The sequence below is a fragment of the Oncorhynchus gorbuscha genome, linkage group LG22 (genome assembly GCF_021184085.1).
Source record: "Oncorhynchus gorbuscha isolate QuinsamMale2020 ecotype Even-year linkage group LG22, OgorEven_v1.0, whole genome shotgun sequence".
In the NCBI taxonomy this organism is placed as follows: Eukaryota; Metazoa; Chordata; class Actinopteri; order Salmoniformes; family Salmonidae; genus Oncorhynchus; species Oncorhynchus gorbuscha.
This window is the reverse complement of record NC_060194.1, coordinates 43,218,176-43,290,264: the sequence shown is the minus strand read 5'-3', so window position 1 is coordinate 43,290,264 and position 72,089 is coordinate 43,218,176. Positions and strand designations below refer to the sequence as shown.

Here is a 72,089-nt window from a genome sequence, read left to right as displayed (position 1 = left end):
TTTAGAGAATTTGGCAGTATGTCCAACCGCAGACCACATGTAACCAAGCCTGCCCAGGACCTCCACATCCATCTTCTCAGGGAAACTCATCTGTGTGCTCGTCGTCCTCACCAGGTTCTTGCCAAATAAGTTATTTGGCTTGTAACCATAGCGTACACAATTTTGGTGCTATATAGAACCTTTATTTGAAGATTCAGTTGAAGTCGGTTTTTCAACCACTCCACACATTTCTTGTTAACAATCTATAGTTTTGGCAAGTCATTTAGGACATCAACTTTGTGCGTGACAGAAGTATTTTTCCAACAATTGTTTACAGACAGATGATTTATTTCACAGTGAATTCACTGTATCACAATTCCAGTGGGTCAGAAGTTTACATACAATAAGTTGACTCTTAAAGAGGCTGTGAATTTTTTCAGCTTTTTGTTAAAAATCGCGCAAAATGTCAATGTCCTGCTACTCATGCCAGGAATATAGCATATGCATATGATGAGTATGTGTGGATAGAAAACACTCTGAAGTTTCTAAAACTGGTTAAATCATGTCTGTGACTATAACAGAACGTGTGTAGCAGGCAAAATCCCATGGAAAACTGTTCACAAAAAAACAAAAACAAAATATCCCTCCGCCAGTCTCTGTATTGTCTATGGCAAGGGAAAATAGATAGGGCCCAGTTTACAATGCCTACAGCTTCCACACGATGTCGCCAGTCTTGGCAATTGGGTTGAAGTTAATCCTTGGTGAAATGAAGAATAGCTACTTCCTGTCATCGGGTACACAGGAGGAAGTTTTGGAAGAGAGAATATTGACCAAGATTTCAAGACCTGCTGCGATTGAATACAGATCGCCCCGTGATCAATTTGATCAATTATTAACATTTACTAATACCTAAAGTTGGATTACAAAAGTAGTTTGAAGTGTTTTGTCAAAGTTTATATGCAACTTTTTTAATAAAAAAAATGACGTTGCGTTTTGGAAAGGTGCTTTTTCCTGGATCAGACGGGCTTCATAAATGGACATTTTGGGTATACATGGACGGATTTAATCGAAAAAAAGACCCAATTGTGATGTTTATGGGACATATAGGAGTGCCAACAAAGAAGCTCGTCAAAGGTAATGAATGTTTTATATTTTATTTCTGCGTTTTGTATAGCGCCGGCTACGCTAATTCTTTTGTTTACGTCCCCTTTGGGTATTTCGGGGGTTGCATGCTATCAGATAATAGTTTCTCATGCTTTCGCCGAAAAGCATTTTAAAAATCTGACATGTTGTCTAGATTCACACCGAGTGTAGCTTTAATTGAGGACCCTGCATGTGTGTTTTAATGAAAGTTTGAGTTGTATCGAGTACTATTAGTTGTCACTCTGACATATCCGCTGATGTTGATCCCTGTACAGGGACAGCAGCCATAAAGTACTTTTAGCTTGGAAAACTCCAGAAAATTATGTTTTGGCTTTAGAAGCTTCTGATAGGCTAATTGACATCAGTTGAGTCAATTGGAGGTATAGCTGTGGATGTATTTCCAGGCCTACCTTCAAACTCAGTGCCTCTTTGCTTGACATCACGGGAAAATTGAAAGAAATCAGCCAAGTCCTCAGAAAAACAACTGTAGACCTCCACAAGTCTGGTTCATCCTTGGGAGCAATTTCCAAAGGGCTGAAGGTACCACGTTCATTTGTACAAACAATTTTACGCAAGTATAAACACCATGGGACCACGCAGCCGTCACACCACTCAGGAAGGAGATGCGTTCTGTCTCCTGATGTGCTTTGGTGCGAAAAGTGCAAATCAATTCCCGAACCTCAAAGGACCTTGTGAAGATGCTGGAGGAAACAGGTACAAAATTATCTATATCCACACAAAAACGAGTCCTATATCGATATAACTTGAAAGGCCCCTCAGCAAGGAAGAAGCCACTGCTTCAAAACCTCCATAAAAAAAGCCAGACTAAGGTTTGCAACTGCACATGGGGACAAAGATCATAAAATTTGAAGAAATGTCCTCTGGTCTGATGAAACTAAAAAATAACTGTTTGGCCATTTTATTTTACCTTTAACTAGGCAAGTCAGTTAAGAACAAATGCTTATTTTCAATGACAGCCTAGGAACTGTGGGTTAACTGCCTGTTCAGGGGCAGAACGACAGGGGGGGGTTTGAACTTGCAACCTTCCGGTTACTAGTCCTACACTCTAACCACTAGGCTACCCTGCCGCCCCAATGACTATCTCTACCCTGCCGCCATAATGACCATCGTTATGTTTGGAGGGAAAAGGGGGAGGCTTGCAAGCTGAAGAACACCATCCCAACTGTGATGCACGGGGGTGGCAACATCATGTTGTGGGGGTGCTTTGCTGTAGGAGGGTCTGGTGCACTTCACAAAGTAGATGGCTTCATGAGGCAGGAAAATTATGTGGATATATTGAATCAACATTTCAAGACATCAGTCAGGAAGTTAAAGCTTGGTCTTCAATGGGTCTTCCAAATGGACAATGACCCCAAGCATACTTCTAAAGTTGTGGCAAAATGGCTGAAGGACAACAAAGTTGTTTTGGAGTGGCCATCACAAAGCCCTGACCTCAATCCTATAGATAATTTGTGGGCAGAACTGAAAAGCGTGTTCGAGCAAGGAGGCCAACAAACCTGACTCAGTTACACCAGCACTGTCAGGACAGATGGGACAAAATTCACCCAACTTATTGTGGGAAGCTTTCGTAAGGCTACCTGAAATGTTTGACCCAAGTTAAACAATTTAAAGGAAATGCTACCAAATACTAATTGAGTGTATGTAAACTTCTGACCCACTGGGAATGTGATGAAAGAAATAAAAGTTCAAATAAATAATTCTCTCTACTATTATTCTGACATTTCACATTCTTAAAATAAAGTGGTGATCCCAACTGACCTTAGACAGGGAATTTGTACTAGGATTAAATGTCAGGAATTGAGTTCAAATGTATTTGGCTAAGGTGTATGTACACTGTATGTACAGACCCCTTATTCTAAAATGTATCAGATTATTTATTTCCCTCATCCATCTACACACAAAACCCCATAATGACAAAGCGAAAACAGGTTTTTAGAAATATTTGCTATTTTATTAAAAATTAAAAACAGAAATACCTTATTTACATAAGTATTCAGACCCTTTGCTATGGGACTCGAAATTGACTTCAGGTGCATCCTGTTTCCATTGATCATCCTTGAGATATTTTTACAACTTTATTGTTGTCCAGCTGTGGTAAGTTCAATTGATTGGACAGGATTTGGAAAACTGTCTATATAAGGTCCCACAGTTGACAGTGCATGTCAAGAGTAAAATCCAAGCAATAAGGTCGAAGGAATTGTCGCAGAGCTCTAAGACATGATTGTGTCGAGTCACAGATCTAGGGAAGGAAATCAACAAAAATCTGCAGCATTGAAGATCCCCAAGAACAGTGGCCTCCATCATTCTTAAATGGAAGAAGTTTTGAACCACCAAGACTCTTCGTAGAGCTGGCCGCCCGGTCAAACTGAGCAATCTGGGGAGAAGGGCCTTGGTCAGTGAGGTGACCAAGAACCTGATGGGCACTCTGATAGAGCTCTAGAGTTCCTATGGGGAGAAGGGCACTCTGATAGAGCTCTAGAGTTCCTATGGGGAGAAGGGCACTCTGATAGAGCTCTAGAGTTCCGATGGGGAGAAGGGCACTCTGATAGAGCTCTAGAGTTCCGATGGGGAGAAGGGCACTCTGATAGAGCTCTAGAGTTCCTATGGGGAGAAGGGCACTCTGATAGAGCTCTAGAGTTCCGATGGGGAGAAGGGCACTCTGATAGAGCTCTAGAGTTCCGATGGGGAGAAGGGCACTCTGATAGAGCTCTAGAGTTCCTATGGGGAGAAGGGCACTCTGATAGAGCTCTAGAGTTCCGATGGGGAGAAGGGCACTCTGATAGAGCTCTAGAGTTCCGATGGGGAGAAGGGCACTCTGATAGAGCTCCAGATTTCCGATGGGGAGAAGGTCACTCTGATAGAGCTCTAGAGTTCCGATGGGGAGAAGGTCACTCTGATAGAGCTCTAGAGTTCCGATGGGGAGAAGGTCACTCTGATAGAGCTCTAGAGTTCCTATGGGGAGAAGGGCACTCTGATAGAGCTCTAGAGTTCCTATGGGGAGAAGGGCACTCTGATAGAGCTCTAGAGTTCCGATGGGGAGAAGGGCACTCTGATAGAGCTCTAGAGTTCCGATGGGGAGAAGGGCACTCTGATAGAGCTCTAGAGTTCCTATGGGGAGAAGGGCACTCTGATAGAGCTCTAGAGTTCCGATGGGGAGAAGGGCACTCTGATAGAGCTCTAGAGTTCCGATGGGGAGAAGGGCACTCTGATAGAGCTCCAGATTTCCAATGGGGAGAAGGTCACTCTGATAGAGCTCTAGAGTTCCGATGGGGAGAAGGTCACTCTGATAGAGCTCTAGAGTTCCGATGGGGAGAAGGGCACTCTGATAGAGCTCTAGAGTTCCTATGGGGAGAAGGGCACTCTGATAGAGCTCTAGAGTTCCGATGGGGAGAAGGGCACTCTGATAGAGCTCTAGAGTTCCTATGGGGAGAAGGGCACTCTGATAGAGCTCCAGATTTCCGATGGGGAGAAGGTCACTCTGATAGAGCTCTAGAGTTCCTATGGGGAGAAGGTCACTCTGATAGAGCTCTAGAGTTCCGATGGGGAGAAGGGAGGAAGTTCCAGAAAGACAACCATCTCTGGTAGAGTGGCCAGACGGAAGCCACTCCTCAGTAAAAGGCACATGTGAGCCCACTGGGAGTTTTCCAAAAGGCACCTAAAGACTCACAGACCATGAGAAACAAGATAATCTGTTTTGATGAAACCAAGTTGAACTATTTGGCCTGAATGCCAAGGGCCACATCTGGAGGAAACCTGGCACCATCCCTACGGTGAAGAATGGTGGTGGCAGTATCATGCGGCTGACATGTTTTTCAGCGGTAGGGACAGGGAGATCTAGTCAGGGATCGGGGGAAAGATAAACAAAAGAAATCCTTGATGAAAACCTGCTCCAGAGCACTCGGGACTTCAGACGGGGGCAAAGGTTCATCTTCCAACAGGACAACGATCCTAAGCACACAGCCAAGACAATGCAGGACTGGCTTTGAGACAAGTCTCTGAATGTCCTTGAATGGCCCAGCCAGAGCGCGGACTTGAACCCTATATAACATCTCTGGAGAGACCTGTAAATTGAGCTGACAGCGTTTGAGAGGATTTACAAAGAAGAATGGGTGAAACTCACCAAATACAGGTGTACCAAGCTTGTAGCGGCTGTAATCACTGCCAAAGGTGCTTCAACAAATTCCCGTGGAAAGAGTATGAATACTTATGCAAATTTGATATTTCAGTTTTATATTTTCTCTAAATTATTTTTTTAAACTCTAAAAACCTGTTTTTGCTTCGTCATTATGGGGTATTGTGATGTCATTATGGTGTATTGTGTGTAGATTGATGAGGGGGGAAAAGTATTCAATCCATTTTAGAATAAGGCTGTAAAGTAACAAAATGTGGAAAAAGTCAATGGGTCTGAATACTTTCAACTCTTTATGGTTCTTTATAGAACCTTTATGGAGAATGGTTCTAAACTCCGCAAAAAAAGCAACGTCCTCTCACAAGGCACCTGCAAGTTCCTGGACATTTCTGGGCGGAATGGCCCTAGCCCTCACCCTCCAATCCAACAGGTCCTAGACGTGCTCAATGAGATTGAGATCCGTGCTCTTCGCTGGCCATGGCAGAACACTGACATTCCTGTCTTGCAGGAACACACACACAGAACAAGCAGTATGGCTGGTGGCATTGTCATGCTGGAGGGTCATGTCAGGATGAGCCTGCAGGAAAGGTACCACATGAGGAAGGAGGATGTCTTCCCTGTAATGCACAGCGTTGAGATTATCTACAATGACAAAAAGCTCAGTCCGATGATGCTGTGACACACCGTCCCAGACCATGACGGACCCTCCACCTCCAAATCGATCCCGCTCCAGAGTACAGTCCTCGGTGTAACGCTCATTACTTTGACGATAAACGTGAATCGACCATCACCCCTGGTGAGACACAACTGCGACTCGTCAGTGAAGAGCACTTTTTGCCAGTCCTGTATGGTCCAGCGACAGTGGGTTTGTGCCCATAGGCGACATGGTTGCCGGTGATGTCTGGTGAGGACCTGCCTTACAACAGGCCTACAAGCCCTCAGTCCAGCCTCTCTCAGCCTATTGCGCACAGTCTGAGCACTGATGGGGGGATTGTGCATTCCTGGTGTAACTGTTGTTGACATCCTGTACCTGTCCTGAAGGTGTGATATTTGGATGTACCGATCCTGTGCAAGTGTTGTTACACGTGGTCTGCCACTGCAAGGACGCTGTCCGTCCTGTTTCCCTGTTACGCTGTCTTAGGTGTCTCACAGTACGGACATTGCAATTTATTGCCCTGGCCGCATCTGCAGTCCTCATGCCTCATTGGAGCATGCCTGTGGCACGTTCTCGCAGATGAGCAGGAACCCTGGGCATTTTTCTTTTGGTGTTTTTCAGAGTCAGTAGAAAGGCCTCTTTAGTGTCCTAAGTCTTCATAATTGTGACCTTAGTTGCCTACCGTCTGTAAGCTGTTCGCGTCTTAACGACCGTTCCACAGGTGCATGTTCATTAATTGTTTATGGTTCATTGAACAAGCATGGAAAACAGTGTTTCAAGCTGTTACAATGAAGATCTGTGAAGTTATTTGGATTTTTAAGAATTAACTCTGAGAAACAGGGATCTGAAAAAGGGACGTTTCTTTTTTGCCTTTTTTTTGTTAATCTCAATGGTTCTTTGTAGATCCTTGTGAAGAAACCATACAGAGTTTATTATTTCTTAGGTGTTATTGTTGTGTTAATTGACAAGTTGAATCAGGTGTGCTAGCTCTGGAACCACTGGGAGTCTCTGGAGAGAATTGAGAATCACTCATTTAGTCAACTGTTCTCATTTTGACACAAGGCCATGACACCATCACTGGTCAACAGATTCCATAAACTGGAATGACACTCACTAATGGTTGCAAAAAAAGAGCTGTGAGCAAACCAGGCCCCAAAATATTATAATTAGCCACTGCCCCTACATTGTAATTACCATTAATTACAGGGTAGCCTAGTCGGCAGGGTAGCCTAGTGGTGAGAGTGTTGGACTAGTTGGACCGGAAGGTTGCAAGTTCAAACCCCCGAGCTGACAAGGTACAAATCTGTCGTTCTCCCACTGAACAGGCAGTTAATCCACTGTTCCTAGGCCGTCATTGAAAATAAGAATTTGTTCTTAACTGACTTGCCTAGTTAAATAAAGGTCAAATAAATTTTTCAAAATTAAAAGAGGAAAGAACCCTATTCTGAACTCCAAAGAACCATTGAAGGGCTCAAAGGATTATTTTAGTCAGTATGGTTCCACATAGAACCATCACCCTTCCCAAAGAACCACTGGACCAGGTGTATGTGGGGTTCAGGTAGTCTAACTGTGTGTGTGGGGTTCAGGTAGTCTGACTGTGTGTGTGGGGTTCAGGTAATCTGACTGTATGTGTGGGGTTCAGGTAATCTGACTGTGTGTGTGTGGGGTTCAGGTAGTCTGACTGTGTGTGTGGGGTTCAGGTAGTCTGACTGTGTGTGTGTGGGGTTCAGGTAGTCTGACTGTGTGTGTGGGGTTCAGCTAGTCTGACTGTGTGTGGGGGGTTCAGGTAGTCTGACTGTGTGTGGGGGTTCAGGTAGTCTGACTGTGTGGGGGGTTCAGGTAGTCTGACTGTGTGTGGGGGGTTCAGGTAGTCTGACTGTGTGTGGGGGGGGTTCAGGTAGTCTGACTGTGTGTGGGGGGTTCAGGTAGTCTGACTGTCTGTGGGGTTCAGGTAGTCTGACTGTGTGTGTGTGGGGTTCAGGTAGTCTGACTGTGTGTGTGGGGTTCAGGTAGTCTGACTGTGTGTGTGTGGGTTCAGGTAGTCTTGACTGTGTGTGGGGTTCAGGTAATCTGACTGTGTGTGGGGTTCAGGTAGTCTGACTGTGTGTGGGGTTCAGGTAATCTTGACTGTGTGTGTGTGGGTTCAGGTAGTCTTGACTGTGTCTGTGAGGTCCACGTCGTCTGACTTTGTGTGTGGTCCAGTGGTGAGGTCTGGCTGGCCAGCTCCTGGTCAGTACTGGTCAGTAGGCTACCTGTAATAAGCTAATCTCTTGAGCGGTTTTACTCCAGACAGAATACATGGACACCCAGATCCCATCACCTTGACAGACAACAGCTTATGGTGACACCAGGGAAAGTTATACTCTACAGAACAACAACATCATCCCAGCTCTTCTTAAACTCTTCAAATCAAAAAAACATATTTTTGCAGTGAGCAGGTTAACATTTTGGAATCCTTTTCTTAAAACTTGATTGAGCTACTTCTCTCACTCTACATTTGAGGCAGTAGTGGGCCTCTTTCTAACAACCTGCTGCCTTCCCCTTCCCATGTAGTGCTCCGCTGTAGTTCCGTAGCTCGTCAGTTGGTCCAGGATGTCGTTCATGATGAAGGCCATGTTGGGGAGTAAGTTGAAGGATATGACTGGAGGAGGAGGAGGAGGAGAGGTTGAGGTGCCAGCAGGCGATGTGAAGGAGACCCCTGAGTCTAAAGGAATGTCCAGAGAGGAGTTTGAGGACTACCAGCGACAGCTTATAGAGGAGAAGTGAGTAACCAATCAATCAACTAATCAACTGATCAAGTTCTATTTGCATAGTGTTTTGACAAATTCATGATAAATTCATTACCCCTTAACCCTAGCTAAAACCCCCAAAGGTCAAAGTGTACCAATTCATTACCCCTTAACCCTAGTTAAAACCCCCAAAGAGCAAAGTGTACCAATTCATTACCCCTTAACCCTAGTTAAAACCCCCAAAGGTCAAAGTGTACCAATTCATTACCCCTTAACCCTAGTTAAAACCCCCAAAGAGCAAAGTGTACCAATTCATTACCCCAATTCATTACCCCTAACCCTAGTTAAAACCCCCAAAGAGCAAAGTGTACCAATTCATTACCCCTTAACCCTAGTTAAAACCCCCAAAGAGCAAAGTGTACCAATTCATTACCCCTTAACCCTAGTTAAAACCCCCAAAGAGCAAAGTGTACCAATTCATTACCCCTTAACCCTAGTTAAAACCCCCAAAGAGCAAAGTGTACCAATTCATTACCCCTTAACCCTAGTTAAAACCCCCAAAGAGCAAAGTGTACCAATTCATTACCCCTTAACCCTAGTTAAAACCCCCAAAGAGCAAAGTGTACCAATTCATTACCCCTTAACCCTAGCTAAAACCCCCAAAGAGCGAAGTGTACCAATGTGTCTTTATATCTGAACCTAAATCCAGATTTAGGCTAATATGAGGGATGGCTAATTTTCTCACAATAGCAGATTAGCAGATGAGGCAAAGCAGTGGAACTAGTCAAAAAATATGTATGTTTCAAGACATGTGTTTTTACATGCTATATTAACATACCGGGCGGCAGGGTTTGGGAGTAGCTGATCACATGTCAACAGTTATGTTACCAACCAAACTTTGAAAAACTAGATACTTACTTCTTGGATTACTTTTAAATTCACAAAGGATGTTTTGCGAGAGAAAAAAAAAATACACCATGACACGTTTTCTGTTTGCTCAATGGCATTCAATTCAGAATTGAGAAAAAAAAGGCGCATGTTTAAGTTCCACCTGAGCAAATCTGACCACAAGTCAGAGACCACTATGATGACACATCAAATGTGTTTGATGGATCCCTTTTTGTAGTCTTCTAATAGCTCTTCTGGGGAAAGTAATTCAAAGTTAACGGGAAAGTAATCAGATTATGTTACTGAGTTTGGGTAATCCAAAAATTACGTTTTTGATTATAATTTTTACAGGTAACTAGTAACTAACAGATTACAATTAGAAAACAACTGTGGACAAGAAGACAGAAGCTGAGGAAAAGTTATATCATATAATGAAAACAGAAGATTTGTTTCATGCTAACATGACATGAACTTGAACTCGCTACTTCCAGTAACCTTTCAGAACTTTAATGAAAAAAGGTACTAGCTGGCCTAAATGAATAACTGAAAAGGTACTAGCTGGCCAGAATGAATAACTGAAAAGGTACTAGCTGGCCAGAATGAATAACTGAAAAGGTACTAGCTGGCCTAAATGAATAACTGAAAAGGTACTAGCTGGCCAGAATGAATAACTGAAAAGGTACTAGCTGGCCTAAATGAATAACTGAAAAGGTACTAGCTGGCCAGAATGAATAACTGAAAAGGTACTAGCTGGCCAGAATGAATAACTGAAAAGGTACTAGTTGGCCTAAATGAATAACTGAAAAGGTACTAGCTGGCCTAAATGAATAACTGAAAAGGTACTAGCTGGCCAGAATGAATAACTGAAAAGGTACTAGCTGGCCAGAATGAATAACTGAAAAGGTACTAGTTGGCCTAAATGAATAACTGAAAAGGTACTAGCTGGCCTAAATGAATAACTGAAAAGGTACTAGCTGGCCTAAATGAATAACTGAAAAGGTACTAGCTGGCCTAAATGAATGACTGAAAAGGTACTAGTTGGCCAGAATGAATAACTGAAAAGGTACTAGCTGGCCAGAATGAATAACTGAAAAGGTACTAGCTGGCCAGAATGAATAACTGAAAAGGTACTAGCTGGCCAGAATGAATAACTGAAAAGGTACTAGCTGGCCCAAATGAATAATGAAAAATGTGCTAGCTGTCCTAAATGAATAACGCTAAAGTTCCTAGCTGGCCTAAAATATTTTTTACAACATTTGCTAGCTGTCCTAAATGAATAACGCTAAAGGTGCTAGTTGTCCTAAATGGTTAAAGCAAAAGGTGCTAGCTGGCCTAAATGGTTAAAGCAAAAGGTGCTAGCTGGCCTAAATGAATATTGCAAAAGGTATTAGCTGGCCTAAATGAATAATGTACAAAGTGCTAGCTGGCCTAATTTACCAGCAAAACATTTTGATGCTACAGACAATAACATCTACTACAACTCTGAGACCTTTCTAGCTTCATAACATGAGTGTAGAGTGTGTCAATGTTAAAGTCACAACCATCTTCCAGGGGTCTGTCTAAGAGCAGCAGAGATAGTGGCATTACAGTCTGATAGCTAACACAGTACCACATCATGTCTGATAACTAACACAGTACCACATCATGTCTGATAACTAACACAGTACCACATCATGTCTGATAACTAACACAGTACCACATCATGTCTGATAACTAACACAGTACCACATCATGTCTGATAACTAACACAGTACCACATCATGTCTGATAACCACATCATGTCTGATAACTAACACAGTACCACATCATGTCTGATAACTAACACAGTACCACATCATGTCTGATAACCACATCATGTCTGATAACTAACACAGTACCACATCATGTCTGATAACCACATCATGTCTGATAACTAACACAGTACCACATCATGTCTGATAAACTAACATCATGTCTGACCACATCATCATGTCTGATAGCTAACACAGTACCACATCATGTCTGATAACTAACACAGTACCACATCATGTCTGATAACTAACACAGTACCACATCATGATAACTAACACATCCATCATGTGTCTGATAACTAACACAGTACCACATCATGTCTGATAGTAACACAGTACTGATAAACACAGTACCACATCATGTCTGATAACTAACACAGTACCACATCATGTCTGATAACTAACACAGTACCACATCATGTCTGATAACTAACACAGTACCACAGAGTGTCTGATAACTAACACAGTACCACATCATGTCTGATAACTAACACAGTACCACATCATGTCTGATAGCTAACACAGTACCACATCATGTCTGATAACCACATCATGTCTGATAACTAACACAGTACCACAGAGTGTCTGATAACCACATCATGTCTGATAACTAACACAGTACCACATCATGTCTGATAACTAACACAGTACCACATCATGTCTGATAACTAACACAGTACCACATCATGTCTGATAACTAACACAGTACCACATTATGTCTGATAACTAACACAGTACCACATCATGTCTGATAACTAACACAGTACCACATCATGTCTGATAGCTAACACAGTACCACATCATGTCTGATAGCTAACACAGTACCACATCATGTCTGATAACTAACACAGTACCACATAACTAACACAGTACCACATCATGTCTGATAGCTAACACAGTACCACATCATGTCTGATAGCTAACACAGTACCACATCATGTCTGATAACTAACACAGTACCACATCATGTCTGATAACTAACACAGTACCACATCATGTCTGATAACTAACACAGTACCACATTATGTGATAGCTAACACAGACATCATGTCTGATAACTAACACAGTACCACATCATGTCTGATAACTAACACAGTACCACATTATGTGTCTGACATCTTCAACACAGAGTAGAGGTGTATAAGAGGTATATAATGCCCTGCTGTGTATCATATAAACACGGGTTGAGTGGTTTAGTGATTAGCCTAATTTCAACACTAGCTGCCTGTCAAGCCACGAGTGTCTGTCTCTCACAGAGGGGTGGGTAGAGCAGAACGACAGGCACATGGTGTTACATGCTTACGAGCACATGTATCCCCATGTTTCTGCCCACCTACACATACATACCTGAGTGCACATACATACGTGTGTGTGTGTGTGTGTGTGTGTGTGTGTGTGTGTGTGTGTGTGTGTGTGTGTGTGTGTGTGTGTGTGTGTGTGTGTGTGTGTGTGTGTGTGTGTGTGTGTGTGTGTGTGTGTGTGTGTGTGTGTGTGTGTGTGTGTGTGTGTGTGTGTGTGTAAGGCTCAGGTGATGTCAGTGAAAGGCAGGTATAAAAACTGTAGGCTCCAGGCAGCATGGCTTATTGTAATGACTGGGGGCTGTAGCTCACTAGGCTCATGTAAGCCAGGCCAGGCAGGGGTCAGGGGGATTAGGGTCTGGGTTACTGTCTTCCGACAGGTGACGTCACTACTGCAACATGTCGATGCTAGTCCCTCCAATAACTCTGAAGTAAGATAATGCAATTCTGGTGTAATAACTGACCAGCGCTGTGCTCCAGACAACCCTTGTTCTTCTTCTTGTTATTATTTTACGTCTTCTTCTTTAACTTCTTCATCTTCTTTTACATTCTTCTTCTTTTACCTCTTCATCTTCTTTTACATTCTTCTTCTTTTACTTCCTCCTCTCTTCCTTTTCCTGCTCCACTGCTATTGCTCCAGTGTCAGCAACTGGTAACCACAAATGCTCCAACCCGTAATAACACATCTGCCACCCTCAACACTGGAGCCCCTCAGGGTTGTGTGTTTAGTCCCCTCTTGTACTCCCTGTTCACCAATGACTGTGTGGCCATGCATGACTCATATCAATTCAGATCAAACTTTATTTTCCACATGCGTCGAATACAACAAGTGTAGACTTTACCGTGAAATGCTGACTTACAAGCCCTTAACCAACAGTGCAGTTCAAGAAGAAGGAAATATTTACCAAGTAGACTAAAATAAAAAGTAACACAATAACAATAACATTAACGAGGAAATATACAGGGGAACCGGTACCGAGTCAGTGTGCAGGGGAACAGGCTAGTTGAGGTACTGTATATGTAGGTGAGGGCGAAGTGACTTTGCATAGGTAACAAACAAACAGTGAGTAGCAGCAGTGTACAAAAGGGGGGGGGGTGAAAATGTAAATTTTCCAGTGGCGATTTTTATAAGTTGTTCAGCAGTCTAATGGCTTGGGGGTAGAAGCTGTTGAGGAGCCTTTTGGTCCTAGACTTGGCGCTCCGGTACCACTTGCTATAACGGTAGCAGAGAAAATAGTCTATAGCTTGGGTGACTGGAGTCTCTGACAATTTCATGGATTTTCCTCTGACACCGCCTATTATATTGGTCCTGGATGGCAAATGATGTACTGGGCCGTTCGCACTACCCTCTGTAGCACCTTACAGTCAGATGCAGAGCAGTTACCATACCAGGCAGTGATGCAACCGGTTAGGATGCTCTCGATGGTGCAGCTGCAGAACCTTTTGAGGATCTGGGAACCCATTCCAAATCTTTTCAGTCTCCTGAGGGGGAAAAGGTTTTGTCGTGCCCTCTTCACAACTGTCTTGGTATGTTTGGACCATGATAGTTCATTGGTAATGTGGACACCAAGGAACTTGAAACTCTTGACCAGCTCCACTACAGTCCCGTCGATGTTAATGGGGGCCTGTTTGGCCCATATTTTCCTGTAGTCTACGTTCTGTTCCTTTGTCTTGCTCACGTTGAGGGAGAGGTTGTTGTCCTGGCACCACACCAGTTCTCTGACCTCCTCCCTATAGGCCGTCTCATCGATGATCAGGCCTACCACTGTTGTGTCATCAGCAAACTCAATGATGGTGTTGGAGTCGTGTTTTGACCACGTAGTCGTGGGTGAACGGGTAATACAGGAGGGGACTAAGTACACACCCTTGAGGGGCCCCAGTGTTAAGGATCAGTGTTGCAGATGTTGTTGTTGCCTACTCTTACCACCTGGGGGTGGCCCATCAGGAAGTCCAGGATCCAGTTGCAGAGGAAGGTGTTTAGTCCCAGAGTCCAACACCATCATCAAGTTTACTGATGACACAACGGTGGTAGGCCAGATCCCCAACGGCGATGAGACAGCATACAGGGAGGAGGTCAAAGACCTGGCAGTGTGGTGCCAGGACGACAACTTCTCCGGGCGAGCACACCCTCATCCACATCGACAGGGTTTTAGTGGAGCGGGTTGAGAGATTTAAGTTCCCCAGTGTCCACATCACTAATTACTTAATATGGTCCACACGAGCACAGCCGTGAAGAAGGCGCCACAGTTCCTCTTCCCCCTCAGGAGTTGATTTTGCATGGCACCTCAGATCCTCAAAAAGTTGTAGATCGGTTTGGTTTGGTTTGACATTCGATAGACTATTTCTGGGGCAAGTTAGGGACCGAAATTACACAATGTAAATGGGACAATATTTTAATGTTGCACATCTTTTAGTTGTCTCATTAAATGCTTTCAATATTTGTATATGCATTTATACAATTTGTAGTTGGTTTGAGTTGTTTAGGTCATTGAAATTTGGAGCGATTGACATTATAAAACATTGTGAAATTTAATGTTGGTCCCTAACGTTCCCCAAAGGGATATCGAATGTCAAACCAAATTGACCATGAGCATTACGATCGGGTCCATGCAGCTGTGCTCCAAAAGGATTAATTGGGTGCTCCTGTGGACATGTGGACAGGATAGAAATAAACCCAACCCAAGTAAAACTGTTACGGTACCCTTCATTATGTGACAAACACTTTTTGTATCATCTCACAAATCTCAGTTTTGGACGAGACTGACTATTTGACCAAAATTATCCTATTTACATTTTGTAGTCAATTTTGACGATTTTGAGTAAATGTTTCAGACTCATATCGATGCCACATAGGCTATATTCAAAACGAGAAGTTACTTTTTAAGGAAAGTCGCTTGTTAAAGATGTCCTCCAGTGATTTCTGAACTTGTTGAAAAGTGATATCCCAGGTATAAATACAGTACACACACTGAAGAGTAGAAAATACTTTGAACAAAATAGTCTCAGTAAGGTACAGTATTTATAAGTCATATTCTTAAAAATCAAGTTGAATATTTAACAATAAAAAATTACAGCCAAAATTGGAGACTGTCACTTTAAGGACAGATTTGGGTCACAGAGGCAGAGTTCTATCCCTCAAGTCTACACTGGCTTGGTATGGAGGAACATCTACATCCATACTTAACAACATGGTTAAAATAGAGCTTATAAGTCTATCTATCTTTTCCCTAAAGGAAACCCAAGGACCTGCATACAGTCTGACCTTAGTCCCCCTCTAATCAAAGACATGAGGGACAATTTACTTTGTCCTTATATTAAGAAGAAAAAAACATCACCAAAAGATGCTAAATACTCAAATAGTATACCGTAATATATTGAGGCAAATACTGCTTAGTCATGTTCTTGCTGTCATAATAATCCCTTCCTACCTGGCCGCCATTGGAATTCCATGAACCTATTGTTCCCAACCCTATCTCTAGCCAGGACCATCTTTATCTCCACCTACCTGACCATATCCTATATATGATATATCTAGGGCCCAAGGTTTCTCCTGGTCAGGTTAGGTTGTCAGTAAACATTTCCTAGCCTTTTGGTTTTTATATGTATTAATTGATGTGAGTTTGCTTCCATATCTATAGAATTAACACACTTGAGGTAGTTAAATCGAAGTGACTTTCTTACCCCTTGCAGGATGGAGAGGGACAAGGAGTTTGCCACAAAGAAGGCGGAGAGGGCCAACCTGAGGTCCTGCCTGCGGGACAAGTACCGCCTACCTGAGGTAAGGGCTGACTTACTGTCGGCCCAGGGTTGGTGACTAACTGATTACATGTTACGTGTTAGTGATGGCTGTTTAACAGATAAAAGCTGTTTTCAGTCTCTCAGTCCCAGCTTTGATGCACCTATACTGAACTCACCTTCTGGATGGTAGCGGGGTGAACAGGCAGTGGCTCAGGTGGTTGTTGTCTTTGGTGGTCTTTTTGGCATTCCTGTGACATCCAGTGCTGTAGGTGTCCTGGAGGGCAGGTAGTTTGCCTCCGGTGATGCGTGGTGCAAACCACACCTCCCTCTGGAGAGCCTTGCGGTTGAGGGCGCTGCAGTTGCCGTACAGCCTGACAGGATGCTCTCAACTGTGCATCTATAGGAGTTTGTCAGGGTTTTAGGTGACAAGCCTTCTTCACCACACTGTCTGTGTGGGTGGACCATTTCAGTTTGTCTGTGACGTGTATGTTGAGGAACTTTCCACCTTCTCCACTACTATCCCATCAATGTGGTTAGGCGTGTGCTCCCTCTGCTGTTTCTTGAAGTCCACTATCATCTCCTTAGTTTTGTTGACGTTGAGTGTGAGGTTGTTTTCCTGACACCACACTTCGAGTGCCCTCACCTTCTCCCTGTAGGCTGTCTCGTTGTTGTTGTCGTTGTTGGTAATCAAGCCCACTACTGTTGTGTCGTCTGCAAACTTGATGATTGAGTTGGAGGCGTGCATGGCCACGCAGTCATGGGTGAACAGGGAGTACAAGAGGGGGGCTGAGCACACACCCTTGTGCGAAGTGGAGACGTTGTTCTAATGCCTCTTAAGGGGAAAGTGATCCAAAAGTAACAAAGTATTCTGATTATATTACTGAATTTGGGTAATCCAAAATGTTCCTTACTAATATTACTTGTTAGATATTACTTCACTGTCGGCGCTAGAAATACAAGCATTTCGCTAAACCTGCAATAACATCTGCGAATCACGTGTATGTGACCAATACAATTAGATTTGATTTGATTTGATTTAGAAATTAACGTAATCAACTCTGTGTAGGCCTTACTACTAACTTCAGATACGTGAAACTTAAAACACATGAGTTAGCCCTTAGCCTTGAATTATCACGTTGATCCCCTGTAGACAAATGTCATTCAGTATAACACTGAATGTTGTTTTTGTTTTAATTTTATGCCTATTTTTCAAAATCACTAGGTTATATATCCATGCTTAGACTGGCAGAAATATAACTCCCCAGAAAAAACAACATTATTTTATTTTGAAAATCACATATTTGATGTGTCACAGGTACAACTCAAAATTTGTTGAAGGTTTTACACACAAAACCTCCTGCCTTACACTGAAACAAAATCTAAAATCTATTAAAATATCTTTCACTTCATCCTTCGAGATGTTTTTTTGTCTCTCTGAGTCAACAAAACAAAGTTATTGTATTTTAATATAAAATACTGGTGTTATACTGTGTGACAATATTTTGTTACCCTGAATAACACATATCACCACGGCCCACAAGTATTGATTAAAGGTGAATCCTTCAACAATAACAATAATGATCCTATGAACTATCATTAGTAGCAGCAATAGTAGTTTTCTTTTAGCAATTTTTTAAAAGTTATACAACTTTTTAAAATGGTTTGACATTGTAAAAACAGGATAAGATGTTTAAAATGTGCAGGCTAGCTGAGCTTAGATCTCTTCCAAACTAGAGAGAGAGAGAGAGAAATGACCCATACGCCACACACATAAAGAACATGGGTTTTACTAGCAACATAGTTCTCCCTTTTTCTCTCAAACATGTGTTGTTACTATTTCATTGCTAATGTTAATAATCCATTTACTATAATTTGACTTTACATTGCATTAAGTTGCATAATTACACAATTATTATATGATAGTTTTTGTTGTAGTCATTAATTGTTACACTGTAACTGGTACATTTCAATTCAATGCAGGTACACAAATGCAATTTCAAGATAGCTACACAAAATAGCTACATAAAATGCCCATCAAACTACTTCAATTCAAACTTGCATTGTCTTCATTTTTCATAAAGTGCCCCAAATGTGAAGCAGCTATTAACTAATATAATTCATTGTCCATTTTTAATCCATAATTGTGTGTGTGTGTGTCATTGTAACGTCGTTCTTCGTTTGTCAATAGAGACTAATATAATTCATCAGCTATATCTTAGCTGTAGTGCAATAAAACATTAACTACAGTGTAATAGTGCAACCTAATGTTAAGCGTTATCCACCCAGTTTTATATCCTATTTTATCCTATTCTGTTGCTGACAGTAGCATGAAACCATGAAAACAATACCTTGTTTTTCATCTGGCTAGTCTTTCCTCCCTAGCAACTGGATCTGCGTTAATCTTTTGTCTGTGCCTTGCAGCCCTCTCCTTATTAGACAATGGCATCTATAGTATAAAGATAATGTGCCTTGAAATACCTTAAAATGCCATAAAATAGTTTAAAATGATCATATTCAGTATTGATACAACATGTAAATATGAATTGCATGATTAAATGTTGGAAACTAGTAAAAACATGGGATAACAAAGCTAATGTCATTCATCATAACGGGTGACGTTGTTGTTTAACATTAAACTTTTGTTGTGCTGAAGGACAAAACGGACAGATTTCATACATAAACATATTTAACTGCCAGTTCCTTGGTCACCCATATAAAGTAAAATTATCCTTACTCTTCATATTTAATATAGCTTTTTATAAAATAATATCATTAAAAGTATGTTGTACTGAAGGACATGCGTTTTTGTTATAAAGGTTACTAGAGGGTGAAAAGGTTAAATCATCAAATATTTCAGAGATTTACTCACCTCATCACATTGGGTCTTCTTTGAGTCTTCTTTGTGATGTCACACATTGTCACATGATTACCATCACAAGAACCCACTGGGGAGCCAGGCCCAGCCAATCAGAATTAGTTTTTCCTCACAAAAGGGCTTTATTACAGACATAAATACTCCTCAGTTTCATCAGCTGTCCAAGGTGACTGGTCTTAGATGATCCCGCAGCTGAAGAAGCTGGATGTGGAGGTCCTGGGCTGGCGTGGTTACACGGGGTCTGTGGTTGTGAGGCCGGTTGGACGTATTTCCAGATTCTCTAAAATGACGTTGGTGGCAGCTTAATGGTAGAGAAACGATCAATACATTATCTGGCAACAGCTCTGGTGGGCAATCCTTCAGTCAGCATGCCATTTGCATGCTCCATCAAAACTTGAGACAGCTTTGGTATTGTGTTGTGTGACAAAACTGCACATTAAAAGTGGCCTTTTATTGACCCAGCACAAGGCGCACCTGTGTAATGATCATGCTGTTTAATCAGCTTCTGGACATGCCACAACTGTCAGGTGGATGGATTATCTTGGTAAATGAGAAATGCTCCCTAACAGGGATGTATGGAACATTTCTGGGATCTTTTATTTCATCTCATGAAACATGGGACCAACACTTTACATGTTGTGTTCATATTTTTGTTCAGTGTATATATTTCTGACTATGTGTCCGTTTCTCAGAGTGGCCAGGACGAAGCCATGGTGAAGATGGCGGGAGACGACCTGGATCTCCCTGAGGACCTAGCCAAGATGGTGGATGAGGATGAGGAGGAGGAGGCGGTGAATGACTCACTACTAGGACAGCTACATCAACTGCAGAACATGGACATGGACCAGCTGAAGACCAAAGCCCAGACCACCATGACAGAGATACAACAGGTGGCTGAGGAGAAGTGTGTCGTCATGTGAAGAGTGATCATCAGACTTCTTCTACCCATTGATCTTTCTTCAGCAATTAAGCAGTCCATTGTGTGAACGTCTACGTCAAGTGGGATTTACCCAATAAGCACCAAGCCTACGTCTTTGTTATAATTATACAATAGTGCATGTTAATCTTCACAGAACCACCAAATCATTCTGTTATTCAATTGCCTCAGAAAATATGAATTACTGAGGCGCTGTGAAATCATACTGTATATTGTTGCTAATGACGATCACCTCCTCTCTGTTCAACTTCCACACAGAAACAGAATTAATAGAATAGACAAAGCCCCTCAGTCCACGGGTATTTGACTGGTACACTCAATATGGCCGCCGGTCCACCCATCACAAAATGTTGACTTCAATGGGAATATCTGTTCTAGTAATTATATTTTTATGCATCCACATCCGAAACGGTTGAAACAGAGTCCAGACTGATTATTTTAACTTTCACACTAATAATTCTATGTTAAACTGATTATGGCAGTAGGCCGAGAATGGAAAAAGACATGTAAAGACCTTACTCTGCTTATGTCAATTGGCGTGAGGTCAAAATCAAAGGAAGCATACATCGATTTACAACACCTGGTTTTCTGAGCATTCTTTCAAATGGTTAGGACACGTAAACAGCTTAATCGGCATTCCAGTAGCATTGCAGCTGTGTATTTGATCTGCTCATGCACCGGTAGCGCAAGCTTCCCTCTTATGCACGAGTTAAGTGAGTTTCGGAAATACTGAAAGTCTGCATCTCAGAAGTAGTTTACACATGCAAACTTTATATGTACAAACTCAGAATCAAATAGGTTTCGAAAAAATTACATGGTCACTGGGGTAGAACGTTTATTTTGATTCACGATTTTCTGCATTAATAAAAGTCTCACGAGTAAACAGGATTATTAGGGAAATCGTTTATCCTCTATGGGATTGGTGTCCCCCCCGCGGGATAATTGAGCTAACGTAGGCTAAGAAGATTAGCATGAGGTTGTAAGTAACAAAAAAAATCCCAGGAGATAGACATATCTGATATGGGCAGAAAGCTTAAATTCTTGTTAATCTAACTGCACTGTCCAATTAACAGTAGCTATTACAGTGAAATAATACCATACTATTATTTGAGGAGAGTGCACAATTATGAACTTGAAAAAATATTAATAAACGAATTAAGCACATTTGGGCAGTCTTGATACAACATTTTGAACAGATGTTTTATTGGATCAGTCTAAAACTTTGCATAAACACTGCTGCCATCTAGTGGAAAAATCGAAATTGTGCCTGGGCTGGTATAATACAATTTGGCCTTTCTCTTGCATTTCAAAGATGATGGTACAAAATAAATAAATAGAAAAAGCGCATGCTTTTTTCTTTGTGTTATCTTTTACCAGATATAATGTGTTATATTCTCCTACATTCATTTCACATTTCCACAAACTTCAAAGTGTTTCCTTTCAAATGGTATCAAGAATATACATATCCTTGATTCACATCCTGAGCTACAGGCAGTTAGATTTGGGTATTGCAAAGCATGTAAACATTTCAAACAAACTATTATATTAATCTGACTATCCACAATAATGGTATTATTGTGTGCATGTAACTGTACAATACATGAAAATACAAATACATTAAACTAGAATAAGATGGTCTGTCTATAGATAAAAACATACATTGTCAGATTATTTTTACATTTTTCTTTGTCTGCTGCGTAGTAACGAAAAATTAAATACATATTATGAGCAAGTCTTATTGATTAAGTAAACCGTATAGAGAATCTGAAGGCTATATGTGTTGTCCAAAATGTAAGGTGAAAACAGTTGTTTGCTATAGAGGTCAGGGGTTTCAAAAATACTGTACATTTCCCCATACATACCCATCCAATCCGGCCTGTGGGTGGTTGGAGTTAATTTTTTGATTTGACCTTTATTTAACTAGGCAAGCCAGTTAAGAACACATTCTTATTTACAATGACAGCCTAGGAACAGTGGGCCTTGTTCAGGGGCAGAATGACACATTTTTACCTTTCGATCCACCAACCTTTCGTTTACTGGGGTGAAGGGTAATGGGGATAAGGGGTGAGGGGTAAATGGGGTGAGGGGTAATGGGGTGATGGGTAATAGGGTGATGGGTAATGGGTTGAGGGGTCATGGGGGTGAGGGGTAATGGGGGTAAAGGGTGAGGTGTAAATGGGGTGAGGGGTAAATGGGGTGAGGGGTAATGGGGGTAAGGGGTGAGGGGTAATGGGGGTAAGGGGGTGAGGGGTAATGGGGTGAGGGGTAATGGAAGTGAGGGGTAATGGGGATGAGTGGGTAATGGGGGTAAAGGGTGAGGCGTAAATGGGGTGAGGGGTAAATGGGGTGAGGGATAAATGGATGAGGGGTAATGGGGTGAGGGGTATTGGGGGTGAGGGGTAATGGGATAAGGGGTAATGGGGTGAGGGGTAATGGGGTGAGGGGTAATGGGGGTGAGGGGTAATGGGGTGAGGGGAAATGGGGTGAGGGGTAATGGGGGTGAGGGGTAATGGGGGTAAAGGGTGAGGGGTAATGGTGTGAGGGGTAATGGGGATGAGGGGTAATGGGGGTGAGGGGTAATGGGGTGAGGGGTAATGGGTTGAGGGGTAATGGGGTGAGGTGTAATGGGGATGAGGGGTAATGGGGGTGAGGGGTAATGGGGGTAAAGGGTGAGGGGTAATGGTGTGAGGGGTAATGGGGATGAGGGGTAATGGGGGTGAGGGGTAATGGGGTGAGGGTTAATGGGGTGAGGGGTAATGGGGGTAAAGGGTGAGGGGTAATGGTGTGAGGGGTAATGGGGGTAAGGGGTGAGGGGTAATGGGATAAGGGGTAATGGGGTGAGGGGTAATGGGGTGAGGGGCAATGGGGGGTGAGGGGTAATGGGGGTGAGGGGTAAATGGGGCGAGGTGTAATGGGGGTGAGGGGTAATGGGGTAAGGGGTAATGGGGGTGAGGGGTAATGGGGGTAACGGGTGAGGGGTAATGGTGTGAGGGGTAATGGGGGTAAGGGGTGAGGGGTAATGGTATGAGGGGTAATGGGGGTAAAGGCTGAGGGGTAATGGTGTGAGGGGTAATGGGGGTAAGGGGTGAGGGGTAATGGTGTGAGGGGTAATGGGGGTAAGGGGTGAGGGGTAAATGGGGGTGAGAGATAAAGGCTGTAAGCCTCTAAGCTCCTGCAGTACAAAATAATTGCCACGCACAAGATTGAACTTCACTAAAATCTAGGGAATCTTTTCTCCCACAGCGCACACACTGGTTGAATCAACATTGTTTCCACGTCATTTCAATTAAATTATGTTGAACCAACGCGGAAGAGACATTGAATTGACGTCTGTGCCAAGTTTAAATTAAATAGATACAATTTTCCCTCTACTGTGAAAATTGAGATTGAATCAGCGTCATAATCATAAGAGTACCTTTCAATGCAACAAACCAAATCTCATTTTAAGACTGAGTTGGTGATTTTTGAAGTAGGCTGAGCCCACTGAGCAGCTCTGGTGTAGGAAGCAGGTTTTTCCATCACCTGCTAGCAGTTTTGTATTACCTGCTAGCAGTTTTTCCATCACCTGCTGTGAAAGAGTAGCCTAGATTCCTATTTGAGATCACAGAGCCAATTATAGCCACATTTGTTCAAATCAAATCAAATCGTATTTGTCACATTTGCCGGATACAACAGGTGTAGTAGATCTTATAGTGGACTGCTTACTTACCATCCCTTAACCAACAATGCAGTTTTAAGAAAAATAAGTGTTAAGTAAAAAAATAGATTTTTTGTTGTTGTAACTAACAAATAATTAAAGAGTGGTACAGAGTCAATGTGGAGGCTATATACAGGGGGTACTGGTACAGAGTCAATGTGGAGGCTATATACAGGGGTACTGGTACAGAGTCAATGTGGAGGATATATACAGGGGTACTGGTACAGAGTCAATGTGGAGGATATATACAGGGGTACTGGTACAGAGTCAATGTGGAGGCTATATACAGGGGTACTGGTACAGAGTCAATGTGGAGGCTATATACAGGGGTACTGGTACAGAGTCAATGTGGAGGCTATATACAGGGGTACCGGTACAGAGTCAATGTGGAGGATATATACAGGGGGTACCGGTACAGAGTCAATGTGGAGGCTATATACAGGGGGTACCAGTACAGAGTCAATGTGGAGGCTATATACAGGGGTACTGGTACAGAGTCAATGTGGAGGATATATACAGGGGGTACCGGTACAGAGTCAATGTGGAGGCTATATACAGGGGGTACCAGTACAGAGTCAATGTGGAGGCTATATACAGGGGTACTGGTACAGAGTCAATGTGGAGGCTATATACAGGGGTACTGGTACAGAGTCAATGTGGAGGCTATATACAGGGGTACTGGTACAGAGTCAATGTGGAGGCTACATACAGGGGGTACCGGTACAGAGTCAATGTGGAGGCTATATACAGGGGGTACCGGTACAGAGTCAATGTGGAGGCTATATACAGGGGGTACCGGTACAGAGTCAATGTGGAGGCTATATGCAGGGGGTACCGGTACTGAGTCAATGTGGAGGCTATATACAGGGGGTACCGGTACAGAGTCAATGTGGAGGCTATATACAGGGGGTACCGGTACAGAGCAATGTGGAGGCTATATACAGGGGGTACCGGTACAGAGTCAATGTGGAGGCTATATACGGGGGGTACCGGTACAGAGTCAATGTGGAGGCTATATACAGGGGGTACCGGTACAGAGTCAATGTGGAGGCTATATACAGGGGGTACTGGTACAGAGTCAATGTGGAGGCTATATACGGGGGGTACCGGTACAGAGTCAATGTGGAGGCTATATACAGGGGCTACCGGTACAAAGTCAATGTGGAGACTATATACAGGGGGTACCGGTACAGAGTCAATGTGGTTCTATATACAGGGGTACTGGTACAGAGTCAATGTGGAGACTATATACAGGGGTACTGGTACAGAGTCAATGTGGAGGCTATATATAGGGGGTACCAGTACAGAGTCAATGTGGAGGCTATATACGGGGGGTACCAGTACAGAGTCAATGTGGAGGATATATACAGGGGGTACCGGTACAGAGTCAATGTGGAGGCTATATACAGGGGGTACTGGTACAGAGTCAATGTGGTTCTATATACAGGGGTACTGGTACAGAGTCAATGTGGAGACTATATACAGGGGTACTGGTACAGAGTCAATGTGGAGGCTATATACAGGGGGTACCGGTACAGAGTCAATGTGGTTCTATATACAGGGGTACTGGTACAGAGTCAATGTGGAGACTATATACAGGGGTACTGGTACAGAGTCAATGTGGAGACTATATACAGGGGTACTGGTACAGAGTCAATGTGAAGGTTATATACAGGGGGTACTGGTACAGAGTCAATGTGGAGGCTATATACAGTGGGTACCGGTACAGAGTCAATGTGGAGGCTATATACAGGGGTACTGGTACAGAGTCAATGTGGAGGCTATATACAGGGGGTACCGGTACAGAGTCAATGTGCGGGAGTAAATTTAGTTTCTAGTTCAGGGGTAGGAAAACCTGTTTGTGGAATAACGCAGGTGTTGCAGGATTTTGTTCCCACCAGGCACTACCCCTGACCAACTGAGCTAATTGATCAGTTCAGTGATTGTCTAAATTCAATACCCCTGGTCTTCCAGATAGTTAAATCAAAACATGAAGTGCCTGCAGTACTCCAGGACCTACCCCTGTGCTGATTAGTGAGTTACTAGCCCGGTTATAGCTCATTTTCATCAGCAATGGGAGAGTGATTGGTTTCCTACTTGAGTGAAAGACTTGTACATACCCAACTATCTTTTAAAAAGCAAGTCAGGTAAATAGCTTGTTTTTTGTCTTAAAGGGACAGTGTCCTGTTTTGAGACAGGCTTGAATTAGAAAATAAGCCAATAGGCAGAGGGTAGCATAATTTGTCTGATTCTCTGTAATAATGGTATGGGGAAAATAATGTATTTTATTTTGTAAAGTGGTTTCTTGCATCAAACAACACAACATTTTCAGTCACCTCCTTGTCTGAAGGACAAGTGGATAAACAGATTAATGTCAAGACCTGCATGTTTAAACAAAAAAAGGTTGCTTGAGTCGCTAAGAATATATTTGGTTGTGATCTTTGCAAAATAAATATTTTGGATGCAGCAGTTGTTCGCTATTATGCTAACGCTCATTGATGTAGGCTGTAGCAAAAGCTAGCCAAAGAGCCATTTTACTAATTGAAGTGTATATGAACTATAATGCGGTTGATTTGCGATGATGACACAAACATGATATTAATCAGGACATTCATACAAGCCTTAAAATCCAATTATAATCCAAAAGCAATCATAAGCCATGTAAATGGAGGCTTCTTTTTGCTGGCGATCTGTGAGAACGCCCCCGTTTCCTGCCACCAACTTGCGTGCATCGCCCTCGTGCGGCAATGTTAGCGAACACAGAAAGGGGTCTATACTGACAGACACACGTGACCACGGTATCCTCCCGCTCTTAAAGGAGCAGCTGAACATTTTGTCTCATCTGATATTTTGGTTAAATGACTCAGTTCACCATAAAAATATATATAAATAATAATAAGCAATATACCACATTACTTCTTACTAATACGTTTCTTGTTTAAGAAACATTAGAAAGCAGCGTCATCCTTTAAATTTTTTTTGATGTAATTATGGTAAAAAATATATTTGGGCTGGTAAAAAATGCGAGTGGCTTGTTGATTTTTAAATTAATCTACCTGCCACAGTGGCTGGTGGACCAAAACGTTTATTTTAGTCCGTGATAACAATTAATAAAATGTTGTAAAGTGGTTTCTTTCATCATATAACACAATACAATGTGCAATTTTCATCTATTTGGCCAATTGTCTTACAGATCTTTTTTTTTATTTGATTATTTTATGACGTGATTTGAGCTTTCGGGACAAGTAAAACATCAGTCCTAAAATAGTTCATGTCAAGCCATGCATAATGTTTTAATACATTGAACACCACATTTCGCCTACTGTAGGGGATATCATAGAAGTCGACAGCTTCATCCATGTGGAACTATTATGGCATCTTCTCCATTGGTTTTGTTGATAGGCCACTCTGATAGTCCTACATTATGCTCTAATAGCCACAATAGCCTATTGGCCACTGTCTGAAACTGTAACTTAAAGCGAATACAGCCTCAGTGTTCATAGTGGTCACGCCCTGGTCGAAGTATTTTGTGTTTTTCTTTATGTATTTGGTCAGGCCAGGGTGTGACATGGGTTTTTGTATGTGGTGTGTATGTAGTGGGATTGTAGCTTAGTGGGGTGTTCTAGGAGAGTCTATGGCTGTCTGAAGTGGTTCTCAATCAGAGGCAGGTGTTTATCGTTGTCTCTGATTGGGAACCATATTTAGGCAGCCATATTCTTTGGTTGTATTGTGGGTGATTGTCCTGAGTGTCTTGATGTCCTTGTGCTGTGTTAGTTGACTCAAGTATAGGCTGTTTTCGGGTTTCGTTTATTGTTTTGTAGTGTTTATGTTTATTCATGTTTAAGTTGTTTTATTAAACATGGATCGCAATATACACGCTGCAGTTTGGTCCGACTCTCCTTCACCATATGAAAACCGTGACAACAGTTAATCATTTGAATGTCACAAGTCTAAAAAAACGACCCTTCCAGATGTGGTAGTACTCATGCAAATGTTACGGTGCTTCCTTCATAAGAAGTGTGTTGTGGGAATTACTGATATGTCATCGGTCATGCCCAGGCGTTCTGCCGCCAAAAGGCAAGAATCCTTAATAATTAAGTACAACAAAATATGGAAGCTAGAGGGATGAATGAAAGGCATATCAATGAGATAATGTCATTAGGCCAGTTGAATTAAGTTATATTAACCAACATGCATTAATGTCCTTACGTATGTTGACATTGGGCCAGCATGCTTCCCAATCTGGAGCCAAGTTCCATCTAAACATGAAACCAGGTTTCTGAGTTCAATGGAGAATAGGCCATTTGGATGAACTTGCTTTTTAAGTGGGCATGTACGTTTCTGCTGTCATATTGCTGGAGTGAAGTTGCAGGTTTTGTATTCTGCTCACTTAAAGAAACTGTAATAAAGGTTAGCAAACTGTATTCATGTTGCCTATCTGAGGTTTTCTAAACATTTTCCTGAGGAGATTCTAAACCTTCCCTTCCTATTTTCAATTGGTGGCAGCAGAAGGATCCAGTACCACAGATTACGCCACATCTCTCCTCTGTAACTTGAACTAGATGATCACATGACATTGTCTCATCCTTCAAACCCTCCCTTTTCATCATCATCATCATCATCATCATCATCATCATCATCATCATCTCTCTGTTTCTCTCCTCCTTTACTCCCTGTCCTATCCTCCTTTACCCCCTGTAAGCTGACACAGCTCCTTTAAGTGTTAGCTGCTTTCTTCCTAATAGGATCTCAGAGGATTAAACTGTCATCTGAAAAAACTAAGCAGATTGATTGCTACGCAGCATCTTCTTAACCAATTTGTACTCAATTAGGGTAATGGAGAAACAAGTAAAGAAGGACAGCGTTAATAAATTAACGTGATAAATGGATTATTACCTGACTTGACAAAGATAAATGTTAAAAGGTTACTTCATTAAATTATTTACGGAATCATTAAATCTGCCAGGTGGGTTTTCATGCTCTTGTCACACTTCACTCAACTAAGCACATCACTCAACACAGTACATTTGGTTTGCTTGCTGAAATCAAATTAATACACCTCATTGATCCCCAGCAGGGTTGGGAGACAATTCCATTTCAATTCCAGTGAATTCAGAAAGAAAACCAAATCACAATTCCAAATGTTCCACATTGAAAAGCATTGAAGAAAACTGGAATTAGAATTTCAGTGTACTTCCTGAATTGACTGGAATTGAAATGGAATTTACCCCAACCCTGACCTCCACCAACCTGGTCTCAGGGAAATTCATATGTAAAATGTACATTTTTCCCCCTCCGTCTAGTATGCTACATTCTGTTAGGCTACTATAGAATAGCAGTCGTACAATTTAATTCGTATTAGAGGATATATAGATCATACATCTTACCCGGTCGTACAATATCATACTAATTGGATAACATAACTTATTACACATCTTGGAGGACATATAGTATTTTATGTCTTTCTCTGAGACCTGGCTGCTTGTATATAATGACAAAGGTTAGGAGAATTTGCATAAAAGATTAGGATAATTAGGTTAAGATTAGGAAAAGGGTTTAGGGGAAGGGTTAGCTAAAATGCTACAGTTGTCCTGACACGACTCAAAGATGCAACCTTTGGATTGCTAGACGTTAAAGGTATACACCCACCCATTCTCACCGACCCACCTCTCTACTTTCATTTCTGTCTAAAGTAACTAGACCATTAGTAGCTATCATACGTTTGAGAGGTTGCACAAAAATGCTTATAAAATGCCCTTCGTATGGCTCTCAGGCCAGGCTGTCTGCAGAGAAGAAATGGTGTTTGTCACCAGCATAAGACACATACAGGAACAGACACACAGCCATACAATGAGTGTATAAAACATTAAGACACCTATTTCTATGGACTGACCAGATGAATCCAGGTGAAAGCTATGATCCCTTATTGATGTCACTTGTTAAATTGTAATTATTTTCACCTCAAGGACCTATTTATTGCCTATACCTCCCTACTCTTCTACATTTGCACACACTGTACATAGATTTTTCAATTTTTCAATTTTTATTTTGTGTTATTGACTGTACGTTTGTTTATGAGTATCTCTGTGTTGTTGTTTTTGTCGCACTGCTTTGCTTTATCTTGGCCATGTCGAAGTCGTAAATGAGAACTTGTTCTCAACTGGCCTACCTGGTTAAATATATATATTTTTTAAATGACTCCCAATAATATGCTAGGCTACAACTAGGTCTGAATTCAGTTTCTTACACCTGTGCTTTTACAGTGTTTCTCAGTGGTCCTACAGTATCTCAGGAGTTTTGGTGACCTTGACATGATAGCCTACAGTGTTTCTCAGTGCTCCTACAGTATCTCAGGAGTTTTGGTGACCTTGACATGATAGCCTACAGTGTTTCTCAGTGGTCCTACAGTATCTCAGGAGTTTGGTGACCTTGACATGATAGCCTACAGTGTTTCTCAGTGGTCCTACAGTATCTCAGGAGTTTGGTGACTTTCACATGATAGCCTACAGTGTTTCTCAGTGGTCCGACAGTATCTCAGGAGTTTGGTGACCTTGACATGATAGCCTACAGTGTTTCTCAGTGGTCCGACAGTATCTCAGGAGTTTGGTGACCTTGACATGATAGCCTACAGTGTTTCTCAGTGGTCCTACAGTATCTCAGGAGTTTGGTGACTTTCACATGATAGCCTACAGTGTTTCTCAGTGGTCCGACAGTATCTCAGGAGTTTGGTGACCTTGACATGATAGCCTACAGTGTTTCTCAGTGGTCCGACAGTATCTCAGGAGTTTGGTGACTTTCACATGATAGCCTACAGTGTTTCTCAGTGCTCCTACAGTATCTCAGGAGTTTTGGTGACCTTGACATGATAGCCTACAGTGTTTCTCAGTGGTCCTACAGTATCTCAGGAGTATTGGTGACCTTGACATGATAGCCTACAGTGTTTCTCAGTGGTCCGACAGTATCTCAGGAGTATTGGTGACCTTGACATGATAGCCTACAGTGTTTCTCAGTGGTCCTACAGTATCTCAGGAGTTTGGTGACCTTGACATGATAGCCTACAGTACATTATATTCCAATGTGTTTCCCAGGCCATTCCATGAATACCCCCAGAACTAACTAGCACACCTGGTTCAACCATTCAACTACTCATCAATCAATAATTAGTTCAATCAGTGATGCTGGTTATTGTTCTTGGCCAGGTAAATTAACCGTCCATTTCTATATAAGGCCCTTGCTATCTGAGATCCCTGGGATGTCCCTACCCCATTGGATGTGAAATGTAAAATGTTTTGGCTAAGAGTTCATGTTAGGGTTAGGTAAGGGTTATGGTTATGGTTATGGTTATGGTTAGGGTAAGGGTAAAGGTAATGATTATGGTTAGGGTTAGGTAAGGGTTATGGTTATGGTTAGGGTAAGGGTAAGGGTTATGGTTATGGTTATGGTTAGGGTAAAGGTAATGATTATGGTTAGGGTTAGGGTAAGGGTAAAAGTAATGATTATGGTTAGGGTAAGGGTAAAGGTAATGATTATGGTTAGGGTAAGGGTAAAGGTAATGATTATGGTTAGGGTTAGGGTAAGGGTAAAAGTAATGATTATGGTTAAGGTAAGGGTAAAGGTAATGATTATGGTTAGGATAAGGGTAAAAGTAATGATTATGGTTAGGGTAAGGGTAAAAGTAATGATTATGGTTAAGGTAAGGGTAAAGGTAATGATTATGGTTAGGGTAAGGGTAAAAGTAATGATTATGGTTATGGTAAGGGTAAAAGTAATGATTATGGTTAGGGTAAGGGTAAAAGTAATGATTAAGGTTTAGGGTAGGGACGTCCCAAGGATCCCAGATAGCTAACCTATGTAATGTGCTTTTAGAATATGTATAATATCCCCTTAGAATCGATTGATGCACAGGTCAAACTATTATGACCTTGCAGAAAGTTAACCTGCACGTGCCCAAGCTCATCCTTGTGCAGAAAATAGAAAAGTAACAGCTGGGACACTCACCACTTAACTACCACCGTTCCTAGGTTCCTAAATCTGTTTCTGAAAAGCTGTAGACTGGCATGAAGTGGATATGGGTGCTGAGACAGGATTAAATACCTGGGTTGAATGGTGGCAGACCAGATGTACAGTGGATGATCTTGCCAGCAGAGCTTCTTAACCTCCAAGTCTAGAGGCCATAGTACTGTACATTGGCAGTTGTTTCAGGCATTATTGCCAGTAACTGTTTGTCTTAGTGGAATTGGTTAAGCTAGTTTCCATGCTGCATAAAACAGTACACAGGACTGTCATACCTTGCTGGTTCCACCGTCTGAAACAAAGTTTCCTCTCATGGACTCTACAAGCCAGAATGTTGGCTAAAATTACATTTGATTCAAACCTACTCCAACATTTTACTGGGAGGTTGGGCGTTATGTTTGTGAAATGTTTTGATTAAATATCAGTAGGAAAGTATTATTAACCCAACGCTTTAGAACACCGGTCTGTTCTTTCCTCTTCAATAACACTATAGAACACCGGTCTGTTCTTTCCCATTTAATAACACTATAGAACACCGGTCTGTTCTTTCCCATTTAATAACACTATAGAACACCGGTCTGTTCTTTCCCCTTTAATAACACTATAGAACACCGGTCTGTTCTTTCCCCTTTAATAACGCTTTAGAACACCGGTCTGTTCTTTCCCCTTTAATAACACTATAGAACACCGGTCTGTTCTTTCCCCTTTAATAACGCTTTAGAACACCGGTCTGTTCTTTCCCCTTTAATAACACTATAGAACACCGGTCTGTTCTTTCCCCTTTAATAACGCTTTAGAACACCAGTCTGTTCTTTCCCATTTAATAACGCTTTAGAACACTGATCTTTTCTTTCCCATTTAATAACACTATAGAACACCGGTCTGTTCTTTCCCCTTTAATAACACTATAGAACACCGGTCTGTTCTTTCCCCTTTAATAACGCTTTAGAACACCGGTCTGTTCTTTCCCCTTTAATAACACTATAGAACACCGGTCTGTTCTTTCCCCTTTAATAACGCTTTAGAACACCAGTCTGTTCTTTCCCCTTTAATAACGCTTTACAACACCGGTCTGTTCTTTCCCCTTCAATAACTCTTTAGAACACCGGTCTGTTCTTTCCCCTTTAATAACACTATAGAACACCGGTCTGTTCTTTCCCCTTTAATAACACTATAGAACACCGGTCTGTTCTTTCCCCTTCAATAACTCTTTAGAACACTGGTCTGTTCTTTCCCCTTTAATAACACTATAGAACACCGGTCTGTTCTTTCCCCTTTAATAACACTATAGAACACCGGTCTGTTCTTATCCCTTTAATAACGCTATAGAACACCGGTCTGTTCTTTCCCCTTCAATAACTCTTTAGAACACCGGTCTGTTCTTTCCCCTTTAATAACGCTTTAGAACACCGGTCTGTTCTTTCCCCTTTAATAACACTATAGAACACCGGTCTGTTCTTTCCCCTTTAATAATGCTATAGAACACCGGTCTGTTCTTTCCCCTTTAATAATGCTTTAGAACACCAGTCTGTTCTTTCCCCTTTAATAACACTATAGAACACCGGTCTGTTCTTTCCCCTTCAATAACGCTTTAGAACACCAGTCTGTTCTTTCCCCTTCAATAACGCTTTAGAACACAGGTCTGTTCTTTCCCCTTCAATAACGCTTTAGAACCCTAACCCAGTTCACCATTATCTTGTCAGGCCTAAGCAATCTATGTTTTGTTCCAAACAAAATCGATTCAGTTTTTCCCAAATGCAGTGACAATTTGTTGTCAGACAACCCATCTCTAACAAAATGCAATTCCTTACTCAGGGTCTCCTCCATGTAAACTGCATCCTTCCCAGATATCAGTATGGCTGAATCCTCAGCATAAAGCAAGAGTTTACACTTTACTGTACCTGGTATATCATTAATGTGTATAAGAAATAAGAGAGGCCCTAAAATGGATCCCTGTGGTACTCCACAGGATATTTATTTTACCTCTGACATAACATCACCAACATTACATACTTGTGTTCTGTTGGTCAGATAAGACCTAAACCAATTTACTGCTACATAGTTTAGACACATGGATTTCAAATCAAATCAAATTTTATTTGTCACATACACATGGTTAGCAGATGTAAATGCGAGTGTAGCGAAATGCTTGTGCTTCTAGTTCCGACAATGCAGTAATAACCAATGAGTAATCTAACCTAACAATTACACAACTACTACCTTATACACACAAGTGTAAAGGGATAAAGAATATGTACATAAAGATATATGAATGAGTGATGGTACAGAACGGCATAGGCAAGATGCAGTAGATGGTATTGAGTACAGTATATACATATGAGAGGAGTAATGTAGGGTATGTAAACATAAAGTGGCATAGTTTAAAGTGGCTAGTGATATATTTTTACATCAATTTCTATCAATTTCCATTATTAAAGTGGCTGGAGTTGAGTCAGTATGTTGGCAGCAGCCACTCAATGTTAGTGGTGGCTGTGGATAAAGCGAGTATCAGTGGAATGAGCTGTTGTAAAGCCAGATTGGAGTTCATAAAGAAGTTTGGTGCTCAAGAAGGTAACCCTCAAGTTGATTAAAAACAAATCTCTCAACAACTTTAGATTTTTACTGCTCTTCTTGTGGAGAGCGGAACCACCGTGGCTGTTCTGAGATCCTTGGGAAATGTACCACAACTAATAGAAAGGTTTACAATACGCGTTATCATTTAGCGGTGACACAAGGCACTATCCTTTATGAATCTCACAGAAATGTTATCCAGGCCAGTTGCTTTGTTTATGCTCATTAAGCATAGTAGATTGGAAACTTTGTCCTCTGTTACCATGCACAGCTTAAACAAATTATTTGTGATACATTTGCTATATTACAAGATCTTAATGACTGGCCATAGTGTCTAGAGCAGAAGGGTAACTTTAAAACATGTTTATTTAAGCAGGCAAGTCAGCTAAGAAAAAAATCATATTTACATTGACAGCCTAGGAAGTGGGTTAACTACCTTGCTCGGCAGATTTTTACCTTGGCAGCTCGGGGATTTGATCTAGCAACCTTTTGGTATTGGCCCAACACTCGAACCACTAGGATACCTGCCACCCCAACTTCTTAACCAGAGATGAGGTTATAGTGGTAAAAAATGTGTTAAAATAATTTGCATGCTTTTCCTGGTGTCACGCCCTGACCATGGAGAGCCCTTGGTTCTCTATGGTATAGAAGGTCAAGGGGGGTGACGAGGGGGTGTGCTAGGTTAATTATTTCTATGTTGGTGCTCTTGTTATGGTTCCCAATTAGATGCAGCTGAGGTTTGTTGTCTCTAATTGGGGATCATACTTAAAGGTTCCCTGTTTCCACCTGCTGTGTGAGATATTGTTTTGAGTTAGTGCACGTAGCACCGCTTCGTTGTTGGTTTCTTTTTGTTTGGGAGGTTTCGCTTAAATAAACATGTCCAACTTTAATCACGCTGCGTGATCCTTGGTCCTTGGACACCTGGTCATAACATAGAACACCATCAATACTACAGTATTTTACCTTATGGAGAGTGTTGGAGCCAATGTCCTTTAAAATGTCCCACAGTTTACGAGGCTGATGTAAGTTGTCATTAACAACATCTATATAATGTTGGGATTTGTCCTTATCCTTTTTTGTATCTTGCCTGGTTTCTACAGTTAATATAACCGTCATAATCTTGTAGATTTTGTCCTTCTGAATCTGACCAGGTAGCTATTCCCTTTTCCTTATGAGGTCTAAGATCTCGGGAAGTAATCCATTTCCCTAACTGCTGTTCGATTCAAATGTGTTTCATCGGAGCCAGAGAGTCAAGTGCAGACAGAAACAGATCTTTAAAAAGATACCAAGCTTGATCAACGTCCTCACAGACACCAATCCAAAAAGTCCTTCTACAAAACGCTATTTTGAGTATTGTTTCATAGACCGTACCTTTTATGTATTCATTAACTGGCTCTTGTAGCATTATGGATTTCTTACGGGTACAGTAGGTTACCGTATGATCACAAAAAACAATATTTAAGACTCCTGACTGACAGACGTTCTCTTCATCTGATACAATAATCAAATCCAGAGTTGATTTACTGTCAATACACATCCGGTTTGGCTCAACAATCAGTTGTTTTAGTCCAAATAACTGATTAAAGTTACACAGGGCATTTATTTGTGTACTTCCCTTGGGTGATAACTGCACATTTGTATTACATTTGTATAACTTTAGACTGTCCCCTCGCCCATACCCGGGCACGAACCAGGGACCCTCTGCACACATCAACAACAGTCACCCACGAAGCATCGTTACCCATCGCTCCACAAAAGCCGTGGCCATTGCATAGAAAGGGGAACTACTACTTCAAGGTCTCAGAGCAAGTGACGTCACCGATTGAAACGCTATTTAGCCCGCACCACCGTTAACTAAGCTAGCCGTTTCACATCCGTTACATTTACAATGATATAAAGTAAACTGGACCTGATGTACCTAATCATTTACAGTGAAATTGTCACACCCTGAACTTAGAGCCATTTTATTTCTCTATTTGGTTAGGTCAGGGTGTGATGTGGGGTGGGCATTCTATGTTTTCTGTTTCTATGTTTTGGCCGGGTATGTTTCTCAATCAGGGACAGCTGTCTATCGTTGTCTCTGTTTGGGAATCATACTAAGGCAGCCTGTTTTTCCACCTTAGTTGTGGGTAGTTGACTTTGTTAGTGGCCTGTATAGCCCTAGTAAGCTTCAGGTTTGTTTTTGTTGGCGATGTTCACAATCAAAAGAAATGTACACTCACCACGCTACACATTGGTCCGGTCATTTCCCTGACGACGTTCATGACAGAAACATTTTGGACAACTGAACACAGTGTCTTCAGATTATTGCTAACAATAACCAAAATCATTACGATATATAATTTACCCCAAAACACATAATTACCATAAATAAACCAAATCATTGACCCAATGTCCTGAGGCTTAAACTATAATATTCTATCTTTTGTTTTGAAATATGCTGATAGGCTAAAACCCTGTTGTGTGCTCATGTATCTTACTTATCATAGTAATTTTTATGTTTAATTTTTATTTCACCTTTATTTATCCAGGTAAACTAGTTGAGAACAAGTTCTCGTTTACAACTGTGACCTGGCCAAGATAAAGCAAAGCAGTGCGACACAAACGACAGCACAAAGTTACACATGGAATAAACACGCGTACAGTCAATAACACAATATAAAAAAAGAAAGTCTATATACAGTGTGTGCAATTGGTGTGAGGAGGTAAGGCAATAAATAGGCCATAGTAGAAAAAGGTGGTTCTAGTGGGCAGGCACCTACAAGGGTGTAGTCAGCATCTCAGAGGCAGGTCAGATAAGGTGGTGATTAATGTCCTCAAGTACAGCAGAAAGCTAGATCAACTAGATGCTTTATTGGTGATCCACTTTATACAACATTATATAGGTTAGTGATCCACTTTATACAACATTATATAGGTTAGTGATCCACTTTATACAACATTATTTATGTTAGTGATCCACTTTATACAACATTATATAGGTTAGTGATCCACTTTATACAACATTATATAGGTTAGTGATCCACTTTATACAACATTATATAGGTTAGTGATCCACTTTATACAACATTATATAGGTTAGTGATCCACTTTATACAACATTATATAGGTTAGTGATCCACTTTATTCAACATTATATAGGTTAGTGATCCACTTTATACAACATTATATAGGTTAGTGATCCACTTTATACAACATTATATAGGTTAGTGATCCACTTTATACAACATTATATAGGTTAGTGATCCACTTTATACAACATTATATAGGTTAGTGATCCACTTTATTCAACATTATATAGGTTAGTGATCCACTTTATACAACATTATATAGGTTAGTGATCCACTTTATACAACATTATTTATGTTAGTGATCCACTTTATACAACATTATTTATGTTAGTGATCCACTTTATACAACATTATTTATGTTAGTGATCCACTTTATAGAACATTATATAGGTTAGTGATCCACTTTATACAACATTATATAGGTTAGTGATCCACTTTATACAACATTATTTATGTTAGTGATCCACTTTATACAACATTATATAGGTTAGTGATCCACTTTATACAACATTATATAGGTTAGTGATCCACTTTATACAACATTATATAGGTTAGTGATCCACTTTATACAACATTATATAGGTTAGTGATCCACTTTATTCAACATTATATAGGTTAGTGATCCACTTTATACAACATTATATAGGTTAGTGATCCACTTTATACAACATTATATAGGTTAGTGATCCACTTTATACAACATTATTTATGTTAGTGATCCACTTTATACAACATTATTTATGTTAGTGATCCACTTTATAGAACATTATATAGGTTAGTGATCCACTTTATACAACATTATATAGGTTAGTGAACCACTTTATACAACATTATTTATGTTAGTGATCCACATAGGTTAGTGATCCACTTTATACAACATTATATAGGTTAGTGATCCACTTTATACAACATTATTTATGTTAGTGATCCACTTTATACAACATTATATAGGTTAGTGATCCACTTTATACAACATTATATAGGTTAGTGATCCACTTTAAAAACATTATTTATGTTAGTGATCCACTTTATACAACATTATATAGGTTAGTGATCCACTTTATACAACATTATATAGGTTAGGGATCCACTTTATACAACATTATATAGGTTAGTGATCCACTTTATACAACATTATATAGGTTAGTGATCCACTTTATTCAACATTATATAGGTTAGTGATCCACTTTATACAACATTATATAGGTTAGTGATCCACTTTATACAACATTATATAGGTTAGTGATCCACTTTATACAACATTATTTATGTTAGTGATCCACTTTATACAACATTATTTATGTTAGTGATCCACTTTATAGAACATTATATAGGTTAGTGATCCACTTTATACAACATTATATAGGTTAGTGAACCACTTTATACAACATTATTTATGTTAGTGATCCACATAGGTTAGTGATCCACTTTATACAACATTATATAGGTTAGTGATCCACTTTATACAACATTATTTATGTTAGTGATCCACTTTATACAACATTATATAGGTTAGTGATCCACTTTATACAACATTATATAGGTTAGTGATCCACTTTAAAAACATTATTTATGTTAGTGATCCACTTTATACAACATTATATAGGTTAGTGATCCACTTTATACAACATTATATAGGTTAGGGATCCACTTTATACAACATTATATAGGTTAGTGATCCACTTTATACAACATTATATAGGTTAGTGATCCACTTTATTCAACATTATATAGGTTAGTGATCCACTTTATACAACATTATATAGGTTAGTGATCCACTTTATACAACATTATATAGGTTAGTGATCCACTTTATACAACATTATATAGGTTAGTGATCCACTTTATACAACATTATATAGGTTAGTGATCCACTTTATACAACATTATATAGGTTAGTGATCCACTTTATACAACATTATTTATGTTAGTGATCCACTTTATACAACATTATATAGGTTAGTGATCCACTTTATACAACATTATATAGGTTAGTGATCCACTTTATACAACATTATTTATGTTAGTGATCCACTTTATACAACATTATATAGGTTAGTGATCCACTTTATACAACATTATATAGGTTAGTGATCCACTTTATACAGGTTAGTGATCCTCTTTATACAACATTATATAGGTTAGTGATCCACTTTATACAGGTTAGTGATCCTCTTTATACAACATTATATAGGTTAGTGATCCACTTTATACAGGTTAGTGATCCTCTTTATACAACATTATATAGGTTAGTGATCCACTTTATACAGGTTAGTGATCCTCTTTATACAACATTATATAGGTTAGTGATCCACTTTATACAGGTTAGTGATCCTCTTTATACAACATTATATAGGTTAGTGATCCACTTTATACAGGTTAGTGATCCTCTTTATACAACATTATATAGGTTAGTGATCCACTTTATACAGGTTAGTGATCCTCTTTATACAACATTATATAGGTTAGTGATCCACTTTATACAGGTTAGTGATCCTCTTTATACAACATTATATAGGTTAGTGATCCACTCAAAACCACATTATGTACAGTACCAGTCAAATGTTTGGACACACCTACTCATTCCAGGGTTTTCTTTGTCATGATTATTTTTTACATTATAGAATAATAGTGAAGACATCAAAACTATGAAATAACACATGGAATCATGTAGTAACATAAACCTGCACAGGGATAAACCTACAAGGAACAACAGCCCAGACAACTGGCAGAGTAAGTTAGAATCAAATGTAATTTTTGTCAACATTCTGAGTTGTAGATGACATGAGAGGACAATTTGTTTCAGACAGTGTAACCAGCAAGGCATGAGTCTAATGTATTATGCAAGATGGAAACTAGCTTAACCAATTCCACTAAGACAAACACGTATTGGCAATAATGCCTGAAACAATTGCCAGTGTACAGTACCATGGCGTCTAGATTTAGGAGGTTAAGAAGGTGAGGAGATTATCCCCTGTACACCTGGTCTGCAAAGTGCACACCATTCAACCCAATTATTTCATCATGACTCGATGCAAAGCTAAGCGCTCATATCCACTTCTAATGGCTTGTCAGTGTACAGCTTCTCGGAAACAGATTCCTTAAACCTAGGAACAGTGAGAGTAAGTCGTGAGAGTCCCAGCTGTTACTTTTTTGCACAAGGATAAACCTGCACAAAGATGAGCTTGTTGACATGGCAAACTTTGTTTAGAGAACCACTTCGGGGATGGGCCTTCCAAGTGATGCAATGGTCTAAGGCCCTGCATCACCACGCACGTCACTAAAGACCTGGGTTCAATCCAAGACTGTGTCGCAGCCAGCCGCTACCGGGAGACCAATGAGGCGATGCAAAAATTGTCTGGGTTAGGGAAGGGTTTGGCCCGGCCGGGATGTCCTTGTTGTACAGTGTTTCCTCTGACACATTGGTCCGGCTGGCTTCCTGGGCAGTGGTGTAAAGTACTTAGGTAAAAATACTTTAAAGTACTACTTAAGTCGTTTTTGGGGTTTCTGTACTTAACTCTACTATTTATATTTTTGACAACTTTTACTTTAACTTCACAACGTACGGAAAGAAAATATTGTACTTTTTACTCCATACATTTTCCCTGAACCAAAAGTCCTCATTTAATTTTGAATGCTTAGCAGAACAAGAACATTTTGAAATTCACACACTTATCAACAGAACACGTGGTCATCCTTACTGCCTATGCTCCAGCGGACTCACTAAACACAAATGCATCTTTTGTGAATAATGTCTGTGTGTTGGAGTGTGCCCCTGGCTATCCGTACATTTGTAAAACAAGACAATGGTGCCTACAATTGTGTACGCTTTGCTTAGTACAAGGAATTTGAAATTATGTATACTTTTACTTTTGATACTTAAGTATATTTAAAACCAAATACTTTTAGACTTTTACTCAAGTAGTATTTTACCGGGTGACTTTCACTTTTACTTGAGTACCTTTCTGTTAAGGTATCTAAACATTTACTCAAGTATGACAATTGGGTACTTTTTCCACCACTGCGTTCGGGTTAAGCGAGCAGTGTCTCAAGAAGCAGTGCGACTTGGCAATGTTGTGTTTCGGAGGATGCACGGCTCTTGCCCTTCGCCTCTCTCCCAAGTCCGTACGGGAGTTGCAGCGATGGGACAAGAATGATATCACGAAAAAGGGGTAAAGAAAAAGCTTGGGGGATGAAGTCAACCATCAAAATGCATTCGTTAGAAAAATGCATTTCTAAGAAAATATATTTATTTAAACCCTGCGTTGAACAGCTAGGTCTCTGTGTTGAGAAAATCAATGTTGCCAGAGCAACGGGTGTCCAATGTTTCCTCAAATTTGTTGGGGGGGGGGGTAATGGTAAGAGCACAATTTGGTAACTTGCTGCATTGTGAATAACGTCAAAATGCTGGCAGTGCCGTACTGATTATATTAATTTGCAACTAATAACAGTGTCTGCACAAGGATAAACTTGTTAAGATGGTTCACTTTCTGCAGGGAAACTTTGTTCAGAGAGCCACTCTGCAAGGAATTGATGAGCCTGTTCTTTGGTGAAGCTTTGGGGATGGACTCAACCATTACAATGTACTTATTAGAAAATCACCTTAATCAAACCATGCATTGGAGAGTTAAGAAAACCAGAAATATTGCCGTTATTAAGGTTTGTTTTTTTATGTGTTTTTTTTTTACATTACATTGAGTGTAAAAGTGTCCGTTTTTCCTCCCTGCCATCTCAATGTCATAGAGGATCACAATGGAAATGAGCCTTCTGGGTTTATTGTATTTTTTTGTCCTCAATAATTATTTTATGTTCAGTGCCTTCAGAAAGTATTCAGACCCCTTGACTTTTTTCACATTTTGTTAGATTACATCCTTATTCTAAAATGGATTAAATAGTTTTTTCCCCTTATCAATCTACACACAATACCCTTTACTCAGTACTTTGTTGAAGCACATTTGGCAGTGATTACAGCCTCAAGTCTTGTTGGTTATGATGCTACAAGCTTGGCACACCTGAATTTGGAAAGTTTCTCTTATTCTTTTCTTATCCTTTCAAACTATGTCAGGTTTGATGGGCAGCATTGCTGCAGAGCTATTTTCAGGTCTCTCCAGAGATGTTTGATCGGGTACAAGTCCAGGCACTGGCTGAGCCACGCAAGGACATTCAGAGAGTTGTCCCGAAGTCACTCCTGTCTTGGCTGTGTGCTAAGGGTCGTTGTCCTGTTGGAAGGTGAACCTTTTACCCCCAGTTTTGAGGCCCTGCACACTCTGGAGCAGGTTTTCATCAAGGATCTCTCTGTACTTTTCTCTGTTCATCTTTGCCTCAATCCTGTCTAGTCTCCCAGTCCCTACTACTGAGGAGTGGCTTCCATCTGGCCACTCTACCATGAAGGCCTGATTGGTGGAGTGATGCAAAGATGGTTGTCCTTCTGGAAGGTTCTCCCACAGAGGAACTCTAGAGCTCTGTCAGAGTGACCATCGGGTTCTTGGTCACCTCCCTGACCAAGGCCCTTCTCCCCCGATTGCTCAGTATGGCCGGCCAGCTCTAGGAAGAGTCTTGTATTTCCAAACTTCTTCCATTTATGAATGATGGAGGCCATTATTCTTGGGGACCTCCAATGCTGCAGATTTTCTTTGGTACCCTTCCCCAGATCTGTGCCTCGACAAAATCTTGCCTCGGATCTCTACGGACAATTCCTTCGACCTCATAGCTTGGTTTTTGCTCTGACATGTACTGTCAACTGTGGGACCTTATATAAGGTTTTATATAAACAGGTTCAAATCGTGTCCAGACAGTCTAGACAGTATGGACAATATGGACAGTTTATTCAGTATGGACAGTCTAGACAGTATATAGAATATGGACAGTATATAGAGTATGGACAGTATGGAGGCGGCAGGGTAGCCTAGTTGTTAGAGTATTGGACTAGTAAACGCAAGGTTGCAAGTTCAAACCCCCGAGCTGACAAGGTACAAATCTGTCGTTCTGCCCCTGAACAGGCAGTTAACCTGCTGTTCCTAGGCAGTCATTGAAAATAAGAATTTGTTCTTAACTGACTTGCCTAGTAAAAAAGGTTAATTTATTTTTTATTTTTTAAACAGTATATTAAGTATGGACAGTATAGACAATATGAACAGTATAGACAATATGGACACTGTTACGAATCCCTTTTGTCCCGACAGTCTAGGGGGGGGATGGTAATGAGACCCGTAACATAACTCATGCAAATTATTATTGTGACAAAGTAAAAGTGAGAACGAAATAACTACGACAACTGAAATCTACCGTCAAACTCCAGGTTTATTTGAAAACACACGGTAAAGGGGGGAGCAGGAAAAGGGGCTGAGCTGGACCCAAGGAAAGAAACAATAAGTATTCAAAAACACCCCTAAGCTAGACTAGCCTACTTTAACAATAGATAACTAACCAAAAATACAATGGGTGGTCCGCCCAGTTCTAACTAGTGTATTTAACAAAGTTTACCTACGGGTAGTGTATGCCCATGGGCGACTTGTCTTGGTTCCCCCTTTTCCCACCAGCAAACAAACACCATAACCAAAACAATACTCACAGGTGATGACAAAGTGCTTTGGAGGTGCTCAAACAAAAGAGAGGTTAATACACAAAGAGAGAGTGAAACACAGAGACCTACAGACAGGGCATTTACAGAGAGATTGAGCTCTAGAGCAAACAACTGATGGGGTTTTTAAACCAAGGGAAAGGAACTGTGATTGGGTAGGAAACAGAAGGAGGTGTGTCTTCTGATTGGTGACTGATTGGGGAGTGATGATTTTCACCTGTGAGGGGAGAAGGAGAGAAAAGAACACAAGATACATACACACACACACAGGATAGCTGTATCCGTAACAGACATTATAGACAGTATGGACACTATAGACAGTATGGACACTATAGACAGTATGGACACTATAGACAGTATGGACAGTATGGACACTATAGACAGTATGGACACTATAGACAGTATGGACACTATAGACAGTATGGACACTATACACAGTATGGACACTATAGACAGTATGGACACTATAGACAGTATGGACAGTATAGACAGTATGGACACTATAGACAGTATGGACAGTATGGACACAATAGACAGTATAGACAGTATGGACAGTATGGACAGTATGGACATTATGGACAGTATGGACTGTAAGTACTGTGTGGTAGCTGGCTAGTGACATTGACTAAGTTCAAATCAAATCAAATTGTATTGGTCACATACACATGGTTAACAGATGTTATTGCAAGTGTAACGAAATGCTTGTGCTTCTAGTTCCAACAGTGCAACAATATCTAACATGTAATCTAACAATTCCACAACAACTACCTAATACTCACAAATCTAAGTAATGGAATGGAATAAGAATATATAAATAAAAATATATGGATGAGCAATGACAAAGCGGCATAGGTAAGATGCTATAGATGGTATAAAATACAGTATATACATATGAGATGAGTAACACAAGATATGTAAACATTATTTAAGTGGCATTATTAAAGTGACTCGTGATCCATTTATTAAAGTGGCCAGTGATTTCAAGTATCTGTGTTATTGATGGCTATTTAACAGTTTGATAGCCTTGAGATATAAGCTGTTTTTCAGTCTGTTGGTCCCAGCTTCGATGCATCTGTACTGACCTCGCCTTCTGGATGGTAACGGGGTGAACAGGGAGTGGCTCAGGTGGTTGTTGTCCTTATGTGTCCTGGAGGGCAGGTAGTTTGCCCCCAGAGGAACCCAGCTGGCACCGACCGGCAGTGTGACCTCTGTGGCCACAGATAGTGCACGAGTGGGAAACCCCTCCGGTCTCCCTGTGCACCGCCCCAACTCCATGGGTATCAGAGAGGGGGTGCGGGAGGATGGAACCACCAGACCCCGATCTGAACGTCCGCAAGTAGCCAGCAGGTTGTCCAGCCAGATGGACAGGTCCACCAGCTTGTCATGTTTTGTCTTATATTGTCTTGTCATTATGCTTTCCCTTCTGTTCGTTTCCCCCTGCTGGTCTTATTAGGTTCGTTCCCTTTTTTTCTCTCTCCCTCCCTCTCTCTCCTCTCTCTATCGTTCCGTTCCTGCTCCCAGCTGTTCCTATTCTCCTACTCAATCATCTAGTCTTTTCACACCTGTTCCCTATCTTGTCCTCTGATTAGAGTCCCTATTTCTCCCCTTGTTTTCCGTTTCTGTCCTGTCGGATCCTTGTATGATGTTCGCCGTGCTGTGTCTTTGTCTCGCCCTGTCGTGTCTTGTTTCCCTCAGATGCTGCGTGTGAGCAGGTGTCTGAGTCTGCTACGGTCGGTGCCTTCCCGAGGCAACCTACAGTAAATGGTCGAGTCTCCAGTCTGTCCTCGTCACTACGAGTGGAATTAAGTTTTTTATGTTTTGTTTTCTGCTCTGATTGTCCAGGAGTATTGCTTATTTCCTTTACTGGAATAAAGACTCTGTTTTCGCCAAGTCGCTTTTGGGTCCTCATTCACCTGCATAACACAGCTGGTCAAATGTGAGGGTGGTGTCTCTGCAGGCCAGCTCCCGATGGACGTCCTCGCGCAGACTGCAACGGTAATGATCGATCAGGGCCCTGTTGTTCCACCCCGCGCCGACAACCAGGGTCCTAAACTCTAGTGCAAACTCCTGGGCGCTCCTCGTCTCCTGCCTCAGATGGAAGAGGCGCTCACCCGGCGCTCTACCCTCGGGCGGGTGGTCGAAGACTGCCCAGAAACGGGTGAACTCCTCAAACTGGTCCAACGCCACATCTCCCTCTCTCCACACGGCGTTGGCCCACTCCAGGGCTTTCCCGGTGAGGCACGAGACGAGGGCTCTCTCCCGATCCGATGGAGCCGGGTGAACGGTGACCAGGTATAGCTCCAGTTGCAGTAGAAACCCTTGGCAGCCCGCAGCCTCTCCGTTGTACTCCTGGGGCAGGGGGAGACGAATTCCACTGGAACCAGATGGAAACAGAAACCTCGGAGGAGACCCCGGTTGTGCTGGTGGACAACACGGTCCATGGCGATGCTAAGATGGTGGGGCATTGCTGCATGCTCCTGGACGTGCTCCTCCACCTCTATGGCCGGGGTACCTTTTCCTGCTGACTCCATAGCGGTCGGTGATTCTGTAATGTGGTGCGTGCCGATGGCAGGGAAATCAGGCGCAGTAGAACGAACTTGGTATAAACAGAGTATTTAATGAAAGCTCAAACTCCAAAAACCAATATATAGAAAATAAAGAATAGTGGGTAAATAAAATTGGTCGCACACCATAACAGACAGAGCACCTATACATTCAACGAACAATCACCGACAAAGACATGAGGTAAATGGCATACCAATGGAAGATTACCAAACCCTTTTTTATATACTCAGAGGACCATTATTAGCCTGTTTTAACCACTCCTATATAAACGGTATTTCATTATTACTGAAACAGGATCCAAGTGGTATATATAAAGATCTAGTCCCGTTGAAAAAATTGAGGCGTCTTGTTATGATGCAAAAATATAATAAATACGTTTTTGTCAGATATTATTCATCCTAATCAGACAGGTTTTTTACATGGACGATACATTGGAGATAATATACGGAGCCACTCCTTAGTTGCCCTGGCTGTGTGTTTTGTGGTCGTTGTCATGCTGGAAGACCCAGCCATGACCCATCTTCAATGTGCTTACTGAGAGAAGGAGGTTGTTGGCCAAGATCTCGCGATACATGGCCCCATACATCCTCCCCTCAATACGGTGCAGTCGTCCTGTCCCCTTTGCAGAAAAGCATCCCCACGATGTACTCATCCTTCTTCTTTGGCCATTGTGGAGAGGTTGGAGTCTGTTTGATTGAGTGTTGCGACAGGTGTCTTTTATACAGGTAATGAGTTCAAACAGGTGCAGTTAATACAGGTATTGAGTGTTTCCTGGACTCCTGGACATGGGAGGAGATTTTAGACGGACAGGGACCCTGGAGACAGGCTGGGGAATATCGCCGCCCCAAGGAAGAGCTGGAGGCAGCTAAAGCGGAGAGGCGGCGATATGAGGCAAGGCAGCGCAGCAGGCACGAGAGGCAGCCCCCAATTTTTTTGGGGGGTGGCACACGGGGAGATTGGTAGAGTCAGGTGAGAGACCTGAGCCAACTCTCCGTGCTTACCAGAAGCAGCGGGGTACTGGTCAGGCACCGTGTTATGCGGTGAAGTGCACGGTGTCTCCAGTGCGCGCTCACAGCCCGGAGTGCTATAGGAGTGCTATAGAGTGCCAGGTCTCCTGTAGGTCTCTATAGCCTGGTGGGCCCTGTGGCAGCCAAACGCACCAGGCGGTCTCTCCGTCTCCTCCTTCCAGGTTCGCCCTCCTGTCCGGAGCTGCCAGAGTTGCCCTCCTGTCCGGAGCTGCCAGAGTCGCCCTCTTGTCCGGAGCTGCCAGAGTCACCCTTCACTCCAGATTCGACCTCCAGTCCTGAGCCTGCAGTGCAGCCCTTCAGTCCAGAATCGCTCTTCAGTCCAGACTCACCCTCCAGTCCGGAGCCTACAGTGCAGTCCCTCAGTCCAGAGGCGCCCCTCAGTCCAGCGGCGCCCCTCAGTCCAGTGGCGCTCTTTACGAGGGCCTTCAGTCCAGGGTCAACAGTGAGGGTCCCCGCTTTAGAGGCGTCACCTAAGTGGGCCGAGCCAGAGGTGGAGCGGGGTCCATGTCCCTCACCGGAGCCGCCACCGCGGAGTAATGCCCACCCAGACCCTGCCCTATAGGTTCAGAGAGCTTTTTCTGTCTCTATTTTTGGTTTGGTCAGGGTGTGATTTGGGTGGGCATTCTATGTTCATGTTTCTATGTTTTCTATTTCTTTGTATTTGGCCAGGTATGGTTCTCAATCAGGGACAGCTGTCTATCGTTGTTATGTGGATCTCAAGGAACGCTGCGCCTTGGTCTCATCCTTCCGACGACAGCCGGTACAAAAGGTATATTCTAAAAAATGTGTGTATATGTACGTACAGTATATATGTATATTGGTATGTGTATATATATATATTTACCCAAAAAAGATATGGGGGATTGGAAATTATGTCGACAATTACATTGATGGAAGCAACAAATTCCCACGCAATATAAGAGCTGATCCATCCCCTGAAAGAAGGGAAAATGACAATAACATTAATCAATTTAAACTCATGGAGGACAATAGAAGTTAATATATAAACATATTATTTAGAGGTCAGATTTTATTCTTCCATAGTTGGTGAGAGCTCTGCAATCAAAGTATCAGTGCAAACTTCACTCGGGCTCTTTAGCCCATTAGCTACAAATGCTGTAATGAATTGATTACATAATTAGCAACTAATTAACTCTAGTTACTCCTGCCCTGTCAACCTGCAAGCCCATCTTAACGCTAGTTACTACTGCCCTGTCAACCTGCCAGCCCAACCAGTCAATGGGGATAACATACTAGCTTTAACCATCAGCAAAGCTAGCCACATGAGAGACAAAGGATTAATTATACTGAACAAAAATATAAACACAAAATGCAACAATTTCAAATATACAGTTCAGATAAGGAAATAAGTAAATTGATATACATTCATTAGGCCCTTATCTATGGATTGTACATGACTGTAATTAAAGATATGCATCTGTTGGTCACAGATCCCTTTTAAAAAATTGGCCTCACAATGGGCCTCAGGATCTCATCACGGCATCTCTATGCATTCAAATAGCCATCAATAAAATGTGTTTGTTGTCCATAGCTTATGCCTGCCCGTACCTTAACCCCACCATCACCATGGGGCACTCTGTTCACAACGTTGACATCAAGCAAATGACTCTCCCACATGACGCCATACACGTGGTCTGCGGTTGTGAGGCCGGATGGACGTACTGCTAAATTCTCAAAAAGGACGTTGGAGGTGGCTTATGGTAGAGAAATTAACATTCAATTATCTGGCAACAGCTCTGGTGGACATTCCAGCAGTCAGTATTTCAATTGCACTCTCCCTCAACTTAAGACATCTGTAGCATTGTGTTGTGTAACAAAACTGCATATTTTAGAGTGGCCATTGCCCCCAGCACAAGGTGCACCTGTGTAATGATCGTGCTGTTTAATTCTTGATATGCCATAACTGTCAGGTGGATGGATTACCTGTATCTTGGCAAAGGAGAAATGCTCACTAACCGGGATGTAAACACATTTCTGCATAACATTTGAGAGAAACAAGCATTTTTTGTTGTTGTTGTTGTGTGTATGAAACATTTCTGGTATCTTTTATTTCAGCTCATGAAACACGGGACCCACACTTTATATGTTGCATGTATATTTTTGTTCAGTGTAATTGAATGTCCTTACAGTAATAGAATTTAAGTCTAGGAAACCCAGGAGACTTGTCCCCGGCTGACCCTGGCAAGCATGATCTCTCATCCAGGACTAGTAATGAACGTTATTTGTCCAATCAAACATTTTATTTCATGCATTCAGTCACCTCCTCGTGTAAGATATTCATACTTTCTATATCACTGAACCATTAACAATATATTGAATTAATTGTCTACTAATTGAATTACACCCCGACTAAAGTCGTAGCATTGCCAGAGCTGTTTGTATTAGTATTTAATTTGGGTCTCTGGTGACATGTCTTGTGGGGTATGAATGGGTGTCTGAGCTGTGTGCCAGTAGTTCAAACAGACAGCTCGGTGCATTCAACATGTCAATACCTCTCATAAATACAAGTAGTGATGAAGTTGATCTCTCCTTCACTTTCAGCCAGGAGAGATTGATATTAATATTAGCTCTCTATGTACATCCAAGGGCCTGTCAGGCTGCCCTGTTCTGAGCCAATTGCAATTTTCCTAAATCCCTTTTTGTGGCAACTGACTGAACATTAGTCCAAGTGCGACAAAACTAGGGCCCGTAGGACCTGCCTTGTTGATAGTGTTGTTAAGAAGGCAGAGCAGTGCTTTATTATGGACAGACTTCTCCCCATCTCAGCTATTGTTGTATCAATATGTTTTGACCATGACAGTTTACAATCCAGGGTTACTCCAAGCAGTTTAGACACCTCAACTTGTTCAATTTTCACATTATTTATTACAAGATTTAGTTGAGGTTTAGGGTTTGAGATCAACCGTAAACATACAGCATCGGGAGAGTTGTCATAAATATACATTTCTTTACCAAAACATGACATTGCAGTGGTCAGGCATAGGGATACACATTTCACATGATCCTGTGTGTTTCTCCATGCTGGATGTTCTGTTTTGAACTTCTGACATAAGAGAACATCTCCGGTGAAGTCCTTAGGCTCATTAAGGTGAGGGTTGATCTTTGTGACACTTAGCTTCCTCAGCTTTAGGCCAACCAGCTGGCTGCAGGGAAACCCATAGCAGGGGCCACAAAGAGATAGGCCTTAGGAGCAATATAGGACCAGCCCATTCCACCTTTGACAAGGTACCAGGGCTGGGAGGCCATACCTGGGTTACTATGGTGAAATTACATTATTACATGCCACCTGACTGTGTTGGGACGGCATTGGTGGTCTAGATAAGTATATAGATTGTTATTCAAATATATGCATTGTTATTAAAATATATGAACTGTTATTTGCTTAGTTAGTAGTTAGTATTTACATTGCTACTTACTTACATAGATAGTTATGATCCCAAATATAAATTACTGATGCTAAATATAACCTAATGATGCTAATTTAACACTGACTTATTTCATCTCAACTCAGGAAATGTAGTTAACAAAGCTAGGTAATAATATTCCATACAATAAAATACAAGCTCATACGACTTCACATGTCACATTAGCGAGGTAACTCTGGTTATTTAAAAACATAACTATGTACATACGCGTACAATAAGGTAAAGGGTGGCTACTTTGAAGAATCTAAAATGTTAAATATATTTTGATTTGTTTAACACTTTTTTTGGTTACTACATGATTCCATATGTGTTATTTCATAGTTTTTGATGTCTTCACCCTAGTTTTTCATAGTTTTGATGTCTTCACCCTAGTTTTTCATAGTTTTGACTCACCCTTGAATGAGTAGGTGTGTTCAAACCTTTGACTGGTACTGTATAAAAAAAGCAACAAAAACATTTCATTTTATGTTTAAATTACTCTTGCCTTTGCCGTATTCGATATAATATATCATCATTAGTGTGGCAGTAAATGCAAGCAGGCATTGCTCATTTTCTCATATATCCTAACATTCTTTTCAAAATGCACAAGTACTCAAACAAGGGCCGAGCAACTCTATCCTGGTTGTGTTCAAACAAACCAGCCTGGCTAGAGGAGAACAAAGCCAATTTATACAAACCATAATGGAAGCAAGCCATATCAGGGTTCAGAAAAGCTGTGCCAAAATGAAGAGCCTACCTTTGGATTAGAGTGTGAGAAGTGATAGAGAGGTGTCATGTTTCTAAAACATGTATAATGTCACTTTGGTGCCATGAATTTAAGATAATTCAGTTCATTACCGATGTTAACTTAACACTGACTTGTGTCGTGGTAAGTGAGCTATTAACTCTAGGTAACACAATATTCCATACGTTGTTTTAAGCTTTTAAAGCTTAAAATTTTACATCAATGGGGTATCTATTTTTAAGTTGAAACGGCTAACCTTAGACTTAATTTATTCCAGGTTCCATTAAAATTAGTATATTTATATAGTGTTTACATGACACGGGCCGTACTCAAGAGTATAATCATTTTCAAGGAAATATACAATTATAAATGCACATGTATCCATAGTCATTGTTCATTACACAGCTTTCTTTTCATAATCCACAAGCGCTAAAACAAGGGTTTATTAGAATACATTTGCTTCATGTCTTTCCTGTGCAGGCCAGTTTGTGTCCAGCCAAAGCATACTACATCGCTGTATATCTCTGTATATTCTCTCATATATTGTGTGTAATGAAGGGATTACAAGAACCATTATCTTTTAAACAATAGATTTTCTGAAAGAAAGTTTTGTCAAAGCCTTCATTAGCCGAGGCCTCCCTCTGTGGTCTGAATACAGGCCACATTTTACAGCAATTACTTGACCAGAAAACAACTGCCAATCATTCTTAAAGGGGAAGGATTCCAATTAATAAACCTCTTAAATACTCTGGTTTCCCTCAGTATCTAGTGAACAGTCAAACAGACAGTGGCTATAGCCAGAGGGGAGGAACTCCATTGAGTGTTCCTACTTAGTAGTTATCGTTGAAGACTTTGAAGGACTTTATCCGGGGAAGTTGGGAGGAGCAGGTGCACAGCTAACAGAACTCCCATCCGCTGTCATTTGCAACTTGTCGGACAGAGGAGCCACAACTCTACGGCTCAGCATTGAAAGAGGATGTGTGTAGTATAACTAAGCTACCTGTATAGAGGTAAGTACATTTATAAATGTCGCTAGTGATTATTGCTGTTTATTTTGAGTTGATAGTACTATTACTATTTAGTTACAACTACTTGTTGTTAAAGATACCATTATTGTTAAGATATTTCTTAATTTTATTTCATTGCCTCATGTTTTTCCAATTTCATAAGGAGTACTTTATCTGAATGCATATATTGTGGAGTGGCAGGTAGCCTAGTGGTTAGAGCGTTGGGCCAGTAACTGAAAGGTTCGCTAGATTGAATCCCCGTGCTGACAAGGTACAAATCTGTCGTTCTGCCCCTGAACAAAGGCAGTTAACCCACTGTTCCTAGGCCGTCATTGTAAATAAGAATTTGTTCTTAACTGACTTGCCTAGTTAAATAAAAAATTGCTTGTCCTACAATCTTTAAAAACGATCAAATACATTTTTAGGGTGGAATTAATTATCATATTTATTCATAGACCCAAATATCAAATAAAATGTATGATGTAATCTTGTCATTTTATATCCGTTTTGCTGATAAATGTAGTTAGCCCGAGTGGCACAGAGGTCTAAGGCTGCATCTCAGTGCTAGAGGCATTGCCACAGACCCTGGATCGATTACGGGCAATATCACAACCGACCGTGTTCAGGAGTCCCATAAGGCGGCGCACAATTGGCCCAGCGCCGTCCAGGTTAGTGGAGGGTTTGGCTGGGGTAGGCCATCATTGTAAAATAAAAATTTGTTCTTAACAGACTTGCCTTGTTAAAAATAAGATTATTTTAAAAAAACCTGTTCATCATTTCAGATCATATTTCTTTAACTAACCAGAAAATGTGTATTGTTTTTAAACATATTTATTTAAAGAAATGACATATTTTAATATATGCTTTTTCATTTAAAAAAAACAACAATTCTTTACTGATGCATGAGTCAGATTTTGACCTTTAAGTAAAAATATTCTGCTGAAAAATAACTTTTGCATGAAAACAATACAGAAAAAGTTCAGGTTTGGTTTGTTTCAGTCATGCATGTATCATAAAGAATAAGGAATTTCAGATGTGAATTAAGCATATCAACGACAAATATATCCACAGTTTTCCAATTAAATCATTGCATTTGCACAATACTAACAAGTGGCATATATGCACATTCACAAACAAACTGACAGTTCAGTAAGTAGTGTGTTGATGATACCAACATGTCTAACTCTCCAAACTCTGTTTTGCAGACTGACAGGAAATCCAAGGACACGATCTGCTCTGGCTTTCTCTCTCTTGATATAATCCCTATGTGACAAATGACAACCTGTAGTGCTGTCTGTCACGTGTCCAACTATATCTGAGGGTGGCCCCTCAGCAGTAGGAAGAGGTCCTCTGGATACATTTGTCGATGGATACCTTGGGAATGGTGGGCGACGGCTGCCTGTCACCAGACAACTACCATGACATGCTGAAGGGAGGGGGGTCTAGCGGAGGAGGCCGGGTCCACAGCATCGATGTGATCTTGGGCTTCAGTAAGGACCAGGACCCTCTGCTGCTTCCTGTGGGGGACGTGGGGGCCCATAATGTGGCCACTGAAGGCCTGGAGGACCACCAGGGGAAGCAGGTCAAGTCAGACCCATACGGACAGCTGGCCAGCCTGGGGGACAGCACACAGCACTCTGACTTCCACGGTCAGTATACTGGTTTTAATTGAATGATTGCATTTATTACATAATTGAATTCACATATTCAGAGACTTATGTCAATTTTCGTTGACGTGATAATGATGTGATATTGACGTGATATTGATGTGATAATGATGTGATATTGACGTGATAATGATGTGATATTGACGTGATAATGATGTGATAGTGATGTGATAATGATGTGATATTGATGTGATAATGATGTGATATTGACGTGATAATGATGTGATATTGACGTGATAATGATGTGATATTGACGTGATATTGATGTGATATTGACGTGATAATGATGTGATATTGACGTGATATTGATGTGATATTGATGTGATAATGATGTGATAATGATGTGATATTGATGTGATAATGATGTGATATTGACATGATATTGATGTGATATTGATGTGATAATGATGTGATAATGGTGTGATAATGGTTTGATAGTGACCTGATATTGGCGTGATAATGATGTGATAATGGTGTAATAATGGTGTGATACTGGTGTGATATTGATGTGATAATGATGTGATAATGATGTGATAATGGTGTAATAATGGTGTGATACTGGTGTGATAATGGTGTGATAATGATGTGATATTGATGTGATATTGATGTGATATTGATGTGATAATGGTGTGATAATGGTTTGATATTGACCTGATAATGATGTGATAATGGTGTAATAATGGTTTGATACTGGTGTGATATTGATGTGATAATGATGTGATAATGATGTGATAATGGTGTAATAATGGTGTGATACTGGTGTGATAATAATGGTGTGATATTGATGTGATAATGATGTGATATTGATGTGATAATGATGTGGAAATGATGTGATATTGATGTGATAATGGTGTGATAATGATGTGATATTGACGTGATATTGATGTGATATTGATATGATATAGATGTGATATTGATGCGATAATGATGTGATATTGATGTGATAATGGTGTGATATTGATGTGATAATGATGTGATATTGACGTGATAATGGTGTGATATTGATGTGATAATGATGTGATAATGATGTGATATTGATGTGACATCTGACGTGTCACGAGAGACAAACTATAACAGCACAAGGACAATGGCATGGGGGGGGTTAATGGGGAATATATGTTGGTCACAGATTGGACAACAATAGTTGGACCAGTAAAGACGTTCCCTTTTCTCCAGTCGAAGGAATAGCCATAATGTTTGCTTAGATAACCTCATACAGGAGGAAAGGCAAAGTCCAGGGACAGTTGAAAGCACACTGTGGTAACCTCATCCAGGAGGAAAGACAGGGACAGTTGAAAGCACACTGTGGTAACCTCATCCAGGAGGAAAGTCCAGGGACAGTTGAAAGCACACTGTGGTAACCTCATCCAGGAGGAAAGACAGGGACAGTTGAAAGGGGTACATCCAGGATGAAAGTTTGAAAGCACACTGTGGTAACCTCATCCAGGAGGAAAGGCAGGGACAGTTGAAAGCACACTGTGGTAACCTCATCCAGGAGGAAAGGCAGGGACAGTTGAAAGCACACTGTGGTAACCTCATCCAGGAGGAAAGGCAGGGACAGTTGAAAGCACACTGTGGTAACCTCATCCAGGATGAAAGACAGGGACAGTTGAAAGCACACTGTGGTAACCTCATCCAGGATGAAAGTCCAGGGACAGTTGAAAGCACACTGTGGTAACCTCATCCAGGATGAAAGACAGGGACAGTTGAAAGCACACTGTGGTAACCTCATCCAGGATGAAAGACAGGGACAGTTGAAAGCACACTGTGGTGACCTCATCCAGGAGGAAAGGCAGGGACAGTTGAAAGCACACTGTGGTAACCTCATCCAGGATGAAAGACAGGGACAGTTGAAAGCACACTGTGGTAACCTCATCCAGGATGAAAGTACAGGGACAGTTGAAAGCACACTGTGGTAACCTCATCCAGGATGAAAGACAGGGACAGTTGAAAGCACACTGTGGTAACCTCATCCAGGAGGAAAGGCAGGGACAGTTGAAAGCACACTGTGGTAACCTCATCCAGGAGGAAAGACAGGGACAGTTGAAAGCACACTGTGGTAACCTCATCCAGGAGGAAAGGCAGGGACAGTTGAAAGCACACTGTGGTAACCTCATCCAGGAGGAAAGGCAGGGACAGTTGAAAGCACACTTTGCTCAGGTTCTTACTTTTGGCAAAGATTCAGAGAATAGAACACTACAGTACAACTACAATGCTGGACTTTACATTTCTAGCTACTTTTATACTTGTTGTACTGATTATTTCTCCCAGAACAATACTGGCATGCCATAACAATTATCTATCACATTAACATTACAGCATAGTGAATTAAGGAGACCACTTTTGCTGTCTTCCTCGCACGCTTGTTACCAAGCCAATGATCTGATGATAATCTCAATTGAGCCTCAATTGATTTGGATTAATGAATTAACAAACTCTGATGGGATCTACCATCCGTCAACCACGTGAAGTGGGGTTTCAACCTCACCCTGTTTTCTGACAAAATTAGATCTGGTACTTGGGTGAGTGGAGAAGCCAAGTAAAGTCTCTGTGTAGATTAGAACTGGCCAGCCTAGGGCACACGTGGACACTCAGGTTTAACAGGTGGCATCTGTCCTCATGGGATTACTGGGCCTGAGGAATGCAGTGAAGACAATATGACATCACCCACTGAGAGAGAAGAGGCCTGCAGCTTGCATTGCCTTTAGGCTCTGTTGCAATATACAGTTGAAGTCGAAAGTTTACATACACTTAGGTTGGAGTCATTAAAACTCGTTTTTCAACCCCTCCACACATTTATTGTAAACAAACTATAGTTATGGCAAGTCGGTTAGGACATCTACTTTGTGCATGACACAAGTATTTTTCCAACAATTGTTTACAGACAAATGATTTCACTTACAATTCACTGTATCACAATTCCAGTGGGTCGGAAGTACACATACACCAAGTTGACTGTGCCTTTAACCTCTTGGAACTCTAGGGGGCAGTATTTTCATTTTTGGGAAAAAAAACATTCCCATTTTAAACGGGATATTTTGTCAGGACAAGATGCTAGAATATGCATATAATTGAGCTTTCGATAGAAAACACTCTAACGTTTCCAAAACTGTAAAGATATTGTCTGTGAGTATAACAGAACTGATGTTGCTAGCGAAAGCCTGAGAAAAATCCAATCCGGAAGTGCCCCAGGTTTTGAAAGCGCTGCGTTCCAATGACTCCCTATCTGGCTGTGAATGTACCATCAACAAGCTGACACTCTCTACGTATTCCCCAAGGTGTCTACAGCAACCTTGGCGTGATCCTGGACAACACCCTGTCGTTCTCAACTAACATCAAGGCGGTGGCCCGTTCCTGTAGGTTCATGCTCTACAACATCCGCAGAGTACGACCCTGCCTCACACAGGAAGCGGCGCAGGTCCTAATCCAGGCACTTGTCATCTCCCGTCTGGATTACTGCAACTCGCTGTTGGCTGGGCTCCCTGCCTGTGCCATTAAACCCCTTCAACTCATCCAGAACGCCGCAGCCCGTCTGGTGTTCAACCTTCCCAAGTTCTCTCACGTCACCCCGCTCCTCCGTTCTCTCCACTGGCTTCCAGTTGAAGCTCGCATCCGCTACAAGACCATGGTGCTTGCCTACGGAGCTGTGAGGGGAACGGCACCTCAGTACCTCCAGGCTCTGATCAGGCCCTACACCCAAACAAGGGCACTGCGTTCATCCACCTCTGGCCTGCTCGCCTCCCAACCACTGAGGAAGTACAGCTCCCGCTCAGCCCAGTCAAAACTGTTCGCTGCCCTGGCCCCCCAATGGTGGAACAAACTCCCTCACGACGCCAGGACAGCGGAGTCAATCACCACCTTCCGGAGACACCTGAAACCCCACCTCTTTAAGGAATACCTAGGATAGGTTAAGTAATCCCTCTCACCCCACCCCCCCTAAGTTTTAGATGCACTATTGTTAAGTGACTGTCCCACTGGATGTCATAAGGTGAATGCACCAATTTGTAAGTCGCTCTGGATAAGAGCGTCTGCTAAATGACTTAAATGTAAATGTAAATTGTGACGTAGCTTTACGCATTTCTGTTGAAGAATAGCCGTATGCAGGAACATTGCGTAAGTGGTCACATGGTGACTCCGAGAGAGATTCTCACATAAAGTACAGAGGAAGCCATTACTCCAATCGATACTAGAGAAAAAGGAATTGTCCCGACGGATATATTATTGAATAGATATTAGAAAAACACCTTGAGGATGGATTCTAAACAACGTTTGGCATGTTTCTGTCGATATTATGGAGCTAGTTTGGAATATTTTTCAGCGTTGTGGTGACCACAATTTCCGGGCGATTTCTCAGCCAAACGTGAAGAATAAACGGAGCTGTTTCGCCTACAAAAATGATCTTTTGGGAAAAAAATTAACATTGGCTATCTACCTGGGAGTCTCGTGAGTGAAAACATCCGAAGTTCATCAAAGGTAAACGATTTAATTTGATTGCTTTTCTGATTTCCGTGACAAGGTTGCCTGCTGCTAGCAAGGCATAATGCTATGCTAGGCTTACACAAATGCTTAAATGCTTAAACTTACACAAATGCTTGTCTAGCGTCGGCTGTAAAGCATATTTTGAAAATCTGAGATGACAGGGTGATTAACAAAAGGCTAAGCTGTGTCTCAATATATTTCATTTGTGATTTTCATGAATAGGAATATTTTCTAGGAATATTTATGTCCGCTTCGTTATGCTAATTAGTTTGAGGCGATGATTACGCTCCCGCATGCGGGTTTGGGAAAACAGCTTGGAAAATTCCAGAAAATGATGTCATGGCTTTAGAAGCTTCTGATAGGCTATTTGACATCATTTGAGTCAATTGGAGGTGTACCTGTGGATGTATTTCAAGGCCTACCTTCAAACTCAGCACCTCTTTGCTTCACATCATGGCAAAATCAAAAGAAATCAGCCAAGACCTCGTTAAAAAATTGTAGACCACCACAAGTCTGGTTCATCCTTGGGAACAATTTCCAAAAGCCTGAAGGTACCACATTCATCTGTACAAACAATAGTACGCAGGTATAAACACCATGGGACCATGGAGCTGTCGCACCGCTCAGGAAGGAGACGCGTTCTGTTTCCTAAAGATGAACGTACTTTGGTGAGAAAAGTGCAAATCAATCCAAGAACAACAGCGAAGGGCCTTATGAAGATGCTGGATCTATATCCACAGTAAAGCGAGTCCTTAATCAACATAACCTAAAATGCCGCTCAGCAGGGAAGAGGCCACTGCTCCAAAACTGCCATAAAAAAGCCAGACTACGGTTTGCAACTGCACATGGGGGCAAAGATCGTACATTTTGGAGAAATGTCCTCTGGTCTGATGAAACAAAAATAGAACTGTTTGGATATAATGACCATCGTTATGTTTGGAGTAAAAAGGGGGAGGCTTGCAAGCCGAAGAACACCATCCTAACCGTGAAACGTGTGTGAGCAAGGAGGCCTACAAACCTGACTCAGTTACACCAGCTCTGTCAGGAGGGATGGGCCATAATTCACCCAACTTATTGTGGGAAGCTTGTGGAAGGCTACCCAAAATGTTTGACCCAAGTTAAACAATTTAAAGGCATTGCTACCAAATACTATTTGAGTGTATGTAACCTTCTGACCCACTGGGAATGTGATGGAAGAAATAAAAATTAAATAAATCATTCTCTCTACTATTATTCTGACATTTCACATTCTTAAAATAAAGTGGTGATCCTAACTTTTACTAGGATTAAATGTCAGGAATTGTGAAAAACTGAGTTAAAATGTATTTGGCTAAGGTGTATGTAAACTTCCGACTTCAACTGTATATCTTAAGTAGCATGCTAGTGCTGAAATACACAGTATATTCAATACCTTACACCATTTACACTAAATGGAAACAAAATAGCATATAGTCCACCTTTCTAACCATGTTAAAGAGAGGCCGTTCTTTAAACATGGAATGTTAGCCATGTGGAAGACCACGTTTGGTACAGTAAGTAGAACTGGCACTGCCGGATTAACAGAAAGGCTCATGACAAACATCCTTTTCTACTGTTTATCTGCAGAGTCAGGCCTTTTCTCCAGTGATAAGTGTGATGGGGACCTGGGGGACCTCCAGAAGGGGTTGGACAGCGACAGGGGGAAGTCACCTGAGCCACCAGAGGAAGACCACCCCAGGAAGAAGCACCGGCGTAACCGCACCACCTTCACCACCTACCAACTCCATGAGCTGGAGCGGGCCTTTGAGAAGTCCCACTACCCTGACGTCTACAGCAGAGAAGAGCTGGCCATGAAGGTTAACCTCCCAGAGGTTCGCGTACAGGTATGGCACATCCGGCTAACTACTACTACCAGTACCAATTAACTACTACTACCAGTACCAATTAACTACTAAATGAATAATTGTTTATTGTCAGCAAGTTGGATAGGTCGCAGTCAAACTTAGATACATAATGTACCAGTCTGAAATGAGCTCTAATGGGGCAGTCCCGTTAGTTCTCTTGTATACTGCAGACAAGTCATATTTGAATGATTTAGCTTATTCATCATTAATTCATCATTAACATCTGCTTCATTCATTTGACCAATACTGGGTCATGCATGTGACAGACCAATAACTCACCAGGCTTCTTCTTTCTAAGCTGAGACCTAGAAACTGAGATATCTTTCGTTCTCAAAACAAGGGTCTGGGCGTACTGCCAAATTGCAGATACTGATATTGAGGGTTTGTTCAATCACGCATGAACACAGAAATTGGTTATTAGAAAAGCACAAACAGAACACAGAAATTAATGAAATAGAAAAGCACCTACATCAATTTTTCCATCACAGTTGTCACATAAATGTCACGCCCTGGCCTTAGTATTTTGTGTTTTCTTTATTATTGTGGTTAGGCCAGGGTGTGACATGGGTGATTATGTGTTTGTCTTGTCTAGGGGTTTTGTAGATTGATGGGGGTGTGTTCAGTGTAGTATTCTAGGTAAGTCTATGGTTGCCTAGAGTGGTTCTCAATCAGAGGCAGGTGTTTATCGTTGTCTCTGATTGGGAACCATATTTAGGCAGCCATATTCTTTGGGTATTTCGTGGGTGATTGTTTCCTGTCTCTGTGTTTTGCACCAGTTAGGACTGTTTTGTTTTTTCCACGTTTTGTATATGTATATTGGTCATGTTCTTATTAAAGATGTTCAACCATAACCACGCTGCATTTTGGTCCTTCTCTCCTTCCCAGGAAGAAAACCGTAACAATAAAAACCTGATGGATATTTCACCATAATTCCCTTACCAAAGTTTCCATCTGCACAGTTATTCCACTAAATTTGTGTTTGTACCTTTTTTTGTGGGAATTGTTAAAAGATGTCCTTGTGCTTAATTGTTAAAATTTACTTTTTCCACATTTTGATGTCCTTGTCAAAGTGCAATTACAAATTAATTTAAAAATCAAAAGTGACTTCAAAGATACTGTATCACACCAGTTTAATGACTGTGATAGGAGAAAATTGAGGATGGATCAACAACATTGTAGTTACTCCACAATACGAACCTAAACAACGGTGAAAAGAGTTGGGGTATACTAGTAATCGTTAAGATCTAGGGAGTTTTTTTCAGGATAAAAAATAACTGAAATGGAGCTAAGCACAGGCAAAATCCTAAAGAAAAACCTGGTTCAGTCTGCTTTCCACCAGACACTGGGATATGAATTCACCTTTCGGCAGGACAATGACCTACAATCTACACTGGAGTTGCTAACCATGAAGTCTGAGTGGCCGAGTTACAGTTTTGACTTAAATCTATTTATTTTGTATTTTCTCCCTAATATCGTGGTATCCATTTGGTAGTTACAGTCTTGTCACACAACAAAATGTGGAATAAGTTAAGATGTATGAATACTTTCTGAAGGCCCTGTATAGTTGTATGGTTTGTTAAACGTTGTTTGGCATGCCTTTTCAAGTTAAAGCGTAATTATGTTACCCTGGAGACTACCGTAGACTAATATTACTATATCTTGTCCGTGTTCAGGTATGGTTCCAGAACCGTCGGGCTAAGTGGAGACGTCAGGAAAAGATGGACTCCAGCTCCTTGAAGCTCCACGACTCCCCCATGTTGTCCTTCAACCGGCCGCCCATGCCCTCCAACATGGGACCCATGTCCAACCCATTACCCCTGGATCCCTGGCTGGCCTCGCCCATGTCCAGTGCCACCCCCATGCATACTATCCCTGGCTACAGGGCCCCAGGGCAGGGCCCTCACCTTCAGCCTGCCTACCCCAGCCACTCCCACAGCTTCCTCAACAGCCCCCCAGTACATGGTGTGGTGCACCAGGGGATGGTGCAAGGAATGCAAGGGAGGCAAAGCATGCAGTCAATGGCTCCGCCTCCCTACCAGTGTCACCCTAGCTTCAATGATAACTACCCTATGCATGAGGAAGTGGAACGTAGCTCCAGCATCACAGCGCTGAGGATGAAGGCTAAGGAGCACCTTCATTCCTTGGATAAAACCTGGCAGCACATGTGATCCATTGGAGAGGAGATGGTCTGAATGAAGACTGTCAACACATGATTGTAATCACAAAAACAACGATGTTCTGTATAAAGATGGTCTCTATTTTCCTGGATATCAATTGAATAGGGGGAGGCACACATCCAGATGGAGAGGATATGTGGCACCTTGTCAACTTTTTGAGTGACTTGTGAAAACAGAACTGATAAATCAATTTATCATCAAGCTTTGATGATCGATTTATACTCCGGATTCAATTGAACTCGCACTGTAGTGGTCTTGCGATGGCGGCTGGATTGTTGACCAATATGTCCCCCTATCAGTGGAAAGGGACAGGAGAGACATCTAATACTGCGGAATTCCATATTAGGGCCAGGAGTTTTCCTGACCATGTGAGCTGACTACAATAAGAAATTCTCCTGACCTAGATGAGGCAATATTATGACCTGACCAGAGAAATCTCCTGGCCTAGGTGAGGCCGTATGACCTGACCAGGGAAAACTCCTGGCCTAGATGAGGCAGTATGAGCTGAGACAGTGACTCCTAAAATGTTCTCAGAAGACTCAGTCCTGGCAGATCGAGGTTGAGTTGAGAAAATCCTCTATCTTGGGTAATCTGTCACGCCTGCTAATTTGGTCAGACAACCGTACCACTTAACACCTAATTAACAGTTTTTAAAGCGATTCACCTCGGGTTAACAATTGATGGACAGCTGCCCTCAGAGTCTCCCTGAAATCCCTTCGATCCTATTCAAGGCCTGATAGTCAGTCACATCCTTTCCTCCTTTCCTTTCCTAATTTCCTTTCCTCACCTTTCCTCCTTCTCTATTCCTCTCCCACTGTTTTACAGAGATGCTGCTAGATTGTTAGTTTCTGTTCATACACACACCACACTAGGATTTATACATTAGAGTGCCTGACAGACTACTACATGTGTGGTGGTGTACAGCGTTGGGGTTAACCTCTCTGGCACCAGTGGGACGGTAGCGTCCCACCTCGACAACAGCCAGTGAAATTGCAGGGCGCCAAATTCAAAACAACAGAAATCCCATAATTAAAATTCCTCAGACATACAAGTATTTTATACCATTTTAAAGATGAACTTGTTCTAAATCCAGCCACAGTGTCCGATTTCAAAAAGGCTTTACGACGAAAGCACACCAAACGATTATGTTAGATCAGCACATAGTCACAGAAAAACACAGCCATTTTTCCAGCCAAAGAGAGGAGTCACAAAAAGCAGAAATAAGAGAGACAATTAATCGCTAACCTTTGATGATCTTCATCAGATGACACTCATAGGACTTCATGTTACATGTATGTTTTATTCGATAAAGTTCATATTTATATCCAAAAATCTCAGTTTACATTGGCGCAGTGTGTTCAGTAGTTCCAAAACATCTGGTGATTTTGCAGAGAGCCACATCAATTTACAGAAATACTCATAATAAACATTGCTAAAAGATACAAGTGTTATGCATGGAATTTTAGATCCACTTCTACTTAATGCAACCGCTGTGTCAGATTTAAAAGAAACTTTACGGAAAAAGCACACCATGCAATAATCAGCGCTCAGACACAAAAACAAGCCATACAGATATCCGCCATGTTGTGGAGTCAGCAGAAGTCAGAAATAGCATTATAAATATTCACTTACCTTTGATGATCTTCATCAGAATGCACTCCCAGGAATTTCAGTTCCACAATAAATGTTTGTTTTGTTCGATAAAGTCCATAATTTATGTCCAAAAACCTTGCGCATTTAGCCCAGTAATCCAAATTCATGAGGCGCGATCACTAGGTCCAGGCAAAGTCAAAAAGTTATGTTACAGTCCATAGAAACATGTCAAAGGATGTATAGAATCAATATTTAGGATGTTTTTAACATAAATCTTCAATAATGTTCCAACCGGAGAATTCCTTTGTCTTCACAAATGCAATGGAACGCAGGTCGCTCTCACGTGTGCTCGCGTGATCAGCTCATGCCACTCTGGCAGACCCCTGACTCAATCAGCTCTCATTCCCCCTCCTTCACAGTAGAAGCCTCAAACGAGGTTCTAAAGGCTGTTGACATCTAGTGGAAGCCTTATAAAGTGCAATATGACCCCATAGACACTGTATATTCGATAGGCAATGAGTTGAAAAACTACAAACCTCAGATTTCCCACTTCCTGGTTGAATTTTTTCTCAGGTTTTTGCCTGCCATATGAGTTATGTTATACTCACAGGCATCATTCAAACAGTTTTAGAAACTTCAGAGTGTTTTCCATCAAAATCTACTAATATAATGCATATTCTAGCTTTTATAGCTGAGTAGCAGGCAGTTTACTCTGGGCACCTTTTTATCCAAGCTACTCATTACTGCCCCCCAGTCCCAAAGAAGTTAATTCCATTTCAATTCAGTCAAATCCTAATTTCCCAAAATTCCAAAGCATTGAGGAAAATTTGAAATTAAATTTGAGGTTACTTCCTAAATTCTCAAAATGCAACCCAACCCTGTGCACTACCACACATGTGATAGTCTGTCATAAATCCTTCTAACACATCCTATTAGTTAGTGCTGCTTCTTGATGTTATTGTTGACAACAGGGGAGGCAGGCAGTCTCTTCATCTTAGTGCTGTTCTGTTTTTACATGGCTTAAAGCGGTCAGCAGTACAATAACTAAGCGTTTTCCTCACCCCTGTTTCAGAGGAATGGGGCTGGAGTAATGTAACCACTCTCAAGTTCATAGACAGAGCTATGGATGCAAGTTTTCACCATGTTTTGAGGCTATATAGTGTTTGTTTACATTGACTTTGTTTACAAACGTTGGAGTAAAACAGTCTTATATTTTGGGTTCTGACGAGGTACGGCAGTTGAACTAATAAGAGATATATTTTTTGAAGAATCAATGGGTACATGTCATTAATGTATAAGTCCAAAAATTGATATAGCAACTGCTGATTGCCCCTTTAAGTGGCAGCAGTTACTGTAGGGCACAGGAAGTACAAGAGGGTGTTCTCTCTATGCATTATGGTTATTCGGAAATGAGGGGTCACATACTGAGTGCGTGTGTGCGTGTGTGCATGCGTGCGTGCGTGTGTGCGTGTGTGCGTGTGTGCGTGCGTGTGTGTGTGTGTTTGCGTGTGTGTGTGTGTGTGTGCGTGTGTGCGTGTGTGCGTGTGTGCGTGCGTGCGTGTGAGTGTGTGTGTTTGCGTGTGTGTGTGTGTGTGTGTGTGTGTGTGTGTGTGTGTGTGTGTGTGTGTGTGTGTGTGTGTGTGTGTGTGTGTGTGTGTGTGTGTGTGTGTGTGTGTGTGTGTGTGTGTGTGTGTGTGTGTGTGTGTGTGTGTGTGTGTGTGTGTGTGTGTGTGTGTGTGTAGCCCCAGAATGAGAGCTGCCTGCCTGTCTGATGTAACACTTCAGTGGGTTGACTGATTCATTGTTCAGGACTATTGATTCTCCTCTTGGTCTGAAGCTCCTGGAACCAAACGGTTAGAGAGGTTTAGAGGCTGGACTAGCTAATGGTCATTAAATCCACCAGAACAGGGTTGGGGTCAATTCAAATAATAATAAAAACACTTTTAAAAGTTTTGATACACATACACACAGCTTCTACTTTTCAGTCTATTGAGAAGTCACTGAAAATATATGCCCTTTGTTCAGTTTACTTCTTGTTTGACTGCCTTCAACCCTGCACCTGAAATCCTGAGGAAAGCACCTTGCTGTTGAAACAGTGGTTAACTAGTATTAAATGTTTTACATTTTAGCCATAGAGTGTAGTTACCTTATTTTTCTCGTAAAACCCACCAAACCCTAGGCCCTCTTGTGGAGTTACATCTGGAAATATATAAAAAAATAAGGAGATCAACATTATGATTTTATATTTTCAAAAATAAAACATTCATGGGATACTTCTTGATACATTCCTACACACAGAAGTGCATTTTGTATTTTTGTGGGATATAATAGTTAGTAAAAGCCAAAGATTTTTTATTTTTTTTATTTTTTACTGGAACCCCCTACCTAAATCTAAGTATTTGTAAAACATTGTCTAATATACACTGCGTGTACAAATCATTAAGAACACCTTCCTAATATTGAGATGCACCCCCACCTACAAGGTGTTGAGTGTTTCACAGGGATACTGACCCACGTTGACTCCAATGCTTCCCACAGTTGCCTCAAGTTGGCTGGATGTCCTTGGTGGACTATTCTTGATACAGACGGTAAACTGTTGGGCGTGAAAAACCCAACAGCATTGCAGTTCTTGACACAAACCGGTGCGCCTGGCACCTACTACCATACCCCATTCATAGGCACTTACAGTTGAAGTCGGAAATTTAAATACACCTTAGCCAAATACATTTAAAGTCCGTTTTTCACAATTCCTGACATTTAATCCGAGTAAAAATGCCCTATCTTAGGTTAGTTAGGATAACCACTTTATTTTAAGAATGTGAAATGTCAGAATAATAATAGAGAGAATGATTTATTTCAGATTTGATTTCTTTCATCACATTCCCAGTGGGTCAGAAGTTTACATACACTCAAATAGTATTTGGTAGCATTGCCTTTAAATTGTTTAACTTGGGTCAAACATTTTGGGTAGCCTTCCACAAGCTTCCCACAATAAGTTGGGTGAATTATGGCCCATCCCTCCTGACAGAGCTGGTGTAACTGAGCCAGGTTTATAGGCCTCCTTGCTCGCACACGCTTTTTCAGTTCTGCCCACAAATTTTCTATAGGATTGAGGTCAGGGCTTTGTGATGGCCACTCCAATACAACTTTGTTGTCCTTAAGCCATTTTGCCACAACTTTGGAAGTATGCTTGGGGTCATTGTCCATTTGGAAGACCCATTTGCAACCAAGCTTTAACTTCCTGACTGATGTCTTGAGATGTTGCTTCAATATATCCACATCCTCCACCTTCCTCATGATGCCATCTAATGTGTGAAGTGCACCAGTCCCTCCTGCAGCAAAGCACCCCCACAACATGATGCTGCCACCCCCATGCTTCACGGTTGGGATGGTGCTCCTCGGCTTGCAAGCCTCCCCCTTTTTCCTCCAAACATAACGATGGTCATTACGTCCAAACAGTTCTATTTTTGTTTCATCAGACCAGAGGACATTTTTCCAAAAAGTATGATCTTTGCCCCCATGTGCAGTTGCCAACCGTAGTCTGGCTTTTTTATGGCGGTTTTGGAGCAGTGGCTGCTTCCTTGCTGAGGATGCCTTTCAGGTTATGTCAATATAGGATTCGTTTTTACTGTGGATATAGATACTTTTGTACCTGTTTCCTCCAGTATCTTCACAAGGTCCTTTGCCGTTGTTCTAGGTTTGATTTGCACTTTTCGCACCAAAGTACGTTTATCTCTAGGAGACAGAACGCATCTCCTTCTTGAGCTGTATGCGGTCCCATGGTGTTTATACATGCATACTATTGTTTGTACAGATGAATGTGGTACCTTCAGGCATTTGGAAATTGCTCCTAAGGATGAGCCAGACTTGTGGAGGTCTACATTTTTTTTGGAGGTCTTGGCTGATTTCTTTTGATTTTCCCATGATGTGAAGCAAAGAGTCACTGTTTGAAGGTAGGCCTTGAAATACATCCACAGGTACACCTCCAATTGACTCAAATGATGTCAATTCACAAATTAGAAGCTTCGTGTATGTAAACTTCTGACCCACTGGAATTGTGATTAAGTGAAATAATTTGTCTGTAAACAATTGTTGGAAAAATGACTTGTGTCATGCACAAAGTAGATGTCCTAACCGACTTGACAAAACTATAGTTTGTAAACAAGAAATTTGTGAAGTGGTTGAAAAACGAGTTTTAATGACCCCAACCTAAGTGTATGTGAACTTCTGACTTCAACTGTAAATGTTTTGTCTTGCCCATTCACCCTTTGAATGGCACACATACACAATCCATCTCTCAAGGCTTAAAAATCTTTAACCTGTCTCCTCCCCTTCATCTACACTGATTAAAGTGGTTTTAAAAGGTGATAAGGGAGCATAGCTTTCACCTGGGTTCACCTGGTCAGTCTATGTCATGGAAAGAGCAGGTGTTCTTAATGTTTTGTAAACTCAGTGTACTGTTCAACTTGATTCTCTGTTCAGTCATTTGTAATTTCTGTGCTGTACCTTGAATTCATTTATTTACATTTGGACATTATTTGTGTTGTATTTAGATTCAATGTTCTTTGATTGTAATAAAAACACACTAGAAACAGTGTGACAGAAGTTCCTCCCAGCAACTTGTATATTTTCCTTTAAAATGTACAACTCTCTAGACTACTCTGAACATGACTTGATGCTGGTAATGAGTGTGTCTGCTGGACAATGGCACCATGTCAGCCTTGGCAGGAAGGGACTGGTTGGGGATTAGGGCTGAGAGGGAGCAGTGAGCTTTTGTGTCTCTGCAGCCTGGTGCATGGAGACCTGCCAGCCTGTTAGGCAGATGAAGCTCCACTCCATCAGGCCTCCCCAGGGGTGTCAGGAGGCATGGGGGAGAGGGGTGGGGGGGGCTATACCATGTGTGGGTCACTGTAGCGGGTGTGTGTGTGTGTGTGTGTGTGTGTGTGTGTGTGTGTGTGTGTGTGTGTGTGTGTGTGTGTGTGTGTGTGTGTGTGTGTGTGTGTGTGTGTGTGTGTGTGTGTGTGTGTGTGTGTGTGTGTGTGTGTGTGTGTGTGTGTGTGTGTGTGTGTCTCCCCATAGTTCAGGACAGATGGAAGGTCCTTTCTAGGTCAGTAACTTGTCAAAGTAGAGTTATGGGTGATGAGTTATTTATTGATTTTATTATATCAAACTGAGATCCAACTATGCCTTAACCACCTGTTCGAATGGAGTGTAATGCATTCCTTTCACCACAGGGTTTGGTACTTGCCCAACATTAAAGGGATAACTCCGCCAGTCTTCATATATAGATATTTGTTTTTCTCACCTTGAAAGCAATCCATGGACAAGGTATTGAATGCAATCCATGCTTTGTGATTTATTTAAACTAGCCACCGCCATCCCAATTCCCCATGTAGCCCCTAAGTCACAATGTGGAGAGATACCAGAACAGAACACCTGTAACTACAATACCACTCGTTAGTTGTGTTGTGCTTGGTGGTACGAGGCCCTCAGTGGTCTGGGGCCAGTCTGCAGTGAACAGGACTGACAGAGGACGTGTCATAATAAGGAAGATAAAAAGAATAAGAATAATAAGGAAGAGAATAATAATAATAATAATAATAAGGAAGAGGTGTCACACCCTGGCCTTAGTTATCTGTGTTTTCTTTATTATTTTGGTTAGGCCGGGGTGTAACATGGGTGATTTATTGTGTCTTGTCTTGTCTAGGGATTTATTAGATTTATGGGGTTGTGTTCAGTGCAGTTGTCTAGGTAAGTTTATGGTTGCCTAGAGTGGTTCTCAATCAGAGGCAGGTGTTTATCGTTGTCTCTGATTGGGAACCATATTTAGGCAGCCATATTCTTTGGGTATTTTGTGGGTGGTTGTCTCCTCTGTCAGTATTTGTGTCACACGGGACTGTTTTCGGGTTTTCACGGTTCTTGTTTTGTATTCTGTTCATGTATAGTTTCTCTGATTAAAGAACCATGAACTTTAACCACGCTGCATATTGGTCCTCCGATCCTTCTCGCCTCTCCTCTTCGGAAGAAGAGGAGGAAATCCCTTACAAGAGGAGCGTTATTAATGTGGTCTGATTAAGAATGCTTTTGAAAAGAGAAACTCACTGGTTCTGGGCTCTGAACGTTAGCGTTGACGTAATTTGTGATTTTGATGCCTGGCGCCAGTTTACTTGTCTTCTGTGGAGATGCTCACTGTGTCAATCAGAGAGGACCAGACCAGATTGAGGGAAGAATCTAACACCATCGAGGATGCCTGTACATTTTTCCCCCCAGTTTACAAAACCCTGTACAGTTGGCTACATTCATTTGAAAACACAGACATTATAACCCAGTGAGAATAGTGAAGCAATGGTCCTACTCCCATTTTGCTACATATACAGTGCATTCTGAAAGTATTCCGACCCCTTGACTTTCCCACATTTTGTTATGTTACAGAATTATTCTTAAAGTGATTAAATTGTTTTTTCCCTCCTCATTAATCTACACACAATACCCCATAATGACTACGCAAAATAAGGTTTACATTTTTTTTTGTGGGGGGGTGCATAAAAAAAGGAAATATCACATTTACACATGTATTCAGACCCTTTACTCAGTAATTGGAAGCATATTTGGCAGCGATTACAGCCTCGAGTCTTCTTGGGTATGACACTACAAGCTTGGCACATCTGTATTTGGGGAGTTTCTCCCATTCTTCTCTGCTGATCCTCTCAAGCTCTGTCAGGTTGGATGGGGAGTGTCACTGCACAGCTATTTTCAGGTCTCTCCAGAGATGTTCGATTGGGTTCAAGTCCAGGCTCTGGCTGGGCCACTCAAGGACAGAGACTTGTCCCGAAGCCACTCCCACGTTGTCTTGGCTGTGTGCTTAGGGTCGTCCTGTTGGAAGGTGAACCTTAACCCCAGTCTGAGGTCAAGAGCGCTCTGGAGCAGGTTTTCATCAAGGATCTCCCTCTACTTTGCTCCGTTCATCTTTGCCTTGATCCTGACTAGTCTCCCAGTCCCTGCCGCTAAAAAAGATCCCCACAGCAACATACCACCACCATGCTTAACCGTAGGGATGGTGCCAGGTTTCCTTCAGATGTGATGCTTGGCATTCAGGCCAAAAAGTTACATCTTGGTTTCCTCAGACCAGAGAATCTTGTTTCTCATGGTCTGAGAGTCTTCAGGTGCCTTTTGGCAAACTCCATGTGTACTGTTATGTGCCTTTTACTGAAAAGGCCTGATTGGTGGAGTGCTGCAGAGATGGTTGTCCTTGTGGAAGGTTCTCCCATCTCCACAGAGGAACTCTGGAGCTCTGTCAGAGTAACCACCGGGTTCTTGGTCAGCTCCCTGACCAAGGCCCGTATCCCCCGATTGCTCAGTCCGGCCGGGCAGCCAGCTCTAAGAAGAGTCTTGGTGATTCCAAACTT

General features: G+C 41.5%; 2 protein-coding genes across 3 annotated transcripts; both read left to right on the top strand.

Annotated features, from left to right (window-relative positions):
- The first annotated feature begins 8,164 nt into the window (after positions 1 to 8,164).
- On the top strand, positions 8,165 to 22,171 carry cplx4c (complexin 4c). 2 transcript variants are annotated; one of them, XM_046322315.1, is made up of 4 exons: positions 8,165 to 8,357; positions 8,481 to 8,689; positions 16,323 to 16,410; positions 19,938 to 22,171. In XM_046322315.1, the coding sequence occupies exons 2-4, from the start codon at positions 8,520 to 8,522 to the stop codon at positions 20,163 to 20,165; spliced, it is 486 nt and encodes a 161-aa protein (XP_046178271.1). In that variant the 5' UTR covers positions 8,165 to 8,357; positions 8,481 to 8,519; the 3' UTR covers positions 20,166 to 22,171. The 2 variants fall into 2 exon arrangements, with proteins under 2 accessions (XP_046178271.1, XP_046178270.1); XM_046322314.1 differs by having other exon boundaries at positions 8,170 to 8,365.
- A 30,493-nt stretch (positions 22,172 to 52,664) lies between these two features.
- LOC124010107 (retinal homeobox protein Rx1-like) lies at positions 52,665 to 64,144 on the top strand. The gene is made up of 4 exons (XM_046322460.1): positions 52,665 to 52,887; positions 54,090 to 54,533; positions 60,636 to 60,892; positions 62,587 to 64,144. Exons 2-4 carry the CDS (start codon positions 54,251 to 54,253, stop codon positions 63,079 to 63,081), a joined length of 1,035 nt encoding a protein of 344 aa, XP_046178416.1. The 5' UTR covers positions 52,665 to 52,887; positions 54,090 to 54,250; the 3' UTR covers positions 63,082 to 64,144.
- Positions 64,145 to 72,089: the final 7,945 nt, after the last annotated feature.

Bases quoted from the DNA above. Each gene is read 5' to 3' on its own strand.
- cplx4c (XM_046322315.1), top strand. From the start codon at position 8,520: ATGTCGTTCATGATGAAGGCCATGTTGGGGAGTAAGTTGAAGGATATG. The intron at 8,690-16,322 runs GTGAGTAACCAA...TACCCCTTGCAG, and splicing joins CGACAGCTTATAGAGGAGAA to GATGGAGAGGGACAAGGAGT. The intron at 16,411-19,937 runs GTAAGGGCTGAC...TCCGTTTCTCAG, and splicing joins ACAAGTACCGCCTACCTGAG to AGTGGCCAGGACGAAGCCAT.
- LOC124010107 (XM_046322460.1), top strand. From the start codon at position 54,251: ATGGATACCTTGGGAATGGTGGGCGACGGCTGCCTGTCACCAGACAAC. The intron at 54,534-60,635 runs GTCAGTATACTG...GTTTATCTGCAG, and splicing joins ACAGCACTCTGACTTCCACG to AGTCAGGCCTTTTCTCCAGT. The intron at 60,893-62,586 runs GTATGGCACATC...GTCCGTGTTCAG, and splicing joins TCCCAGAGGTTCGCGTACAG to GTATGGTTCCAGAACCGTCG.